This window comes from Gossypium arboreum, chromosome 6 (genome assembly GCF_025698485.1).
Source record: "Gossypium arboreum isolate Shixiya-1 chromosome 6, ASM2569848v2, whole genome shotgun sequence".
In the NCBI taxonomy this organism is placed as follows: Eukaryota; Viridiplantae; Streptophyta; class Magnoliopsida; order Malvales; family Malvaceae; genus Gossypium; species Gossypium arboreum.
This window is the reverse complement of record NC_069075.1, coordinates 132,300,848-132,372,936: the sequence shown is the minus strand read 5'-3', so window position 1 is coordinate 132,372,936 and position 72,089 is coordinate 132,300,848. Positions and strand designations below refer to the sequence as shown.

At 31.6% G+C, this 72,089-nt stretch overlaps 3 protein-coding genes and 1 long non-coding RNA gene across 10 annotated transcripts; 1 reads left to right on the top strand and 3 right to left on the bottom strand.

The window, feature by feature from the left end:
* Positions 1-4,374: 4,374 nt before the first annotated feature.
* On the bottom strand, positions 4,375-5,681 carry LOC108485806 (uncharacterized). 2 transcript variants are annotated; one of them, XR_008284429.1, is made up of 4 exons: positions 5,369-5,681; positions 5,092-5,242; positions 4,921-4,938; positions 4,375-4,744 (listed from the first exon to the last, which is right to left on the bottom strand). It is a non-coding gene; the product is annotated as an uncharacterized LOC108485806 (long non-coding RNA). The 2 variants fall into 2 exon arrangements; XR_001871362.2 differs by having other exon boundaries at positions 4,921-5,242.
* Positions 5,682-19,393: 13,712 nt separating this feature from the next.
* LOC108485734 (uncharacterized) lies at positions 19,394-43,238 on the bottom strand. Its single transcript, XM_017789579.2, has 10 exons — positions 42,305-43,238; positions 41,695-41,787; positions 41,338-41,446; positions 40,285-40,321; positions 40,095-40,164; positions 39,862-39,966; positions 26,047-26,197; positions 20,597-20,679; positions 19,769-19,862; positions 19,394-19,678 (listed from the first exon to the last, which is right to left on the bottom strand). The coding sequence occupies exons 2-10, from the start codon at positions 41,723-41,725 to the stop codon at positions 19,630-19,632; spliced, it is 729 nt and encodes a 242-aa protein (XP_017645068.1). The 5' UTR covers positions 41,726-41,787; positions 42,305-43,238; the 3' UTR covers positions 19,394-19,629.
* Positions 43,239-44,187: 949 nt separating this feature from the next.
* LOC108486055 (probable receptor-like protein kinase At5g20050) lies at positions 44,188-45,881 on the bottom strand. Its single transcript, XM_017789870.2, has one exon. The coding sequence runs from the start codon at positions 45,767-45,769 to the stop codon at positions 44,420-44,422; it is 1,350 nt and encodes a 449-aa protein (XP_017645359.1). The 5' UTR covers positions 45,770-45,881; the 3' UTR covers positions 44,188-44,419.
* A 12,554-nt stretch (positions 45,882-58,435) lies between these two features.
* On the top strand, positions 58,436-64,544 carry LOC108484026 (uncharacterized). 6 transcript variants are annotated; one of them, XR_008284462.1, is made up of 6 exons: positions 58,436-58,750; positions 59,445-59,851; positions 60,195-61,744; positions 61,850-61,936; positions 62,945-63,070; positions 63,151-64,544. XR_008284462.1 is itself a non-coding variant. In XM_017787635.2 (3 exons), exons 2-3 carry the CDS (start codon positions 59,450-59,452, stop codon positions 61,020-61,022), a joined length of 1,230 nt encoding a protein of 409 aa, XP_017643124.1. In that variant the 5' UTR covers positions 58,436-58,750; positions 59,445-59,449; the 3' UTR covers positions 61,023-62,190. The 6 variants fall into 6 exon arrangements, 1 of the variants encoding a protein (XP_017643124.1); XR_008284463.1 differs by having other exon boundaries at positions 62,945-63,150; positions 63,483-64,544; XR_001871179.2 differs by having other exon boundaries at positions 62,945-64,544.
* Positions 64,545-72,089: the final 7,545 nt, after the last annotated feature.

Below are 72,089 nucleotides of genomic sequence, written 5' to 3'. Positions count from 1 at the left end.
CACTTTAATTTTCAAATAACAATCAATATATATTTCAGTTTTGATATTCCTAACTCCAATCAATTCAATACAATAATAACAAAACTTACCTCTATACTACTTACCATATATATATAATGAATGCAAAAATAATTATTAAGTTTGGTTTATAGAAATACAAACTGTAAATTTTTTGGATTACTCCCCGTCAACTTTCTCTTTTCCTTTCTTTGTCGATGTATCCTGTACTACGTTAGCTACGAAAATTAAACAGTTTATACTATTAATACGATAACAATTCACAATGAATAATTGAATTTCTATTCAATTCAAACCTCAATTTCAATTTAATCCTAATTAACACTTTTACTTCTATCACTTAATTCATACTTTATCTTTATTCAATTTCCTACCATATTCACATTAATCATTAAATATTCATAGTAAAACCCTAAGCTCAAATTTCTTTCAATTTAGTCCCTCAAACATAAAACTTATAGCTTCTTTTACAATTTAATCATTTAATCAATTCTAACTTGAAATTTATTCAATTAAATCCCTAATTCAACAATTTGTTCAACACAACCCATGTCTAAAAATCATCTAACTTTCAAAATTTCCATTTACATCAAATAATATTTGTCTCTAGGACTCCAAAAACATCAAAATTATAAAGAAAGAGAGTTAATTGACTTACCAAATTAACTTCAAGCTTCAAAAACCTAATTTTTCCCTTTTCTTTTTCTTTCTTTCTTTTCTCCCCACTTTCAATTGTTTCTGCTTTTTTTTTTTCTTTTATTTCTTTTATTATTATATTATATTATATTAATATATTATTATTATATTAATTTCTTAAATACTAAGTATATAATATATGTATATTATACATACACATGGAATAATATTTTCCATACATTTGGCACATTCCCTTTTATGGGTTATTTACTAATTTAGTCCTTTCACTTTTCTTTAGTCTATAATTAAACTTTTACACTATATTCAATCTACTCCTTACAATAAATTAACCTTAATTCAAGCTAATTCACTTAACTAAAATCTAATTAATCACTCAACTAGCTTCGTAAATATTTCTAATAAATATTTACAAACCCGGTTTTCTGAAATAGTAAGCCAGAAACATGATTCCCTATACCCGTAAATTTCAGGTCATTACAGATCGGGCTGATATGGAAAAGGATATGAAAGATAGCCCGATAGAAAGTGGGGATGGAAAGAAAAGGCTCATGTTTGAAAATATGGATTTTAGCATTTATGTTTCTACAAATTCATTAAGATCCACTGAGGAGTAGATCATCGCTCAAGTACAACAAAGATCGATGACTACAAATAGACAAGCCGATCGAGAGCAATGAAAATCTTGAGCTAAAATTTCAGCAGACTGGGGAACTTGCGGGATACTAGAAGGCTTCGACATGTGTAAGAGAAATATTGTTCCCAAATTATTTTCTTCGTGGAGACGAAGTTAAATAGCACTCGAATGGAAAGGTTGCACAGAAGATGTGAGTTTCAAAATGGTATTGTGTTTATAACTGAAGGAATATAAAGGGGTCTATGTTTAACTTGGAAAGAAGGTATCAAGGTTCAACTTCGAAGCTACTTTAAGAATCATATTGATGTGATAATTAAAGAGGGGAAAAGTCCTGAATGGAAGCTAATATGGCTTTATGGACACCTGATGTTTGTAATAAAGAGGAAACGTGGAATATTTTGAGGCAGTTAGGGAGGGATCAAATTTATCCCTAGATGGTTTGTAGAAATTTTCATGAAATATTGTATGCTTATGAAAAAGAGGAGTACCAAGGGAAGAGAGATGTATCGATGAGTTTCTCATGGTGCTTGTGGAATGTTCTCTAGTGGATGTTGGATATTCAGGGTCTTGGTTCACATAGGAGAAGGGAAACCTTCTAGATACGAACATTAAAGAAAGGCTCGGCAAAGGTGTTACCAGCACTAAATGAATGATATTGTTTCTTAGTTTTTTCAATTCATCATTTACCTCACTCTTTCTCGGATCACTTTCCCTTATATATTCAAATAATTCAGGAAGATGTAAGATGAATAAAGAAATTTTTTCATTTTGAGGCTTGGTGGATTTTAGAGGAAACTTTTGAAGGGGAAGTCTGAAGATTATGGGAGGCATGTTCAGGTAACACAATGGAGAAATTGACTATATTGCATAAGGGTTTAAAAGATTAGGAAAGGAAAGTCCGAACAAAACAAGCAGGCTTATGCATGAACTCACAAGGGAGTTGGATTATTTAAACGATCAGAGGAGGGATGAGGAAACGCTTGCGGAATTACTAGAATTCAAGCTACACCTAAATTCAAAAATTGAGAAAGAAGAGTTTTATTGGGAACAGAAGGCATGTACAAACTGGTTACAAAAGGGGGATAGAAATATAACATTTTTTCATAACTTTGCTTCTCTGCATCAACAAATGAACAAAATTTGTAGTTTGCAAGGCGATGATGGTAGGATGACCACGGAGGGTGGAGCGATGAAGGAGATTGCATGTAATTACTTTCAAGAACTTTTTTCCACGAAAGGTACTAAGAATCTGAATCATGTTCTTTCAGAAGTGAAAAAGTGTATTACTAAAAGCATGAATAGGATGATGACTACAGAATATACGAAGGAGGAATTATATACGGCACTGAAAGGAATGGGCCCAAAAAGGAATCAGAAGCCGATGGATATCTGACACTATTTTTTTAAAAAAGTTTTGGCATATTTTGGGTCGAGATGTTAGCTCTTTCTGTCTGGAGATTATAAATCAAGGTATGTCATTGGAACCCATTAATATTACAAATATTGTATTGATTCCTAATATTCCCAACTAATAAATTTAACTAACTTCTTCCCAATAAGTCTATGTATAGTTATTTATAAAATGGTCTCTAAGACTATTGCTAATAGGCTTCAAAAAGTCCTTGACCTTTGTATTGATAAAGCACAAAGTGCATTTATTCCTGGGCGTTTGATAATTGATAATGTACTATTTACCTGTAAGATTTTACACACTTAAAAAAAAAAAGAGGACTGGTCGAAAGGGTATTTTGGCTTTAAAGTTGGATATGAGTAAAACTTATGATTGGGTTGAATGGAGTTTTCTTAAGAGGATCATGTCCAAAATGGGTTTTGATGCGAAGTGGATTTACTTTATTATGCAATCTATTTGATACCCTACACAGTAATTATTAATGAGGAAGCCGGTGAGGTGTTTCGACCAACTAGGGTGCTACGTCAAGGAGACCCGTTGAACCTTATTTATCTCTGTTATGCAGCGAAGGCTTGTCATCTCTAATATGATTAGCTCAGTAGAAAAGCTTACTGAAAGGGGCTAAATTTTACTGCAGAAGGGCTCAAATAATGCATCTTATGTTTGCAAACGATTGTATTTTATTTGGGGAGACAAATGAAGATGGGGCCAATGTTCTCAAAAATATACTAAAAGAGTACGAAAGGTGCATTGGACAATGTGTCAAATTTGACAAGTCTATATGGTTTTATAGTTCAAATGTCAGCGACCGAGAAAGAAATTTGGTGGCAAGTATTCTTGGGTTTAGGAGTTCTGGAAATCTAGAAAAATACTTGGGGCTTCCCAACATGGTGGGGTGGGAAAAACGTGAATTGTTCCAAGCTTTAAAGGATTTCATTAAAAGTAAAATTCATAGTTAGAGCACCAAGTTATTATCATAGGGGGGAAAAGAGGTTTTTATAAAAGCGATATGCAATTAATTCCAATGTATTATCTATCTTGTTTTCTTCTTCCAAAATCTCTTTGCGTTGGAATGAAAAAACTTATGGAAAATTTAGGTGGCAGAAAAGTCATAGGAAACGTGGGATCCATTGGTGTGAATAACGACGATTGTGCAAATTAAAAAAAAATAGAGGTTTTGGATTTATGAGCTTAACCAAGTTTAATTTAGTCTTATTAGCAAAACAGAGGTGGCGATTAATTTATTATCCTAATTTATTGCTTGCACGTATTCTAAAGGCAAAGTATTATCTGATGACAAACTTTATTAATACGGGTTTAGGTAATTTACCTTCTTATACTTGACAAAGTGTGGGCTACAAAGGGTCTCCTACAGGCGGGCTTGTGCTGGTGGGTGAATAAAAGGACTTCTATCTCGATAATGGAGGATGCTTGGGTATTAGTAAATTTTGCGTAGAGTTCTATTATTATTAATGGGTGGCTACGCGATCTACAGAATACAAGATTTGTTAGACTACAAGATATGAGGTTGGTAGTTGATTTGATAGAGCCTACTAATAGAAGATGGAGAGTTAACAATACCTTTAGTGAAAGGGATGCAGAAAGAATTCTCCGTATTCCATTAACACGATTTCCATACAATGACCATAAGTCATAGAGAAGTAAAGATTGGGCGAGTACTCTATTCATAGTGGTTACAAGCTTCGATTACAAGGAATCACAAATCCTAATACTAGTTACAACTAGAACACAGAATGGAGCCTTTACAAGAAAATATGGCTATTGAATCTACCACCAAAAATAAAAATTACAAAATGAAGAATAGCCTGTAATTTTCTTCCTACATTTAATAATCTACATTACAGAAGGTTGATTGGAACAATAGTTTGTCCTATATATGAAGAGGAAGTAGAAACCACAGAACATGTAATGCGGGGTTGTCGAATTACAAAGGAGGTCTCGAATCACTTGAATTTTGTGTGGCCCTAAAATATTACAGGCATGGGAAATAGAAACTAGATTGCCTACATTTTTAAACAAAATTCGAAAAATCAGTGTAGAGTATTTGCATGTGCTCTATGGGCAATTCGAACAAACATAAACAAATGGGTGCATGAGTGCGAGAAAAAAGATGGATCAGTCCCTGCAAATTTTATCAAGAACTATCTTAGGGAGTTGGACAATTTGAGCAATAAGTTACCTGAGAGGAAGGAGGTGACTGAGTGATGGAAGATGCCGAAAAACCCATTTGTTAAGTTAAATTTCGATGTTGCATATAGAAATCAAGAAAAGAGGTCATGATCTGGTATTTTTAGTAGGGATTCAAGAGGACAAGTGATAGGTTCAAAAATAGTGATTAACGAAAACATACCTTCGACGTTTGCAACTGAAGCTTTGCCTTACATCTAGGCAATACAGATAGGATTAGATTTGGGAATAAGGCCGGTGGAGGTCGAAGGGGTTTCATTAACTGTGGTGAAAAAGGCTCAAATGAATGAGGAAGACAAATTTGAAATCTCGGCCTACATAAAGGATGCAAAGATATTAAGTAAAGAATTTCATACTTGTATTTTCATGCATTCATCTAGATCGGCCAATGGAGTGACTCATTTGCTAGCAACTGAAGAGATTAAAAGGATAGAACATACTTATCTGGAGAACGGGGTACCCAGTTTTGCTAACGCGGCGGTGGAACTCGACTGACGATAGACAGAGGCTCTGGTTTGAGAGAAGAACTAAAGACGGAAAAAAACGAAGATGTCTATGAATCTTTGTTTCGGTGCTTAAAAGGAAAGTGATGGAAGTTTCTCTTGGTTTTTGTTGTCTTCAGGAGTTAAGGAATTTATCTAGTATGGAATTCGTTGGTTTTACACAATTCAGGGGCAAACTAGATCGAGCTGGGTTTTCATTTGATGTTTACTTTACGATTTGTTTGATTACCGGAGTGACTTGGGTAACCCAGTGGTCATGTATTAGGTAACAGTTATTTTAATACTTATTAATCCAACCGAATTTACTTGAAAAAAGTAATATCATATTACTAATTCAATGTATATTTTTTCATCCAAATTTGATAATGTGATTAAAAAATATAAAATTAATATTGATAATTTTACATTCTGTAAATCAAATATTTCTTAAAAAAGTATGATTTCCAATGAATCAGATGGTATCAATTAATTATAAGCTACCTAGTAATAAAGATTTTGAAGGCTTTAACGAAGAAATTGTGAGAAATTTGCATATTTGCAAGTAAACTCAAACTCATTAGGGTTCAATCTAATAGTTAAGCTTGAATTTTGGTGCTATGTTTGGCTTAATGTAATGACTAATAAGGCATTCATTTAGGAGGGAAGCCAGAACAATCTTTTAGGAGGGGCCGAATGAAATTTTAATTTTTTATAGCCTATATCTTTATAATTTTAAAGGATTAAATCAAACTTTTATAATTTTAGAGGGGCCAAAGTACAATTTTACCTTTACTAATTTAAAATTTTTAAAAAAATTTAAGGGCTTAAATAATAATTTTACATTTTAAGGGGGCGAGTCCCATGCCAGCCCCCTCTAGATTCTCCACTGCATTCATTTAGGCCTAATTTAGTGGGCTCATCACTAGATATGTGTTTAATTGAAAAGAATTATTATGGGCTACATTGTTTAGTTCTTTATTACAGGTGAGGCCTAAATAGTATTTCATTGCCCCCACAGAACTACAATTCAGCCATCCAAGGAATAGAAACCATATCTTGACCCTCAAAATATAGAACAAATCACTAACCTACTCAAATTTATATTTTCAATCTAGAACCAGATACGAAACCATTTCCGTCTCCTACTTTGTAAGGACTTTTCTGATTTTTAGGTGTGCCTTGCTTTGATTTATTTTCAGTCTAGAACCAAATACAAAAATAAATCGCTTTCTTACTCATCAAAGCTCTTATTTCTTATTTTACTGATATTCTTGAGTGATTTCGCCTTCATCAATATTCTAATTCTATAGGGGTGTGATATAATTTAGGTTAAATTTTGACATTATCCCTTATACTAGGTGTAATTTGCGGATTTAGTCTATCTACTTTTCAAATTGGTCAATTTTAGTCCTCATACTTTCCAAATTGAAACTTCAATCATGACTCAAACAATAGCATTTAAATATGACCTGTTAAATTCTACTATTAATCTTGCACTATGTGTAAAGTTGTATATTTAGTCTATATTCTCCTATTGGATCATTTTTAGTCCCATAATTTTTTGAATTTTAAATTTTAAATTTTGACGCAAACAACAACAATTACATGTGTTATTTGTGTTTGGCGTATCAAATTTTGGAACTAACAAAACTTAATGAATTTAGCAGCTACCATTTGTTCAGGACTATAATTTTAAAATTCGAAACAAATACTATAAATGACCAAGTTAGTCATTGAACTTGGCAATTGTTCGCACATTGGGGTCTAAACTTTTTTCTTTTGTGCAAGTTAGTCTCTGAACATTGGGGTTCGAGTTAGTCATTGATATTTCCTTGAAAACCCTAAAGCTCAGGCCTCAATGTAGAAAGCCCACCAAGATTAACCCAATTCTTGAAACATTGTAGAAAGCCCATCTACTTGAAGCTTAGTAACCCAAGAAGCACTCCGGTAAATTATAGTTATCAAGTTAATATGTAGTCCTAAGGATAAGATAATAGAAAGTTCAAATTCCTTATGACTCTACCTTATAGATAGCTTTGAATATAACCCAATAAGCACTTTGGTAAATTATAGTTATCAAGTTAATTTGTAGTCCTAAGGATAAGATAATAGAAAGTTCAAATTCCTTACGACTCTATCTTATAGATAGCTTTGAATGTAATTCCATTTATACCGTTGGATGTAGAGGACCTCAACTATAAATAAAGACCTTCCCACTTTATTTCTATCATCTATCTTATATTTTTCATTACTTAATAATGCAATTAAGAGCAATTACTCAAAACTATGCTTTCTTAAGCCTTTCTTCTTTTTCTACTTATTTTGCTTAGTTATTTCCTAGCACCGGAGTCTTAGATAATTCTCTTTGAGATTCCCAAAATCAAGGGTTTTATGTTGACTTGGGCAAATTTGAAGTGAATTCATCGCTTAAGCCCACACGATTTGCTAGGTTAAAGTTCAAGCCCGGGATAATTGGTATCAAAGTTAGGTTCATTAAGATGTTGAGTTGTGATGTAAACAATAGAGACGATTAATAACCCACCAGAGACCCGTTGGAGGGCTAAGAAAGGTAGCAATTTGAGAGATATGTTGCTAGCGATGGATGACAAACTTACCAAACTTGAGGAATCCCTTGGTGATGTGAGGGAAAGCCTCGATGGACTTTGTGGGGGATGAGATTAATAGGTAAATGTAAGAGGCTCTTAACACCATCATGGAAGAGATTTAGGTATGGGATCTATTGCCCTTAGTGTAGTTTTTTTTTCGTCATATATACTTGTATTTTTTTGAACAAATTGGTATAATAAAATTTCATCATTCAAATTACTATTGTTTGTATTTTTCCTTAATGGTTAGTATTAAGTTGCATTTTGTGGTATGATCATAATACGAGAAGACAACTTCTTATTAGATAATCTAAATGGTACATAGTTTGATAAATCAGAATTGAGAAAATCGATTCAAGGACTATTATGCCATCCATCATGTCCAATTGGGGAGATACCTTATCTTAGATATCGAAGACAATTGGCTCCCAGAAGATACAAACATAGATGTCATAGTCTGGACTAACAATACATTGGAGATGACCTAAGTCGAATATATCCTACATCTATTTATGGATTTATTTTCTTGTGATGTTCATGGTGTGGCATACGTCAATCCCAAGTGACTGACTGTGCGTTTGTTACTCCTATACTTTTGTAATGCCCCAATATTTTTTATACAACACTTGATACTAATTCGTGATTGTGTTCAACAAATTTTGAAGAAGTATGGAGATGTGTTTAATTAATTGATTTTGAAGATGGAAATCAATTTAGAAAATTGTGAAAGTGAAATTTTGGCAAAAAATGACCAAATTAAAAGATTTTAAAAAGTTGAACTAAATGCAATTTGATCAAAAATAGAAAATATGAGTTATTAATGATTATTTGACTTGAGATTGACATGGAATATGTATTGGTGTGATGAAAATCAATTTTAGACTAAATAAAAAAAGATTGGAAAGTAGAGAGAATAAATTGCAAATTTCTCATTTTTACCGTGAAATTTCACCACCCATGAACTTATATTAGAGATTAAATTTGATTTATAATGTTTGAGCTGATAAGTGCCAATGTGTTGTGAAGAAAGTGTAATAAGATGAAAAAAAGGGCTAAAGTGGAAATTTTGATCATTTTATATGAGATTTATGTTGAAAATATTTTTTTTGGAAATATTATATGATTGAGATTAAATTTGAGCCATTAGATGTATTTATAACAAATTTGAGCCATTAGATGTATTTATAACTTGGTGATTGAATATGGATCACACATTTTACATAGTTTGACCCTTTGACTTGGTTTTAATTTTTAATGTGTTTAAAAGGTGGAAATGGGATAAAATATCATCACCATCAAACATGCTCAATAGGCTTGTCATACTCTTCCAAGGAAAAAATTTCCCTCTTTTTCTTGCCAATTTTCTTGAAATTAAGCCATTTTTCAACACCCAAACTTTGATTGCCCACTAAAATTACTGAGAACATCACCTTCTAGACTCATTTTCATTACCTTCTTCATCCAATCTTAGTGTTTTATAGGCTTAGTGAGAGAAAGTTGAAGCTACATAGAAAGGTTCAAATAAGGTAAGAAATAATGTTTTTATCATTTCTATCCTTTTTATTAGAGATTTTTGTTAAGACAAAGCTTAATAAGCTTGAGTATTAAGAATTTTTTTATACTTCTATTTATGAGAAAAGGAGAAATGATGAAAAATAAATTTCAAGCTAATTTATTAGACAATTCAAGTGGTAAGAAGCTTGATTTCAAGATTAAGTCCAATCAAAAGGTGGGTACCCTTGTATTTGCTAGCTTTCCTTAATAAGATAATTTTGAGATTTGATTATTTGTATAGTAAAAGGTAAAATTTATTATGTTTATTGGAATTAAATAGAATTTGGTGTGTTGTGATAATTGGAAATAATGTGGTAATATTGTTGATCTTGTCTTAAATTGTATTGTATAGAGATGAATTAAGAACTTATAGGCTATTTGGAGAATTTTATATGTCTGAAAATATAACCAAGTCTAGTTTCCAATGAAACAAACTTTAGATGCATCCAAATTATAAATATGGAAAAAAGTAACTTTAAGTGAAGAAAGGTCACAGCTTTCTAGTAGCAACATTGGAGCAATTTTTAAAATCTATTGGCATTAATGTACAATGAGTTAAATTTGCAAGAAAACAAAACTGTAGAAATTGAATTAGAAGGATAACTTTATATGCCTGAAAATATTTTTGAGTCTAGTTTCCAACGAAACAGATTGTAAATGCATCCAAATTATACATAAGGGAAAAAAAACAATTTTAAGTGAATAAAGGTTAGAGCTATTTAGTAGCAAAATTTGAGTAACTTTAAAAATGTAATGTTATTAATGTGCAAGGATTTAAAATTTGAATTTTTTATGGTAATAAGGTTATTAAGTCTAGTTTCAAAAATGACAAACGGGCCTTAATTTTGAATTCTGTAGGGTAAGATATAAATGATTTAATGACTACCATATGACTAGACAACCCTATTTTGAAAGGCTAGAATATTAAATTACTCGCACATATGAGTTGTAATAAAAAATTGCAACACCTCGACACCCGACCTAACCACTTGGTCCAAGTTACAAGATGTCACAGTCGTTGCTAGAGAAACTACAATCAAACACATTCAACTATATATCATTGTATGATTAAATTCAGCTAATACATAGATTTAATACGATAAACAATTATTTATGAGTCCTACATGAGCTTATGAAAGCTCTAACGTTAATCCGAAATCAAACAAGGATCAATATGCAAAGATTTCAAACTTTCGAGTTGACTTTGCAATGCAAAGGGTTCCTCGTCTGACACAACATACTAACTTGGCCAAATGGCTTCCTCGTCACGTCGTGTCTTGGAGTTCAAGCTCGTCCCAATGACCGTCACTTGTTGTCGCGACATGACATACTATTTTGGCAAAAAAAATGTACCAAATGGTACCAAATGCTAAATCAACACCTTATTCCATCATTTATGCTTGAATAAACTTTCTTTACCGGTTACTAATTAACTCTTAAATTAGGGATCTAAATTGCTTAAACTCCTAATTGGCTTAATTTTACCTCTCGATCACAATTTTACTCAATTAGATGATTCAATCCAATTTATCCATCAGCCTCACTAGACTAAATTGAGAAAATCAAATTTGTTCCAAATAGGATCTTCTCTCAGTTTCACCTATCTAAATGTTCCCCTAGAGCCATAAGTTCTAGGTTTTGAAGTTTATTCGATTTAATCCAATTTTTAGGATTTAGTCCCTAATTCTAAAATTAATCATGTAACATTTCAATCAATCAACCACTAGGAAGTTTAGTTTCTACCCATCATAAAACACAAATCCCAACCAATTTCATGCTTAAATGAATCATCACATAATAAAAAAAGAGTTAAGGGTTAAGGGCTAGTTTAGCATTGCGTTTTTTAAAAAGTGCCGTAGAAAAGTAATTTTGAGAAGTACTTTTGAAAAGTTTGGCTTAAGATTTAAGTGTTTAGTATTGTTGTCAAAAACTGCTTTTGAGAAATAAAATGTTTATTTTAAACATGGTGTTATAAAGTAATAAATATGTATTTAAATAATATTCAAATTAGTTAATATTATGATATCTTAGTAAGAATATAAAAATAATTTATTATAATTTTTGGTTAATTAATATATAAATATAAATCTTAAATATTTTTAAAAATTAATATTAATTATTCATAAAATTTAATTGAATATATAAACTATATTTTAAATAATAAAATATAACCAATAAAAATTTAAAATTTAAAAATATAATATTATATATTTAAAATAAATTTTAATTGGAAAACAATTACATACAAAATATAAATATTATATAAAATATATTATAATGGTCAAAACTGTCATTTGTTCCAAAAGCAGTTTTGTCAATAGTAAAAGCTAAAAAAAATTGCTTTTGCTTTTAGGTTCAAAAGTAGTTTTGAAAAAACACTTCTGACTCTAAGATTTTTTTGTTTAGTATTGTTTCTGGCTTGAAAAATGCTTTTGACCCCAAAAGTACTTCTGAAAAGCAATGCTAATCAAAGCCGAAGAAATGTTTAGTAAATCTTGAAGAAGTCCACAAATCTACAACCCAATTTAGTACTTTACAACTCTTGGTAACTAAAACATTTAACTCTATTGAATACTTGGAAGAAAAACTCAAAATTACATAATAGGTCCTTGTATCTTTTTAAACTAAAAGAGAAAATTGTAACAAAGAAAAGGGAATAACGAAATAAAGACTAAGCTAGAAACAAAAAAAACCCAAGAACCTAGATGCTTGAAGGAATAAAAAGATGATAGAAAACGAATATCTAGTTTTTTTGTGACATAAAGAGGCTTTAAATATTTTGATTTCTTAAACCCTGGTATTGGCAAACCCTTTAAAAAATGTGATGACTTAAGTTTGTTTGGACACAAAATTTCCCTTGTAATTTATTCACCCATCAAACTTCGATGTTGCAACATCCATGGCAATTGGCATGAAGGGGGCATGAGAGGATCTCGATGTCGTGACACACCCTTGCTGGTGTTGCGATCAAGATGACAAGCCATTTGTTTCAACAACTTCATCTTTTAGGCTTGGAGTCGCAACCTCGAGGACATTGAATCGCTATTTCAAAACTTAGTGTCACAACACCCATACTCTTTGTTGCAGCCTCCAGAACAAGCTACTTCAAAGTTGAGTTTTTTGTGATGTTTGGCCTTAATCATCTACCTACAATCATTAGACTCCCAATGACATAGTTTTTCCTATTTAGGTATTAAAAGTGATAAAATATAAGAAAAGCTAGCATTAAAACTAAAATCTAAGAATCGATAAAAAAATATATTTAAAAGACTTGTAAACTACTTGAGATAAGGCTTATTAAGTACACGAGAAAGCCTAATTTGACATATCAAATTACAACATATCAATGATTAAGTATTTGATATTAATGTGTCATTGGCACAATAAGAAAAATAATTAATTTTTAGTATGGTAAGCTTTTTGAATTGTGTATAAATATAAGTACATTGATGGAAAGGTATAAAAATTGGAAATGAAATTAAGATTGATATGGTATAAGTTGAATACACATTAAATGAACCATAAGTGCTAACTATACAAGTCACATTAATAAGTGATATGAAGAATGTGTAAGAATTATACTTAAGAGTTGAAACCTAATGTGAAATTAACACGGAGTTGGCAGAATTAAAACTCAACTATAATTTTGTAAAAGATTGAACACTAATATGAACAAGGTAAGATAGGAAATCTGAAAGTACTTACTAAGCTCCTTGAGCTAGACTCATTGGTTATTTAAATGCATAGTTGGAAAGCTTTTCCAAAAGCCTTGAGACTGTATTTTGGAAGGATTGCATCTCCGGTGAGGTTTGAAGATTGTAAGTAGGGATTTGTATTAGCTTATTAGTGCTTGGAATATACATAAAGGCTTAGGCTAGTTTAAATATTTGTGAGTATTTTGGCTTGTATGATCTCTTTTCATTTGATATCAAATTGATGTTTTCAATTAACTTTTAATTATCATTTTGGTTCGAACATATGTGAGACTTGAATTTAAGCTTGAATGAAATTTGAAAATATTTTAAAGTGATTGAGAACTTATTTGTATGATATGGTGTTGTTTGGGGATGATTTAATGTATTTTGAACCAAATTTTATACTCTACGGGTCTAGTTAACGAAACATGGCTTGGTTGTACCGAAACAACCAAGTTAGTAGAAAAACTGTGTAACACCCCCTAACCCCAAACCATTACCGGAACGAGGTTATGAGGCATTACCTACATATCGGACAACTTACGAATAATTTACAATTAATATAACTTTCATAGTATAATATAATAATTAAGTCCCTATCTTGAACTCTCAAGTTCAAACACGATTAAAAGCGAACGGACTTGTTCGAGTATTCTAAATTTTTTTATAAAAAATTTGCAAAGATTTCGCTTATTTTTACCTAAACCTCCGCAAATTCAAACCAAAATCACCAACACCAATGTTTCACATTCATATAACTAATATTTATATCATTAACATAATTTTAACTTAATAACTATCATAGCATCATTCAAAATTGATTAAAACTTCATTCATTTAACAACTTAATGTTCATGTATCAAAATATCATGTACTTTCCTTACCATTTCATTTAACCATCTAAATTTTATAATTCATCATTCACTACCCAAAGTAATATACATATTCAAGTGACTAAATAACACCTATGTACATGCCACCTTTACCCAAAAGAAAAATATACATCACCAAATTTGTGTTGAGTCGGGATTGTTCGGATATCGAGTAGGACACTTGACTTCTACTAACTCTGCATTTGAAACAACCGTGACGCTGAATATGGATATACTCAATGGTATTACTATAAATCAAGACTATTTAACATTAATAAATTACAAACATCAACCATAAATTTTATAATTATTTAAACTACTTTTATATATAATTATTTTACTTCATAAATCTTAAATTCATAATTCATTTTTCTTATACTAACTCAATTCATAATTTAGTTCATACATTCTTTCTTGTATTTTTCAATAATGCTAAAACAAATAATCTCATTTTCAAAATTCATTTCAATTATTTACCCTATTAACAAAGCTCGGACTATGATGATACGCTGGATTCCATCCAAACACACCGAATATCCAACCCAAACACACCCTAATATTGTAAATCCTCCATAACACACCGTATAATATATCCTCCCAAACACACCAATAAGGCATTAAATGCCTATTCGGATAAACCAAAGTATATAATAATGAAACATCCTCTCGGCGAACTACAATCTCTTCATCACATCACAAATCCAATGGCATGCCATTTGTATTGAATCTAGTCCGACAAGTTAATAGGGTATTATTTTACTTTTTCTAATTTCAATTTCATTTACACAAAAATTTTTAATACTCATTCAATTCAAATATCTATTATCTTCATTCATATACAAATTAATTTTCACACAAGTGTATACCATCAACACCATACATTTGTCACAATTTATTTATTTTCAATCAATACACTTTTCAAATAATCACATATTCCATAATTCACTTATTCAATTCAATTTGATTCAATTTATATCACTTTCATTTTCACTCAATATTCATATCAATTTCACATACTTACTTCAAGTCTTATTTACCATACATAACAATTAAAATTTCAGCAATCAATAATAATTAAAATTTGAATTATAGTAATACACACCGTAATTCTCTCGCTTTAGTCCTCGATGACTTTCTCCTTTCCTTTCGATGTTGATGCTTCAGGTTCTTTGTTGGCTACTGAAAATAATAGTAATTTACATTATTATTTACAGCATTAATTATAATAAATAATTAAATTTCTAAACATCTCCTACCTTATTCCCAATTTAATCCTAACTAAACTTAATTATTTTCTTAATCCAATTCACTCTCTTTTCTATTCAAATTTTGTCTAAACTTATATTTAACTATAAAATTTCCAGCATATTTCCCTAATTTCGAAATTTCTTCAATTTAGTCCCTACAACATAAAACTTATAGCCTAGTTTACAATTTAATCCCTTAATCAATTCTAACTTAGAATTCATTCAATTAAATCCCTAATTCCATAATTTTTCCAACATGAACCCTACTTGGAAACATATGAACTCTTGAACTGTCAACTTAATTTCATCAAAATCTTGTTTCAAAGCTCCTAAAACATCAAAATTAACTAAAAAGGACTTAATTGACTTACCAAATTAACTCCAAGCTTCAAATCCTTAGTTTTCTCTTTTATTTTTCTTTCCCTTTTTCTTTCTCTTTTTCTCCCCTGCTTCCCGTTTTCAATTCTGTTTCTATTTCCTTTTGTTTCTTTATTTCTTTATTTCTTTTATACTTTATTATTTTATTAACATAATATAATATTAATATAATATATTAAAATATCTTTTACTTTAATATTAAGTAAATTAATAATTATATAACAAGAGTACATATTTATATTATTACAAATGTCATTATCTAATTTGCTTATTAAATAAAAATCTCATGATTTAATTAATACAATTAATAATTATAAAATATCTTTATACTTAAATTATAAGTAATTAAATATTTAAATTACAAATGTACCAATACAATTCACAAATGTACCAATACAATTCTTACACATGTATATTTTATTACCATACAATTGTCTTCTATTTAATTTATTTATAATATATTATCAATTAAATAATCATAACAATTTAATATAAAACCATTATAATAATCATTATAATATATAAAACCTAAAAAAATCTTTGATTTTATTTTACCAATATGCCACCTCATTTGTAGTCAATGGCTTAATTGCCATTTTAATCCTTTTATTTTCTATTGCTTTATAATTAAACTTTTACCCTTTATTCAATTTAATCCTTTTTATTACTTACTCTAAATTAAGCTAAATTCACTTAATTAGATTCTAATTAGACACACCCCTAGGCTCATAAATATTTTTAATAATTATTTTCGAACTTATTTCACTAAGACGGAGGCCTTATGACTCACTTTTCTGGTGCCCGTGAATTTCAGGTCATTACAAACTGCTACAATACAAGGCAAAGATATTGATACTTTTGCCATTGAACCTTAAAAAATTATGTTTCATGCCTCAAAACAACCCCGAACGAGATCTCCATGTTATAGTTTTGTGCAATAAGCTTAAAATGTTTTTTAAAAATGTTTTAAGACCTTGGAAATAGTGATATAAATATTGTAAAACCTCTATTCTTTTATATTTGAAAGATTACATTTTAAGTTTAAAGAGTTTTGAAGACTCATCTTATGAAATAGACATGTTCATATACTTATACAATGACTTGAAAGGATTTCTAAATTTTAACTAAATCTATTTAAATGTTGCAAATTATTTAAAAAATTTTGACTAAGATGAAAAACGGGTGCTTTATAAAAGGGAAAAAGATCTTGTGTAAGCCAAATGAGTGTTAGTGTTGCAGCACTTATCTGCATTAGACGTCAGATCGAGTAAGGGGTATTACAACTTTGATGCATTAAAAGTCTGAGTTCAATTGATAATAGAGTCTACATGCCATGACTACATTTACAATAGTAGAATTTATAGCCTAATAAAGGGTAAATGATATCCTCTAGTTTCCATTACATGATTGATGAAAAAATAACATGACCACAGGTCATTTGTCTAGTACAAACGATTTAATTATTATATGTTACTAATTTTCTTTTTCATGTTGGAAGATGTAACGATTATCGTGAGATAAATATAATCATATTTGGTGAATGAATTTAACCAAAAGATATTAAAGATGTCTTATGAGGGTAACATATATATAAAAAGGTCATTGGACAAAGACTTAATGAGTTGCTTTTGTAATCACATATAATTGGGAGTTCGTCATAGTTTTTCAGTGATTGACTTCATGACTAAATAATGTTGTAATTAATTGACGAAGTCAAAACTTAAGTACATATTATTTAAGCTCTAATTATATATGTCTGATCGGCCCCTCCGCTAACTCAGTACAACCTTGTATGGATAGCAAACTAGAACTAATTTGTTAAATGAATGAAAACGGCTAAAGAGAAATATATTACATGGATTACTATCCGTAGTAAATGTATTTAATTTCTTTGCATTGTTTTTTAATTGAATTTAATTAAATAATTAAATTTTAAAGTGATCAAAATTAAATTAACTAGTCGTCATAGTTTTACTGAATTATTTACTCATAGATTCTAATATAGTAATGTCATCATAACTTTGACGGAATTAGAGAAAATTGTTTAATTGAAATAGTTAATTTTGAATTAATTAGATAAATAATATTTTGATAATAGAAAATTGGTTATTAGATTAAATAATTATATGAGCTTATTTTAAAATTGGATTGTACATATAATTGTTACCCAAAACATGAACAAGGCCTAATGAGCTCATTTAGTATAAGGGGCGGGCGACATATTATGAACCCCGATGTGTGCTTCCTAATGTGTCGCCCACCACATTGAATCTTAGAGGAACTCTAGGTTTTCTAATAAAATATTATTTCCTCTCTCCTATTCTAGTAAAACTTTTGTGATTTTTTCCTATAACTAGGGGTTATAGGTAGCTGAAAATAAACAAAATTGATATTTGGATACTCCCCTAGAATTTATGAAAATTTTATTTAGCTACAAATAAATTCTATTTTTCGTGAAAACTTGTGATTGCAAATTTAAGTTTTGGTTTCCTATAGAGAAAGTGAACTTTCGCCGCTAGAAAGTTACAATTTTCGTTTTGTGTTCAGTTTGCGATAATAATCCACTTTTTTAGCATCCTAGTGTTTGAGAATAACAATGAAGATTATTTGGTTGAAAACCAAGATTCGACAAAACACCTTAAGCTCGAAAACACGAATACTAAATTTGAAAAAATTTATTGCTATGGATAAGACAACAAAAATTATAAAAATTTTTGAAATCTCGCCATGCATTCATAAACAATTTTTCCAACACAATTTTCATTTGGGAAAGATGGTTGATGACAACATTTTACCAAGTGATGATGGAAGTTGGCTCACTATTGCTTTCCTTATTTGAGTGTTTAAATGAATGTCTAGTCATAAGAGCAATTGCTGGTTTGACACATTAGGGGCGAGAGCTGAATAGAGTATTAGGAGGAGATCTACCAGAATTTGGGAGGGGGAAGCTATGATGAGTAAAGTGGATCTACCAGCGATGATGACAATGAGTCTTCAAACAATGGATCATTTCAAAAAATGTGATCACGTGAATCTATCTTTAAATTTTGTTTAGTTTCAATATGTAAGTGTTTGAACTTATTAATGTACATCTTGCACCTGTATGCTTGCCTCATGGTACGGTTCACAAGTTCAACTGACTCTAATTTTTTGTGTTTTAGATGAGACAAGAAAAGAACTGTAAATCCATTGCTCGAGTGTCTATAACTGTATTTGTTCTGCACAACATGGACCAAATTTGCTTAAGTTGCTGGCCATAGGATCAAACAAGTGAAACTAAATTTTAATGTATCAATCAACAAGTAAACCCTTTATTTTATTTTTTTTCAACGGCAGTTTCCTTTTCTTTCTTTATGACTACTGTGCTTTCTACTTTCAATTATTGATGTATAGATGTTAATGGCTGAGTTAAGAAGCTTGATGTTGCCATTAGCTTAAAAAATATTCTTTATGAAAAGATGGGAAAAATTCATTCAATCCACGTAAAGAAATGCAAAACCAAAATCATTATAAATTCAAATGTTATAAAATTTCAGTACTGATAGGTATTATATTAAAGATATTTGTACATACCACTTAATAGTTATCAATATATATGTTTTAAAATTCTAATATAATTTTCACAAATATATTTATGTTATAGATAACATTCCGTTTAATAATAAATCCAAACTACAAAAGTTAATGAGCAAAGGAGCTAATAATTTTGTCTTGTTCCATCCATGACCAATAATTAAGCAAAATATTGAACTACAAGCTAGGTAATGCAAATTATTTTTTACACCCATAACCACCACGATTTCGCCTAAAAAATGCAACACATCTATCCTTAAGCTCATCGACTGTCAAGCCCCATTTTGATGTTAATCAAGTGCAGACCTCTTCCATCTCCTCTGGGATTGTATAGTGACCAAGCCTATATATTGTTTATCAAAGTATTCCGATAAATTGTTGAACATATGAGAAATCATGAAAGTTTTTTTATTTAGATTCTAGAGATCTGTACCCATTGTAAGATTTGAAAGTCATGTTCTCAAATCCATTTGAACTCAGTGCCAAAGCAGATTTCTCACCAAATTTATATGGAACCACATCATCTCCTGCAACTCAAACTCGTTATATACAATTACATACTTCCGAAGGAATATTGCCAATAGCCATTGATGATGCTAATAATAAGAAAACGAGCAAAAAAATATGAGTTATAACTGAATTTGTTAAATATGAGTTATAACTGAATTTGTTAACTTGAAAGCAGCCATAAAATTAATTACTAAATGTCTAAAAATGTGACCTTAGGTTTCAATAATGACAATATTTACTTGAAAGTCTGGGAAGCTGACTTTATGATTTTTTGAAATGACTAATTATACGCAAGCACCAAAAGAAATGTTCACTTTAATAACAACTATTTAATGGTTGTCCATAGAAGATGCATAAAATAGTTTCAATCAACTATTTCATTCTCAATGTGAAACAGACAACAAATAGATAAGGCCCTCCTATAACATTGAATGTATACAACAATACGCTAACAATAGTAATTTTAGGTTTTATGTCAATGCATTTGGCTGGTTAAATCGCTAAACTTGAGAAATCAGGTTTGCTTTCCTAATTATGAAAAGTTGACACTTAACATATTTGCCTCGAGTAGAATATATTCTAGTCTAGTTACCATCTTGTTATATCCTACTACTTCATAATAAAAACAAATGCTGTTAATTTTAACGGTGCCACTATTGTAACAGAGGTATAAGATAAAGCCAGAAAACAAACACAATAACCATACTTAGATCCATATGATAGTTTCCATAAACAATGTTACTAAAAATACCTTTTCCATCGCATAGCAAAATGGGCAAGGATGCAACGCGTCTAGCAACCTCATCATGTCTTTCTATTTTGGCTTTCAAATTCCTAGAAAAGAAAACAATTTCTAAACCAAATATATTTTTTTTTGGGTGGAGGGGGAGGAGCACTAAGCTTATATGCGAAGGTGCAGACGTAGAAAACCAACTTTGTGTTGTTTCAATAGGGTCGGAAGCGTGTAAATTATTGTACTAAAAAATCACACAAAGTTCAATTCCCAGGGAAGAGAGGTGGATCACAAGGATCTCTTAAATACCAAGTCTTTCCTTAGTCAGAATATCCCTTTTATAGTAATTTAATAGCACAATTAAATACTACTATTATACCCTCAAATATTGAAAGAAAAATAGGACAAGAAAGAACACAAGAGTTTTAACGAGGTTCGTAAATTATACCTACGCCCTCGGCACTAACACCGATGATAACTTTACTATCTCCAAAATATTACAAACAAATAGAATTCCTTAAGAATTCTCAAATGGGAGAAGAGAGAAAACTAAGAGAGAAAGATTGGTTGGGATAATTGAAATGAGAAATGGTTAGGCCTATTTATAGTTAAGGCTCAGGGACTAACTTGCAAATGGCCTAAAAAATTAGGGACCAAAATTGCAATTATCCCATTCAACTTTAAACAAGTTGCTTGCCACTTTTTTTCTTTCGGTGCCAATTGCACCTCCCACCACCCACCATTTTTGACTTTTCAACAATCTCCACCTTGAAGATTTGATTAGGATAATCACATCTTCACTTCTTTCAACTCCCCAAATTCGATAAAGCTATCTTTTGTAATGCCTCCAAATGCGCTCTCGAGCGCCATACACCTGAAGGTGCTCAAATTCTCAGGATGTTAATCAAGTTCAAACAATGATTAAACTTGATTGTTGTTACCACTTTGGTCATCATATCTGCAGGATTATCTGCTTGTCGGAATCTTCAAGTAGAATTTTCCTTTTCAAAGACTTCCCGCACAAAGTGATATCTTACGTCGATATGCTTGGTTCTTGAATGATAGACTTGATTTTTCGCTAAATGAATAGCGCCTGATCGTCACAATATAGACTAATGTGACTTTGAACAACTCCCAAGTCTTTCAACAATCCATTAAGCCAAATAGCCTCCTTAATGACTTCAGAATCGCCATATATTCCGCTTCAGTAGTAGACACACCATCAGAGATCGTAAGGTAGACTTCCAACTCACTGGGCTTTCGCAAGAGTAAACAGATACCCGTAGTTGAACGACGTTTATCTAAATCACCAGAAAGTCGGAATCAACATATCCGACTACAAACCCGACCAAGTGCTTCATCCTGCTCAAAATTAAACCAACATCTACGGTTTTTCAAGATACCGTAGAATCCATTTCACACTTGCCAATGTCCTTTTCCAGATCATGCATATACCGCTCACAACTCCAACACTTGTGAAATGTCGGGCACAGTACACACCATCGCATACATCAAACTCCCAACTGCATTAGCATATGGGACTTTTGCCATATATTCTCTTTCTTCTTCGCCGAGATAATTGAGCACTAAGTTTCAAATGAGAAGCAAGTGGGTACTTACATGTTTTGTGTTTTCATTTACACCAAAACATTGTAATACCTTTTCAGATATTGCTTCGATTCAAACAAAGCTTGCCTCTCTGTCTATCTCTACTTATCTCCATGCCGAGAATCTTCTTGGCCTCACCTAGATCTTTCATCTCGAACTCTTGATTCAACCGAGCCTTCACTTATCTATCTCTTTTGGCTCTTCAAGCGATTAACATATCATCAACATACAAGAGTAGATAAATGAAAGATCCGTCATGTAGCTTTTGCAAATACATACAATTGTCATATTTGCTTCTTGTGTACTTCTGCCTTTTCATAAAGCTATCAAATTGCTTGTACCACTGCCTCGGGGATTGCTTCAATCCATATAGCGATTTGTTCAACTTACAAACCCAATTTCTACCACCAAAGATCTTTGTATCCTTCGGCCGAGTCATATAGATCTCCTCTTCTAACTCACCATGCAAGAAAGCCGTTTTAACATCAAGTTGAGCTAGCTCCAAATTCAACTGTGCTACCAAGGCCAACAAAATTCTAATGGAGGAATGCTTCACAACAGGGGAAAAAACATCATTGTAGTCAATTCCCTCCTTCTGAGCGTAGCCTTTAGCTACTAACCTTGCCTTGTAGCGAACATCTTTCTTGCTAGGAGATCCATCTTTCTTTGCGAATACCCACTTGCATCCGATTGCCCTTTTACCTTTCGGTAATTGCGCCAACTCCCAAGTATTGTTCTTCAGGAGAGATTGCATTTCTTCATCCATGGCGCTTTTCCATTTATCACTTTCTAAGCTTTGCATTGCTTCTTGATAAGTGATAGGAATATCATCATCAACAACGGAAAGGCGAGGCCACCATATCGAGAATCGAGCGGTTTACGAATTTCTCTCCTTGGCCTTGCAATCTGCAATCGGTTCTGTGTACTTAATGGTTCTTGGGTCGAACCTCTTCAACCTCTAATTCCTCCATTGTGGCTGGAGAATTAGACTTATTAATCGGAAAATCCCCATCCGCTCAAACTCCACTGTTTTGGAGTACACTCCACCGCCGTGGAGTATCGCTCGTCTGAATATCTTTATCTGCTACCTTTTCAATGTGGCGATTCATCAAAGGTAACATCTCTGCTACAGATCATTTTCTTTGTGTCTAAGCACCAAAGACGAAATCCTTCACTCCGTAAGTGATTCCCATAAAGAGAGCTTTTTTGCCCTCGGATCTAACTTTGACTCCTTCACATGGTAATATGCAAGGGATCCAAACATATGTAAGGAATCATAATCAGAGCAGTTTTCCAGACCATACCTCCATAGGAGTTTTTCTTTCTAATGCAGATGATGGCAACGATTAACAAGATGGCCATGTCAGTATGTCACACCTCACCAAAATTGCTTGCCCAACCCAAAGATTGGACAACATACATCGAACTTTCTCCAAAGAATGTTCGATTCATACGCCTGCCACTCCATTCTCATGTGGTGTATCCTTGATGTGAAGTGTCGAACAATACCATACTCTTGGCACACATCAAGAACAGATCACTTCTATATTCCCCTCCATTGTCCGTCCTAAGCCGCTTGATTTTCTTGCCAGTCTGGTTTTCGATCATAGTTTTCCATTTAAGAAAAACTCCAAGCACTTCATCTTTAGTTTTCATGGTATACACCCAAACTCTTCTGGAAAAGTCATCAACAAAAGTAACAAAGTAGTGTTTTCCTCCCAACAAAAGTGTTTTGGAAGGCCCCCACACATCTGAGTGAACATATTCCAAAATACCTTTTGTATTATGGATAAGATCTTAATTTCACTCTCTTTTGCTTTCCCAGAACACAATGCTCGCAAAATTTTAATTTGCAAGCCTTTGCACCTTTCAACAATCCTTGCTTTGCCGAATTTGCAAGGATTTTTGTCGGCATGTCCCAACTTCATATGCCACAACCGCATTGAGTCCAATTCTTTGTTACCTAAGTCTGCAATGATCGCTCCAATAACTATACTACCTTGGTAGTAATACAAGTTATTTTTCCCGATGCCCTTCAATATCACAAGTCGCCAGATGTCACTTTCAAAACCCCATCTCTCATAGTAACAACTGAACCATTGGATTCCAAGGCTCCCAATGAGATGAGATTTTCTTCAAACGGGCACGCATCAACATCGCTTAGAACTCGTTGATCCATCTTGATTCTTTAATTGGATTGAACCTATCCCAACAGCTTTTACAGCATTGTCATTGCCCATATAAACAACTCCTCCATTTAGTTCTACTAAATCGAGAACCACTCCTGTTAGGGGACATATGATAGGTACAACCCAATCCAATATCCACTCATCCGAATGGAACGACGATGATGATGCAACCAATGATAATTCGAGTCACCGGTATCATGCTTTGCAACACAAGCATCTACAGCAGCTTTTCCTTATTCTTCAACTTTGGACAATTTTTCTTCCAAAGGCCTTTCTCATGACAAAAGGCACATTCATCTTTCCAGTCCGGACTTTGACTTTGATCTCCCTTTTGAGTTTTCTTCCGAGTGTATGAACGACCTCGGACTACTAAAGCTTCAGATCTCGATTGAGTTTTTCTGTTTGTCCTTCTTTCTCTGCTCATAATCAGTATAAGGCCGCATGACTTCGCCGAGATATATCACTCCTGCCATGAAGTAGAGTAGTTTCTAGGAACTCAAACTCCTCGTGAAGTGACCCCAACAGATCAAAGCCAAATCTTCATCTTTGAATGTCTCATCCATATTCAAAGAAATCGCTGACTAACGATTAAATTTGGTGATGTGATCATTCATTGTGGTACTTGGGACGTAAGTGAAGCGAAACAGTCTTTTCTTCAAGTGGAGCTTATTTTGACTGTTTTTCTTCAAAATTTTTCTTCAAGTGCCACCCACAACTTATTTGCGTAAGTCTCCTTTGAAAAAGCATACCTCTTCTCTCGAGAAAGGCATGATCGAATTGTGCCACATGCCAACCGATTGATCGCCTTCCAATCTTTCTCTTGTACATCATCCGGTTTCTCTTCATCAATGGCAATGTCTAGACCCTGCTGAAAAAGGGCATCTAGAACCTCACTTTGCCACATACCAAAATGGCCCGTGCCATCAAAGATCTCCACGGCCAATCTTGCATTTGCAATTGTCGGTCTTGTCCACATGGACGATGTTGAAGCTCCTACACCACCGCTTTTCTCCATAATCTTTCAATATACCTAAGGAAATCTTTTCTGATGTGGAAGATCAGTTTAAACTGCAACCACAGAGCATACTACGATTAACCTTCGGCTCTTGATACCACTTGTTGTTTCAATAGGGTCGGAAGCGTGTAAATTATTGTACTAAAAAATCACACAAAGTTCAATTCCCAGGGAAGAGAGGTGGATCACAAGGATCTCTTAAATACCAAGTCTTTCCTTAGTCAGAATATCCCTTTTATAGTAATTTAATAGCACAATTAAATACTACTATTATACCCTCAAATATTGAAAGAAAAATAGGACAAGAAAGAACACAAGAGTTTTAACGAGGTTCGGTAAATTATACCTACGCCCTCGCACTAACACCGATGATAACTTTACTATCTCCAAAATATTACAAACAAATAGAATTCTTAAGAATTCTCAAATGGGAGAAGAGAGAAAACTAAGAGAGAAAGATTGGTTGGGATAATTGAAATGAGAAATGGTTAGGCCTATTTATAGTTAAGGCTCAGGGACTAACTTGCAAATGGCCTAAAAAATTAGGGACCAAAATTGCAATTATCCCATTCAACTTTAAATAAGTTGCTTGCCACTTTTTTTCTTTCGGTGCCAATTGCACCTCCCACCACCCACCATTTTTGACTTTTCAACACTTTGAACATGGAAGCCATCCACTAAGACCTACAACTGCACTCAAATTGGCAGGATACAGATCGCCATTTTCATATTTTCCATGAATAAAACAGGTTGCAAAGTATAGAGAGGTTGCTGCACCCATACTAAACCCTCCAATACCAAGTTTAACTGTAATAAAAAAAAAAAGCTAGTGTTAGAATAATGCCAAAATAAGTTACAATAAACAAAACTTTCATGGCTAAAATTGAAAAGTAAGATGAATGAAACATTGCATCGGTTGTAAGCAAAACTGGTCAAACAACAAATTACTTAAATATAAACCAATCCTAAAATAGTGGTCGTTGTTTGCAGGAATTTATTGGAATGTCATTAAAGAAAAGGATTTGTTATAAAAAGGCCATTTTTGTCAAGAAAAAGAGAAACATAAATAAGAGGGGAAAACTGTAAGAGCTCTTAGACCATTGCAAAGTTAAGAGGCAGAGGTGCATTGCTGTCAATCTAAAAAAAAAAAAAATTTCTTGGGCGAATTTACATTAATCGAGTTTGTATTTATTGGAAGGATTTCCAGCTAAATCAATGAAATCCATCAATATGTATTGACACCTAGAAATAATCTGTTAAGGCTAGTGTTTTGAAGTGGTTGCCGAAGTGCCAATGTGGTGGCCACTATGGCTAACATTACGAAAAATCTGATTACTTGCCATATTTGAACTTAATTTGGAAAACTAAATCTTTGGGCTTTGAATGATGCTAATATTATTGCAGTACGTAGGCCCAACTACGAAGTTCAATCCATTTAAAGCAACTTATCCTAAATATTGGATCAGATCAAGCAATCGGATCTCTTGGATTATGGAGATTAGATCAGGATAGCATTGAAGACATATCTCCGACAATCCACTTCACATTGGTCTTTATTATTATATTGTACTTTGCTATTTTAATTATTGTTCCAAGGGGGATTGGATTGTAATTGATCTCTAGTATATAAGCAAGTCTCAAAACTCTTATATATTTGAGAAACTTGTATAAGTTTTGTATAGAGTATTGAGAGATCTAGGTCTTTAGACACAAAAATAAGGTTGCTTTGTCGAGGTGTGATAGGAATTAAATCACTTGTTGTATTGGGATTAAATATAGTGGGTTTTTCTCACTAAGTTAGGTTCTACAAACGTGGAGAAATCGAACTGCATAAACAATCTTTTGTATTATATTTTTCTGATGGCTCTGTAATGCCTCAAAATTTTTATTTTTGTTTTCGTTAAATTATGACACAAATGTGTATCTATTTCAATGGCTAAGTGTTCTAGGAGTTTGTGTAAGGTCTCAAGTTCAAGCCTTATCTTTGGCAAATTTTGGTATTTTTCTGACTAAGTCTTATACTGGTTCAGTAGGCTTATATTAGATTATTGGTAGAACCATATCAGAATGGGCTTGCTAGTCTTGTGGTTAGGATGTGTGTTGGTGTGTTAGAGGTTTGGTGATTAAATCCTTGCGCGAGCGTGAGAGTTTATTTTGCTCGTTTGACCGAGAGAGTTTCGATCAAACAAAATTCTGATGTAGTTGAGTTAGTGGGGTTAGTGGGAAAGATATGAGGGATTTGGAATATTATCTTGGATTTTTATTTTTTTATTTTTTATTTTTCAAAAACATTTTCTCTCTCTTTCATAGAATTTTTTACGTCGATTTCCTCTCTCTCTATCGAAATTTTGTTTTCCTTTTCCCTTATTTTTCCTTTCGATTTCTTTCTCAATCCAACTTCGTTTTGCAACGTTTGGTTTCACGTGGTGTTTGGTAAGTGCTTCAAAAGCTTTGTGTAATGGTTGGATATTCGATTATGTTAATGATGTGTACTCATGTGCTTAGGAGTAGAACTAAGGGATGGGGACTTTTCATCGGTTCTGTAGTTACACGAAGTCATTGTGTTCGTTTTAAGGTAAGAGATTCGATTGTCTATTGGAACATGGAAAGACTTAGTGTCGATTTTAGTTTCGAATTAAATGTCTAATACGATGGGTTGTTGGTCAATTTTAGGTTTTGGTGGTCTTGGAATTGCAATTGCTGTGAAATCATGCCAGGTGTGTATCCGAAACACCAGAAAATAGGGTTTCAGCAAAAATAAAAAAACACCACTGTCGACACCACACGGACGTGTGGTCGCCCGCGTGGTAGGTCGTGTGACATAACACGGGCGTGTAATCGATGAGGCCAGGCCGTGCGCGCAAGACACGGCTGTGTAATAGCCAGGTAGGCCGTGTCCGACACACGGTCTAGACTGATTTAGGCCATGTGGGCCACACGGGCGTGTGGATCCACATGGGTAGTTCACACAAGCGTGTGGTATTTTAGACCAGGCCATGTGATCCACAGGGAAAAAGCCAAATTGGGTCTTATGGGCCACACGGGCGTGTGGGCCCACATGGACATGTAAGCCGATTTAACTAAAATATGTTCTAAGATTGCACGGGTCGCCCAAGTTGACTATGAACCTACTATAGGGTCGATAAGCACTAATTAGACCCTTAAATGAATGAACTGTATGTATAATGTATGTACTGAGCATGATGATTATATCAATAAATACTGAACTGTATGTATATCTGATATTCATGTATTAGCATGTCATTTACTGTATGTTGCATTACATTGGGTTGGGATGTTGATATTTGGAGGAAGTGTACTAAAAGGCTCTTAAGCCTATTACCTGGCAGCTCAGCTGCAATTTACTGATTATGTGTCGCATCCGATACTACTTGGAGTGCAGGGATGGGTGGGTGTTTTAAACACCACATGGAGTGTAAGGATGGATGGAGATAGTATGTAGAGGCTGGTTGGGTAGGACTCTGTTTATTGAATAATGTATATCTGATACTATTACTATGATGGGCTTAGGCCCTAATACATATCTGATACTGAAATTGAAATGTGCCCGAACTGCTACTGAAACTGAAATGGGCTTAGGCCCAGACTGCATTTAACTGATAACTGTTGTTTGACTATATGCATGTTTTCTGTAAGGATTATACACTGAGTTTACGTAAACTCACCCTTTTCTATTTTATCTATACAGGTAATCCCCAGACTTAGCCGAATCAGTGCGACGGAGGACTCAATGGTGGCTACATGACTATGAAACTGTTTTAATTTCATTTAAGGTTTATACTTCCTGTTATTTTGGGGTATTTTTTATGTAATTTGGACTGTTTGCCTTTATTTTAGGCTTTAACTGTTTTCATAGACTTTTTGTAATGCCCCAAAATTTCTAATTTCGTTATTGTGAAAATATGACACAAATATCTGTCAGCTTTAGTGGTTATGTGTTTTGGAAGTGTTTGGGAGGTCCCAAGTTTAAGCCTTCGCTTGGGCAAATTTTGGTATTTTGAATGAATTAGGCCTTACTCTTGTTCAGTAGGCTTTTATTTGATTGTTGGTAAAAATATATTAGAATGGGCCTACTGGTTTGGTGGTTAAGCGGAGTGTTAGTGTGTAGGAGGTCTTGTGTTCGAGTCACTGCGCAAACAGGGGAATTAATTTTTGTTTGAAGCGTGTGGCGTGGTAGAGTTCAAATTAAACTGAACTGCTGAGTAGTTATGTTATAGTGGGTTAATAGGGAGTGGTTTTAGGAGATAATTGGGGAGAAGTTATCAAAATAAGATTTTCTTCTTATTAGTTTTCTATGTTCTTTTTTCCCAACAAATTTTCTGACGTTAGGCTTTTGTTTCTTTGTCGTTTCTTCTCTCTTCTTGTTCACTTTTGGTTTTTGTTCCCCTTTGGCCGAATCTTGTTTCTTCTCTTTCCCCTCTCTTTTTGTTTTTCTTGATCGGTTCATCTCTTGCTCTATAGCCAAAATTCTCTTCTCTTTTCCCTACTCTTTTCGTTTCTGTATTCTTGCGAGTCATCCCTTTGGGTGCAACTTTCGACTCATCTGTTTTGGTAAGTAGAAATTTTCCCCTTAGTTATCGTATTTCGATTAGGCAATTAAAAAAAGGTTCGTTTTACCTTCGTTTAGGTGCTGTTCAAAGGTTTTAAGCGGATATTCCAGTGTGGAGATGACTGGTTATCGGATTCATCGTGGTAAGTTTTCGAATCGTCGTTGGCTTAGTTTCTTGAGTTTATGTTGGGGATATTTGGTTTGATTGATGAATCAAGTGATTAATTAAGGGATATATTGGTCAAATATAGGTTTTTGAAGGCTCGGGTTACTTTCCACAGCGAATTGATACCAGGTGTGTACCCGAAACGCAGAAAATAGGATTCGGCAAAAAGCTAAAATTACTTGCTATCGAGAAATAAGATAAATAAGAGAAAATGATGCGAAAAGTTGTAGAGAAAGGAAATAAGGATGTTGTAAACTTAGAATTCAACATTTTGAACTAAAATAATTTTGGACAGCAGTAGTAGTCTAACTTTGAAAAATCATCAAAAATAGTGGAAATTGAGTTAGAGGTTGAATAAAATATGAAATTAAATTTTATTGAGTCTAGTTTTTCATAGGAAGAAACAGTGTAAGCAATAGAATTGTAAATTATGAGATATAATAAATTTTGTGAGACAATGTTAGAATGATTTTGGGTTCCCCTGTTCTGACTTTGGAAAATCATCAAAATTATAAAAAAAATAATTAGAGGCTTAAATTTATATTTTTAAATCCTTAATTTTTAAAATAAAGAAATGGAAACATCATTCAAATTACATACTAAGAGATAAATAATTTTTCGTAAGGAGAGGTTGAAGCTATCAAACAGCAGAATAGGGATAAATTTGAAGATTTAACTATACTTATTTGATAAACTATAAATTCTGAAAACTTTACGGTAGAAAGGTATTAGAGTCTAGTTTCAAAAACATCAAGTGGATCTTAATTTGGAATTCTGTAGCTCAAGATATAAATAATTTAGTGACAATGACTCAAGTAGACAGCTTTGAATGAACATATAAGTAAATAGTGAAAACATATATGAATATTTAGCTAGCATAGGTTACATTAAAAATGAATCACACGGCCAAGGTCAATTTGGGCCGTGTGGGCCACACGGGCGTGTGAACCTATTTTTTTTGAAAAGTTGTCAAAGGTTGCACGGATCGCCCAAGTCAACTGTAGACCTACTAAAAGGTCGGTAAGCTCTACTTAGACTCTTATATTAGTGATTTGTCTGTCTAATTTTTGTACCGAGAATGAATTATGATATCTGAATGTATGTACTGTAATTGCATAATAGCATGACATCTTTTGCATGTTGCATTGCATCGGGGTGGGTCACTGTTATCTGGAGGAAATGTTTGAAAGGCTATTAAGCCTGTTATCTAGCAGCTCTGCTGCAAATTTCTGATTATGTGCCGCATTTCGGTACAGCATGGTGTGTAGGGATGGGTGGGTTAATTTAATCCCCACATGGTGTGTAAGGATAGACGGAGATGGTGTGTAGAGGCTGGTGGGTAGGATTCTGATTTTCTGCTATTGCATATTGTATCTGAGATGGGCCAAGGCCCTAAATTATATCTGAGACTGTATCCGAATAGGCTAAGGCCCAAACTGAATCTGTAATGGGCTCAGGCCCCCAGACTGTAATTGATTATTTTCTTATGTGTATCTATATGTATGTTTTCTGTGGGGATTACAAACTGAGTTTGCGAAAACTCACCCCTTTTTCTGTTTAATCTATACAGGTAATCTCCAGACTTAAGTGGATCGATGCAGCGGAGGGCTCGACGGTGACCATCACTATTGAACTGTTTTATTAAAGCTTTTGATTTTATATTATCTTTGGGTATTTATTATTGTAATGTTGAGACTTTGAACTGTTTGGTTTAAATTGGGATTTTATACTGTTTTTATGGATTTTTAAACTGCAACTCAACAAAACACGATTTTTTCTAAAAACTAAGATTTTCAGTTTCGTAAAATAATTGGTTTCAAAAGCTTCTGCTTAAAAGACATGTTTTAAGGCAAATCAGCTAGTTCACGTTTTTTCGAATTAAATAAAAGCTAATTAACTGGAAAGATTTTAACTTGTCAGTCTCGATTTCAAACCCCATTCCATATGATACCGCTAGATTCGGTCATAACGTCTAGGTCGGGTTTAGGGTATTACACTTTTAAACTACAAAACTCAATGAAAACTTAGTTCAAATAGAAATAACTTTTTTCCTAAACGCGAGCGGTTTTCTTCAAATTTCACGGTTTTAAAAGGTTCCGCTACAAAATATATTTTTAAATGAATCAGTTAACGAGAAAATAATTTTGAAAGTGACGAAAGAGAGATAAAAGCTAATAAACAGAAACGGTGTAAACTTGATACATTTGATTTCAAATTCCAATTCATGTGACATAGCCAGATTCGACCATAACGTCTAGGCCAGGTTTGGAGTGTTACATGCTCATTGTAGTGACATCTGAAGTGGCCACTATAGCTATCACCTCTATTCAAGCACTTTGTTTTTTAAGTAATTAAAATTGTTTATTTCAACAATTGATATCAGAACCTCCCACTCAACATAGCAAGTAGTGTTTTATGGTGTTGTTAATTACTAAATATGGAAAGATCTTAAGTTGCATATCCTTTTATGTTGGAAGGTTCTAACTATACTTATTAAAAGGAAAAAATGAAACTTTCATCAAGTCCACTGATGAGAAAGCATAATGTTCTTTTCTCATAGGGTGGCAACCACCTATCATTGAGATAGAAGTAGGAAGAACTCTTAAGTCTAAGTTAGCTTGGACCAATAATGAAGAACGTCTTGTGAATGCCAATTTGAAAGCTCTTTATGCTATCTTCTGCGGTGTCAATGAACAAAAATTTTAGACGATTTCAAAGTGTATAATTGCTAAAAAGGCATAGGACATATTTGAAATTGCACATGAATGAACCATCATAGTAAAACATTCTAACATATAGATGTTATCCACCAAGTTCGAGGCCTTAAGAATGTGGAATTCAGAAACTGCTGGTGAATTCTATTTAAAATTTTGTGATCTATCTAAATCTAGCGTTTACTATTGGAAAAGAACATTCCAATTCCAAGTTGGTCAAGAAAGTCTTGAGATCATTACTTGATAGGTTTGATTTAAAGTTACTACCATTGAGAAGCCAAAAGACCTAGATAGTTTGAGGATTGATGAACTAATTTAGGTAGATACAAACCTTGAAATAAAATTGGATAAAGCCAAACGTAGAAAAGCCAAAGGTGAAAGGAGCATTTCTTTACATGTGACAAATGAAGTGCCCACTATTGACTCCACTGCGATTGAAGCCCTTCAAGAACAAATTGTTTTTCTTACTTAAAACCATTTTGACATGCACATTATAAGCCATTTCTTACCAAAACCGAGCCCATTCCATAACACTTTCCCAGGAATCATCAAATGAGGAACCACAAACTCAATTTCTTTTGAAAAATGAAGTAGTTGAACCTTATCTCCCACCTCTGCTTGAACATATATTTGTTTAAACATATCTTTGGTTGATTCTTGTCGTGATATTCCTTTTAAAATGTTCGAAAAATGTGTTAGCTCTAAATTTTCACTTACAAACTTTTTAAGCACCATGATCTCTTCCAAAAATACTTCTACTTCCATCTTTACATCTATGTCAATAGGATCGAAGACTTCATCAATAGTACCCATCACTTCACTCAATTATCTGATCTTTATCTCTTGTTGAAAATTAACCTCCAAGCATTCATAGTTAACAATCATATAGGAGACCTACTCCTTAAGTTCAGAATTATCTGACTCTACACACTCTTCCATAAGAACATGTTCCCTAGCTCAATGTCGAATGGCTTCTAACAGTAAATCTAACTGATTTTGCATGTTTTTCATAGTGTCTTGGCATGTAAACATATCATTCTCAAGTATGCCAACCTAAGGGACTAAATAATGATTTTCACTAGACTCTTCACAATACATACCCTCATCTTGATAACAAAATGAGGAATATGGATAACATGTTGAGTTACTAGCTAATCATCCCTGATTGTAACTATCCATTTCATTCATGTAACCATAAAAATCGTAAGGAGACTCATATCCTTGTCTCCCATAATCACCATTATACCTCAAGCTAGGCATTGAAATACCATTCACATCAGGCACAAATTAATCTTCTGGCCACTTATAGTTATTATTAAACATGACTATTAAGCAATTATCAACAAGGAAAATTTAAGGGAACCATTAAAATAAAATACAATGTCGTATTTATAAACCTAACTTTCACTAGTTATCTCCCTAATAAAGCATGCAAAAACCAACACAATTCAACTTATCATACACACCTCTCCGAAAAAGGAGCTGACAACTTGATCACACCATGGCGTAAGGACACCAAGTAGAAAAATAGCTCAAAATATAATGATGGACGACTTTTACTACAAGTGTGATAGGTCGATTGTAATATTTGTAAGTGTTCCAATAAAACACTCTAAATATTTCAAGGATCGAACTCAAAGGAGAACGAGCGATAAGATGAATAACAAAGATCAAGTATGCAATTAAGAAATCTAGCTAACTAATGACTAAGTACTATATTATGGCAATTTATAATTCAAAGTTAATTAAGCTAAACTATGCTTAAAAGGACTAAACTGATTAACAGTCAAAAGTATGAAAAATATCAATTCAATGATTGATCGATTGATTTCCATGTTACCAATTAATTCTTGGATTAGAGACCTAAATTTATCAAACTTCTTATTGGTCCAATTTTACCTCTCGATCATCATTTTACGCAATTAGATAATTTAATATGATTTATCTCTCGACCTTACTAAACTAAATTAAGACAATCAAATTGGTTCATAATAAGATCTCCTCTCAATCTCACTTATCTAAATGTTCACCTAAGGTAGTTAATCCTAGGTTTTGAAGTATATTAAATTTAGTCCAATTTTTGCAGTTTAACCTCTGACCTTAAAATTAATCATGCAGCATTTCAATCAACCAACCACTCTAAAACTTAGTTTTTACTCATCATCAAAATACAAAGTCTAGCCAATTTCATGCTTAAATGATTCATCAATTAACCACAAAAGAAACAAGGGTTTAAAAATATTTTGTGACACTTGAAGGAATCTTTGATGAAGATGACATCAATAATGTTGATAAATCCACAGCCCAAGTTAATATATTTGCACTTTTGATAACTCACAACATGTAAGTATTGAATGCTTTAAAGAAAAACCCAAAATAATAATGAAGAATCTTGTACCTATTTGAAAGAAAACTAAAAGTGCAAAAAAACTAAGAAGAAAATAGTAGAAAATAACTACTAAGCTAAAAAGGGGAAAAAAATCTAAGAAGCTAAAAATTGTGATGGAATAAAAGATGTTGACAAAAAGTTAATAAATGATTCCCCTTTTAGTTGTGACGTAAAGATAACTTAAATACTTCAAATTCTTTAACCCTAACGTTGAAAAAAACACCCTTCAAGAAAATGATATGACTTGAGTTGAGTTTGGACACAAAATTGCCCATACAATTTTTTGCACTTGTTAGAATTTTATGCATCACAACACCCAAGCTTTGGTGTCGCGTCATCCATGGTAGTGGAAACAAGTTTGGCTTGGGGGTTCTTGGTGTCATGACACAACCTTGCTAGTGTAGCAACATCGATAATAATGGCAATAGGTCTCCTCACTTCAACCATTTACTTAGCATCACAACATCGAGGCTTGTAGTTAAGACTCGAAGGATCAATGTCGCGACACCACATACTTAGTATCGTGAGTTTAATGACAGGTTACTCCAAGTTGAGTTTTCGTTGAAGTTCACTTCTTTAAGATATGGAAAGTCACTATCGCAACAGACACAACAGCTAAAGTCCTTCTCAATGTTCGACCTTAGTCATCTCCCTACACAAGCTCAAATAAATCATTACACACTCAATGGCATAATTTGTAATTTGGGTTTCAAAAAAAGTAAAATGTAAAAAAAAAAACTATCATTAACACTAAAATCTAAGAATTGGTAAAAAAAACATTAAAAAAAACTCGTAAACTACTTGAGAATAAACTCATTAAGTACTCGAGAGAGATTAATTTGACATATCAAATTACAGTAGATCAGTAGTCGCTTAGAGATATAGGCCATTCAACAAATTAGATATAAAGAGGTTGTTTTGTGTAATAATTTACTCACCCCATATAGTGATGCATTAGCAATTCTTTTCAATAAAAAAAAGGGAGTAGTTGAGCTGGAGTAGATGGAAGCTTGTCTAAGTGCTGATGGAAGATGATAGTACCGTTAGTTAATTGTTACTCTTGATGGGAGTTATTTTGTTTTGTTTACTTTTTTTGTTACATACTTTCTATTACTTCTTATTACAAGCTTTGTAACTGATGAACATTGGAAATTTTATGGGTTATTGGTTGGTTTTACATTGTTCCACATGCTCTTATCCTCATCTTCCTTGCATAAAATTATAGTATTTTAATTGTTGATGCAATTACTCATAAGGCATTAATGGTTGAAATTGCCTAATCATGTTTTAAGATAAGATTGATGGATTAAGAGAATTGTGCGGAAAGGGAAAAGTTATTGTTGATAAGTCTCTCACTTGATTGGTTTTGTTCAAAAAAATGATAAAGGTAGAGATTGTTGACGCAAGTATTTTAAAATGGTTGTCAAGTGTCAATGGTAGTGGCCACTACAACTAACATAACAACAAAACCTATTACTTGTCATATTAGAAGTTGACAATTTTTTGAACAAAATCTTTGGGCTTTGGATAATGCTGATATTGTGGAAGTATGAAAGCCTAACTGTGAAGTTCAATCTATTTGGACCAACTTGATTTGAAGTTTGGATTGGATCAGATCAATTGGATCAAATCCCTTGTGTGATATCCCTAACTCAGCAAGTCAGGTTAGATATACTTGAGAATTTTAGAAATAGATAATAGGAATTTTTTAATGTTAGTATAGAAAGTAGTTAGAGCTGATAGAAAATTAAAATTACTTTTGAAATAGGAAAAATAAATCCGGGATATTAAATTAATTGTAAGATAATGAAAAGTAGTGCGGAAAAAGTAAGAAAAATAAAAAATTGAAATGATTGCATTAAATGGAAGGAATAGAAGAGAAATTTTACCAAAATAAAATATGATTCGTGGAAGGTATTATAGAGAATGTTGGAGAATTGAATGGTAATTACTCAAATAAGAAAATTATGGAAAATGCAAAGATTAAGGACTAAAATGTGTCAAACTATGATTAGTGGGCTAATTTGATAATTTTCATTTTAATTATTAAATTAATTAGATGTTTTTATTAGAAAAGTTGAAAAATATGAAATCATTTATCTTTCCATTACAAATCATGTCACCTCCAATTCTCTATCCTCTCAACTTTTGCTTTTATTACAAATAAATCATTTTCCACCATTTTCAAGCCTTTCAAGTTTAATTCCTTCAATTTCTTTCATCAATCATTAATGAAATCAATAGTGAAGCTCATTAGTCACCTTAACTTTATGAAATGAGTATCAATAGTTGTCTTAGAAGAGAGAGAAAATAAGAATTAAGGTTTCATTACAAGCGATCAAGATAAGAATGATAAGTTTCTTCATGGAATTCATGTTAGTTTCATTTAAATAGCATAGATATGCTATTTGAATATGATTTTAACAAGTAAATGCTTTATGTTTTGATATGAAAATGAAGGAAAAAAAGAAGAAAAGTGAAGGATTCCTTGGAGAAAAAGGTAAGAAAGTAGCCAAAAAGTGAAAAGTTTAAATTATTTTCATTTGATTGAGTGGACGTAATGAAATAAATGTATTAAAAGTCCATATAGACGAGATGAGAACTAGTAGGATATAAATAGCATATCATTAGAAAATCTCATGTGCACAAAAAAATGTGACACTTCGGTGAGAAATGAAAAAAACACTTCGGTGCAAATGAATGTGGCACTTCAGTGCAATCGAAATGTATATTGTGACTGTTTCGTATATCCGATATGTTTTATTTAGTCTACAATGGGTTATACAAATGATACATGGTAAGAGAAAATGCCAAAAGGCTCAGTAAGTAACTTAAGCCCTGTAAAATTATCCTTTGTCTACTAGTATTGTTTTTTTTCTTAAGAAATTATTAATATTAACATTAGTTAAATCTTAAATAAAAAGTTTAATTCCTGTGGTTTTTACTAAGCTGTCACAAGCTTAACACATTATTTCAAAACGCGTAGGGAAGACTTGAAGCGCTAGAGTGGAGAATTGACATCAGCTCATCTCATCACATCTCAAGCTTGGAAAAAGGTATGGTTTGAATGTTTTGGTTCTAGCTATGGCATGCACATAGTTAAAGTCTAGCTTGTGAATATAAGTCTTTTGGTGGACCTAATTGTAGAACTTGAAATTTTATGTTAATCTTATAAACTTAGCTTTAATTAACTAAGTTTATGAAGAATTATATAGTTCTTGAGATTGGAATTGAGCTTATATGAATGATATGTTGATTGAATTAATTGGAATTTGATATTTGATATTTGAATAGGGTTTTAGGTACAAAAAATTGAAGAATGGAAATTTTGAGATATAGGGTGCATGTCGGGACGACGAGTATACCACGTCACAATGAGACAAAGTCAAAGAGTGACGTCGTGACGAGGAACCTCAACATTGCAACGTCAACTTCAAATTTTAGAAATCTTACATTTTAGTCCCTGTTCGATATCATATTATTACAAAGTTGTCGTAAGCTTGTGTAGAACTCGATTATGAGTTTGAATCATGATATAAAATGTATAATGATCCTAATTACTTGAATGAGATGATGAAATGAATTGAAATTAATTGACATTGCTTCGGCAACAAATGTAGCATTCCAATATCTTGACCAAGCGATCGGGTCAGGTATAAGAGTGTTACACCTTGGATTGTGGATATTCGATCAGACTAACATTGAAAACATATCTCCAACAGCCCCTTTACATTGGTCTTTATCATTATATTATATTTTGCTATTTTAGCTAGTAACTAATTGGAGATTAGATTGTAATTTATCTCTAGTATACTAGGAAGTCTCAAAACTCTTATATATTTGAGAGACATGAATAAATTTTTTTTATAGAGTATTGAGAGCACTTATCTGTTCACAGTGGAATGTACTTTGTAAGTGCATTTGTGAGAGAAATGCGTTTTTTTTACTACCTAAGGTCTCAAAAGGAGAACATAGAAATGAGAAATCGAAGTCTTTAAATATAAAAGTGAGGTTGTTATATTTTGGTGTGATAGGACTTAAATAACTTGTTGTATTGGGAGTAAAATAGTGGAATTTTCTCTCTAAATTAGTCGCAGACATAAGGAAACAAAATTGCACAAACAATCTTGTGGTTATGTTTTCTGTTGTGCTCATCACAATGGAACCTGAAATGGCCATTGTAGCCGTCACTTCCATTCAAGCACTCTATTTTCCAAAGCAATTAGCGTATGTGTGTTCTAACATAATCAGCAAAAAATAGTACATATAATTGTCCTACCAGCTAACATTCAAGAATTAGAAAATGAAACTAAAATTAAAACTCACAGTAAATCTAATGAGTTCCAAAATCAGTGTTCTATCTTCTAAAAGGAAAAGAATATTATTCACATTTCATAGCCAAAATCATGAGAACTTAATAATGTTGTAGAAAGTAAGACTGATAAATGGCAATTGTATGATGTAAAACATTGTTCCTTATGAACTCTCCTTATAGAAGAAAATACAGGTGTCTACAATGCAATAGTACCTAAATCAGAAGAGAAATCGAAGACACTCCCCCTACCCAAAGAAAAAGAAAATGGAAAATATAGCATAATAAAAACATTATAAAGAAGTTGTGAGGAAACATACTGTCAGCAGGCTCTATTGACAACAAATTTGCAACATGTCCAGCAGCAGCCTCCAAACCCTCTACATCATCAGGAGCATCTTCTGAAAGTTCTCCCACATCGAACCCTGATGTATGTTATATTTTAAAGCACCATCATCAAATAATAAGGTTGAAGAGAGTGAAATTTAATTCTTGTTTGCTTCATATGAGATTGAATCAATAGTTCAATACAGAGTTCTATGAATATACTTACAAGCAGTTGTTGGAAAGCCACCAAATAAAGTTATTGGTCGAGTAGGAGCAGTTGGGCATATCCATTTAATCTGCACGATAGGATCATATGCATGGAAATTTATGATGTTATCAAGAAATGCTAAAACTATTAATTAATTCTTAGAATATATTCTCCTAAATATATTTGGCTAGAATAATCATATCCTTACATTCGGAAGAGGGAGGGTCTCCAGAAGCTGGGACCAGCTGATGAATAAAACAAAAAGGTAAATGAGGATGAGTAGATATTGCAAAAAATACTATGTACTTACATTAGATCATACATTACAAGATAGGGAGCCTCAGATGACAAAATAACTATATGATAATTCAAATTCCAAGAGGCACCAATATAACAGATTGGATGAAAAGACTTGCCAAACATGAAACATAAAACATATTGAAGACATGAAACATTGAAATATGAAGTGAATGACAACCACTTCAAAAATAAACATGAATTAATTTATTATCAGCTTAGTTTATAAGATCAAAAGCATAAAACAAATATGGATGAACGAGGTTCTTATGCATGCAATGATTAATTCCCTACAACTTATTTAAGCATCATAGTAACAGTGCTATACTACAAGAATGAAAATTGCATAGAGAAAGGGAGCTTTTTGCTTAGTTCACGTACTGACAAATTCCCCATGTATTCAACAAAAAACAACATCCATATTATTGATATGCAGGACTACTAAACTAAGGGAAAGGAAACACCACAAAATTTCTGAAAGGAAAACTAATATAACATCTCAAAGGTATTTACTTCTTCACTGCGAAATAATAATTCATATAAATAGAACCATGGCCACATGGACCCAAATGATTTGGCTTGTTGCTTCACCCAAAAAATGTTAACAACATCTTAAACTCTTAGGACTATACTTAATGGATGCAATCATCCAAGTACGAAAGGAGAAAAGAAAAGGTAAAAGAAGTGAAAGAATGTTAATAAACAAAATCAGAGAAAAAAAAAAGAATCAAAGGAAAGCTAAATCTGCTCAGGGAAGGGAAGAGCTAGACATGAATACAACCTACCAAATAGAATATACATGATATTTCTTCCTTTTATATTTGACACTTTAGGAGAAATGCCAAATTTGAAAATTAAATGGTTTTATTTTCCACAGAGAAAATAAGTTAAATTACTGATGTTGAGAAAATAAAGTTAAATTTATTTCCCAAAAACTAAAAGTAAGAATTTTAAAAAGCAATACCTTGAACCATTATCACCAAGGCCATGTAACCAAACTACGGTTGCTTGGTGCCTACCTTTGGGCCTAACCACATGAGTTCTTCCAAATTCAAGTGCCTCCCTTCTACCACCTGCTATTTGTCATAGAACAGTTCAAGTATTAACCGTTAAAATCTAACACAAGGAGGAAAAACATGCTTGTGAATTTGTAAAAAATCTAACTCAATCAATATATATACCAATCCACCATGCATACAATGAAGAACCGATTGATTCAATTGCCTCAAGAACAATCAAAACAATTATGCAAACTTGATAATGAGCTATAATTATAAACATTTCCCCAATGAGTAAGATGGAGCAAAGCAGATTAACTGACCAGAACCAATAGAAGGACCTGTGAAGCTCATTGTATCCCACCGAAAAGCAGCAGTGGCCAAACCCACCTATTGAACTAGAAGGAGCACTGATCCTAGAATTACGAAAGAACAGACTGATATTTATTTCACATCAAAGGTTAATTTAGCAAAATGATTAATTTTCACTAAATTCATATATATATATATATATATATATATATCAGAATCAACATAAAAGCTTGTCCAAAAATAGGTACGTTGCAACAAATCCATCCGAAAGAAGACTTTTCTATCTAATCCAAATTACATATATTTCAAAACCTTTGACGAAAATGGGATTTGAACTCTAAATAAATGATGATATCCATTTCACACACACACAAAAAAAGAAGAAGAATATATTAGATGAAAATTCATATGAAACAAAGATTAAAAATAAAATAAAAAGCCCAAGATGGAACAAAAATGAAACTTTAAAAATACACTGTTTTTGAGAATTAACTGGTTGAATAAATTAGCAAATTGAACTCTATTCTACATAAAGAAAAATTGAAAAAGGAGAAACAGGGGAAAATATGATATCAAAAAGGAAAAAAAAAAAAAAAGGCATTCGCGTTTCAGGCATTTTACCTTTTCCACTAATACGTCGATTGGATTCGAAGACTCCGAATAGCAAAGGCTTTAGACACCAACGGAAAAAAATAATGATAACTTTTTTTGTCTCCAAACCCAAAGGCAATTTTCTTTTGCTCCGATAAATTTGTGGCCAAATTAGCAATATATGCCAAAACTTTCTCTGTCTAAAATTTTGGTGAAGTTGTTGGATGAAATGTTACTGAAGGATTATAACATGTTTTCATATTATTTTTAGTGTTTAAATAAATCCATGAAAACTGGAATTAAATAATAAAAAAATCTCTTTTAAATAAATAAATAAATAAATAAAAAGAAACAGAATGGTTGAAAAAAAAGGTTTGGAGCTCATCACCAATTGTAATGGTGGTACCCTGATTATGTGGCGGACAATTGTTAAATGCAGCGTAATTGCCAGTAACAAAAATTTGATGTTTTTCTACTTGGAGGAGCACTCTTTCAAAACTTGGCTTACTTGCATTTATGGCCGACCAAAACTACATGAAAAAAAATTTGCGATAGACTAGATTAGTCTTAACCTACCTATCATCCATTCTGGTCATGGACCTATGGTAGTTTCAACTAATAGAAAGCTCCCCTACCAACCAAGACCTTATTGGTTTGAGCTATGTGGAGTGGGCCTTGCACCCGCAATGTAGGGAAGTAACTGAAACTGCTTGGAATACCATTGTTAAAGGATCCTCAACTTATAAATTGATTTGTAAACTTAAAACTACAAGTTTTTCTCTAAGAAAATGGAACAAACAAGTCTTTGGTGATCTCATTGAACTGGAAAATCTATTACTAGATGCACAGTCTTGTATTAACTCTCCATGCTTTTGGTCCCTTGAAAAAGAAATCAGGGATCAACTTCGACTCCTTGAAGAACAACAGGGCTTCAAAAATTAAGGTTGGAATTTGGTGAAAACGAAGGGCCAGAATAGAATAAAAGGGATAATAACTTAAGCAACTTGTGAATTGACGACCCTAATATGATAAAACGTGTCTTTCATTTTTACCATTTTGAGGATATTTACTACAAGCTGGATCTTTCTAATGTTGGTAAAACAATTGAGGTTTTAAGGGACCTTAGCATCCATTACCTATCTTAGGAAGGTAAACTTCTTCATCAGCTTTCAGGAAAGGGTAAGTAAAAGCGGCGGCGCTCTGAAAGCACCAAGGATTGATGGTAAACCCTGCTTTTCCTACCAGTAATTATGGGACATTGTAGGATCTCTCACTACTAACACCACTCTTTATGCGGATAGAGCTGGGTAAAATTATTATTACATTCATTTTGAGAGGTGACTCAAATTTCAATTACATATTTTAGGCTCGTTAACCTTTGCAACGTGGCGTATGACATTTTACTATTTTAAAGTGTAAATTATTACTGTTGTTAACTTCAACATATTATATAATTATTATAATAAAGTCAATGTTATCTTCTTTAATAATTATTAGTTTAGCTAGTTGACTTTTAACTTAAATGATAAGTATCCTTCTATATAATAATTCAAGAAAGATAAAATCTATGAAAAAAAACAAATAATTTCATTCTAATATAAAGTTCTCATTTTGTTTTCATTTTATTAGCATGTCTTTTTAAAATTTCAACATTGAAAGCAACACATTATATCCAACTAATAGGTTAATAATCAAATAAAACTTTACACAAAGCCACTTATCAATTACAATGAAAAATTGGATATGAAAAAGTTGGATCTAGGCAATCGTTTTATTTGTTTATTTTACATTTATTGAAGTTACCATTTATACTTATTTTATTTATATAATAACATTTTCATATATTAGCTTCTTCTTAGCTTAAGGAAGTGACCAAGTAAACATACTATTTTTACATTATTCAGAGATGAACATGTTTCGGATGGAAAATAAATAAAATAAAATAAAAACCAAAATCAGAATGCAAAGGAATGTTATGTTAAATCAAATAGCATTACTGATATTGTTTCTTTGGAGAATTCTATTTGAAGTACATAACTACATGTATGATGTAATTATTCAGATGTAAGTTATGATACTCTAAATATATGAAAAATTTTATATATATTGTGTTGAACCTCGAATCCCTGTAATAGGAAGAAATAGCTACCGTCCTGATAGCATGGACATTGCAAATGAGGATGAAGATGAGCAAGGAATGTTGCAGCTGTTAACATTTGATCCCATTGCAGCAATTTTTGGCCTGAAATGACAATCGGACTCCTCTTCGTCTATCGATAAAAAATCGACCATGATCATTTGCGGATCCGGCGGTTCCTCCACCGGTACACGCCCTTCAAGCATCTCAACTACTTGTGCCATGGTTGGCCTCAGTTTTGCCCGCTCTTGTATGCACCACAGTGCTACGTGAACCACTCTTTTCACTTGCCTCTCATCAATGGCTCCCACTTCAACTAGCCTATGATCAACAACTTCTATTACCTTCCCTTCTCCAAGTTTGTCCCTCGCAATCTTAGGAAAATACTGCCATTTCCTTTGAGATTTATCACTGCCATTTTCAATCAGAGTTACATTCCTTTGGCCTCCAATCATCTCCAGAAGAACCATCCCATAGCTATAAATATCACATTTCTCCGAAACACCATGTTCCAAGAGCCATTCCGGGGCCAAATAACCTTTAGTACCCCTGATTGTGGTAATAACCCGGCTCTCATCTTTTCCCATCAACTTCGAAAGACCGAAATCCGCTACGATCGCCCTATAATTCTCGTCGAGAAGTATATTTTCTGGCTTGAGATCGAGGTGTAATATTCTTGACCGGCAATCATGATGTAGGTAAGAAAGTGCCTTAGCCACATCAATGGCAACCCTATATCTTAAATCCCATGACAAGCAACCTTCGGGTCGGTTTTTCGTTCCCTTTCCGGGGAAGATCCAATGATCCAATGAACCATTTGGGATGAACTCATAAACAAGGAACCTAGGCCCTCTAGGAAGACAACAATAACCTAGAAGACGCACAAGGTTCACATGTTGCACACTAGCAATTGCTGCAACTTCTGATCTAAACTCCTTTTCCCCGTGCTCTTCCCCATTGATTCGCTTCACTGCGACAGCAGTACCGTCACTAAGGATACCCTTGAATACCGAAGCCGACGCACCTTGGCCTAGCAGTGCCTGAAAATCATCTGTTGCATCCTCAAGCTCTTTAAGCCTAAACTTGATTGGAACACCAGCAACTTTTCGAAGAAAACTGTACTCGATTCGAAGCTCGCGACCTTCAGATACCAGTTTTTTCTCTAACAATTTCCGTCTGTGATTATAACGCCCTCTAATCACAAGGCATACAAATACCGCAAGGATTACTGCGATATCTGCCCCTACAATAAGGAAGAAAGCCTTGGAAAGTTTCAATGATAAACGAGCAACGATGATGAAAATGATGAGGCCTATGATTATTATAACTGCTGTTATATTTGCTTTCTTGTCGTCCATTAGAACTTCATCATCGTCTTCTTGACTTTCTAGCTTTCATTTGTTCTTTATGTTGAGAAGTGAAATCATTTATTCATTGTTCTTATAACTTGCATTAGCTGTAGTGAGCATTCATTATAATATTCAATTCTAAAGATGGAAAAAAAATGTTAATTTATATCATGGGGGGTATGAATATTTTAAGTTTCATCGTGTGTTTTCTTTTAAACATTTTTTATGGACAAATGTTTGGTTCATATTGGTGACACAAGAAATGCAGTCCTTCCACCACTAATATTGTTTTTCCCCTTTTTTGGCTTTGTCAAATTAAGCAGGTGATTTGTGTATTAATTGTCTTCTAGTCTTTTGTCCATTTCAATACAGATTAATCAAAAGTAAATGACTGTAAAATTTGAACCATTCAGAATTCCTTACATCAGCGAACTAAGTCAAGACGAATATGTATATGGGTTATATAAAAAAAAAAAAAATCAATTTTGAGTTGTTGCAGATCTGAACGATGAGATTGCTTCTCGATTAAAGTAAAGACCAAGTCCTGCTTCACCAAATTTCATATTCATATCTGTTGAGGTTTATTTTCAAGTGAAAAACATTACAAATTAGTAGAAAATCAAATTCTCTTTTTCTGGGAAAATCAACATCTCAACCTTAGCTATAAATTAACTTTTTCATCAATCCTACTAAAATTAATCATAATCTATTCAATCTAGACTCAACATTAAATTCTCTTTTCTAGGATAAATCAATAAGATTATCAAACTAATATAATTTGGTGATCAGGCAAGCAGATTAAATAAGCATAGAATTGAATAAACAATTGACAATGATCGAAATAATTGATGAGGAAATTAACTAATTAACTAAGAAATAATATTTATCATTGTTCCAAAAAAATAAAGTTTAGTTCATGTCGAAATCATTTTTTTTATATCGAATTTTATTTTAAAAAAAGGAAAAATGGGAGTCGCCACCAATTTTTTTTATGATGTGTGATCGGATCACCTCGTAATTTGATCATTTTAATAAAATGTTTGATTTATTAAAATAACGATTTTTGGTCTACGGAGTTCAGAGAAATGGATTTGGGAGTTGGTTACGCAAGAGGAAGGGTTAACACCCTCGTAACGCCCAAAATTGGTACCTAATTGATTAATTCGTGTCTTAGAGTTGAAAGTTAAAAATTTGAAAATAATTTAAAAATACGATCCCTCTTTATTAATGTTATTTTTAGTTAAAATCGCTTGGATAAATCAAAACGTGCATTTAAGACTTTCTCGTCCCGAAGTAGCAAATTATCCTTTTCGTAAGTTAGGACACAACACAAACCTTTGAGAATGAGCTTGCCTTTATTTTATTTTTTTTAAATCTTATGTATTTTGATTTTAAAAGGATATTCGGTTATTTGAGTTCAATGAGAAAGTCGAAACTCCGTGAGTTAGGGTACAATTTCTCGAAGCTCTAAACACGAAATATTGCCTTTATTTCCAAAAGTTTTTGAATAAATACACAAGTAATGTTTAAAACTATGCATATTTATTTTATTTGGATTATAGTGTAAAGAATGAATATTTAAACACAACTCGCGACATGATTGGAATAGTAATAGAATGATAACGCGAATAAGCGGAATGACGATATATCTATAATAATGAGACAACAAATAAGTAATGACAATAATCAATTAAATTTAATGTTAATTAAATAATAAAAAAAGATAATAATAAAAGAAAGTGGAATATGCATGATAAAAATAATAGATATGAATGATAAAAATAATAGATATGAAAGTATCAAAAAAAGGAATAAATAAGTAACAAAGAAGAATTAAAACAATATAATAATAATAGTAATATTTTGCGTAAATAAGAGATTATAAACAATTATATAATAATAATAAACAAGTGAATAAATAATAGATAAAATGGAATAATAATAATATATATATATAAAAGAATACACCATAAAGAAAAAATGAGCCAATTTGAAATACTAAAAACAATAATAAAAGAAATGATAGGAACGTAAGTAAATAAAAGAAATGAATCATTAATAAAAATTGATTAAAGATTAAAATTATACAAATAAATAAATAAATAAGACAGTTTGAAATAATACAAAATTTGAAGATAAATAGATTAAAGGTGGAATTGAAAATAAAAGGAGGTTTGGGGCCTAAATTATAATAAAATAAATGCCTAAAGGACTAAATTAAGTTTAAACGGAATTTTGGACGAAAATCAGGAATGAAAATAAGGTAAAAGAACAAGTTGTAACGCGTGAATAACGGGGAGGGACCAAATGTGTAAATATCCTTGTCCTCCAAAACGCACAGTTCCAGTAGGGACTAAAATGAAATAAAAGCGAAATTATTGGGCCAAATTAAAGAAAAAAAAGGGATCCAATTGAAACGGGTAGAAAAAGCGGAAGGACCACGGGAGTCAATAGCCCAAAAGATGAAAACACTCGGATCCCCTAGCAGCGGGTCGGGTCACGTGCGGGTTGGCCTTAAACAGCGTCATTTTGGCGTCTGTATTCCTAGCTCAAAACAGCATCTTGTTTTATATTTTCATTTAAATAATTTTAAAAAAAAAAAACTCATTTTTACTCTTCTTTCTCAAAAAAAAAAAAACTCTCTCAACTCCTTCCCCCTCTTTCCGATCTCCGGGCATTGTCCGACCATCAAGCCACCATTGTGGCCGCCGATCGCCGGTGACAGCGCCGCCGTCCACGGTGGTCGGAAAATTTAAAAAATAACCATTTTTTTGGCTGTTTGACTCCCGATCTCGAAAATGTACCACCTTTCCTCGGAGATGGCAACCTCGGCCACCCGTGACAGCGCAAACGCAAGAAAAGGTGAGCTTTTGGCTCTTTTTTTTAACTCTTTGTTTATTTCTTTTAAAATGATAACAAAAATAATGCGCAAAGAAAAAAAATAATAAAAAGGTAACCTTTTTTCATTCTTGATTTTTCGTATTTTTTCTCTTTGTTTTTTGTATTCAATTCTTTGTAACCAAAAATTACATTATTCATGGCTTTTTTATAGCCGATTTTATACTGCTTTATTCACTGTTTAGTTACTATTTGCTTTCTTTTGCTATAGTTTCTCTGCTCTTGTTTTTGAATTTTTTAGTCTTCTTTTGCTAGTCTTTGGAGAGTCAACGGAGGGGACTTGGCTATTTTGGTGCAAAAAAGGCCACCTCGGGCGATGGGCGTGCTGTGGCAGACCTCGAGCGGCATGAGAGGAGGAATGGCGCGGGGGCTCTAGGGTTTTTTGTTTACTGAAAATGTTTAAACATTTTGGGCCATTGGGCTTGTAATTTTTTGGGTTAGGGTTTTTGTTTTATAAAATTGGGCAGTAGGTTTTAAGTTCAGGCTTGTAATTTGGGTATTTGGGCCTGTAACCTGTTTTGTAGTTTTTGATAGTTTAATTATTTATTTTTGGTTTGGTTTTTTTTATTTAGTCTTGGGCCCAGTTAAATTGGGCCTATTACAGTTCATAATGAGTTGAGAAAACAATACAAAAAGATATTCACAACAAGCATGCATCAATAAAAAATAAAAAGAAATAAGGGAAATTATTTGGTATATTGCTCGTGAAATTTTTAAACTCTACAAGTAGGATTCGGGGGTTGACAAGTGTCTTATAAGGGTATAATAAAATATTAAATATATATATATATATATATTAAAAAAAGACATGCCAATTTTTAAGGTTGCTTATGAAATAAAAAAAAATAGTGTCAATGTACCAAATACTCACCCAAGAAATAATCTATAGAGAAAATAGTTAAAGAATTTATGTCAAGCGTTTCAAATTTCTTTTTCTTCTTGTCTTTGGAAGCTTGAAATTTCCCTTCATGTGAGAGAGTATTTCTTTAGCCTCCAAGTTGATTTCTTGCTCTTTTCCTCCTGTTTTTCTTCTTAAATTCCGTTACCTTTATTTTTAAGGTTTCGTCTTGCGTAAAGCAGAGTGCTTACTATCAAATTTTCTAAATTTAAAAACATGCTCCACCGTACTGAATTAATTCCGGTGAAGTAAAAGACTTTTCTTTACCACTTTTTGCTCTATACTTCAAGTTTTTCGTTCTTGATCTAAGACCTACAATATATAATAATAATAATAATAATAATAATAATAATAATAAAAACAAGAAACTCGAGGTAACTCTAAAATGATAAAAAGCAAGCGAAATTAAATTAAAATATAATTAATTTGAAATTTATAAAATATAACTAACCTAAATGCTAAAATTAACTTCTAAAATACTATAAAAACTAAACTAAAATAACTTTAAATACGAAAGCTGCAGCACAATATCTATATAAACCAACTCAACTAATCTCAAAATGTAAACCCAACCCAAAAATTATATAATACTCAAATATAAAATAACCCAATCCAATTAAATTAACCAATTAATTACCCAAATATAAAATACATGATTAATGAATTAATTTCGACTTATTAAAAGTTTATTTTATAAATAACCAAAATAAAATAACTGGACTAAATTAACATACCCAAATTTGACAAATCATAAGTTTATTTTATATAAAATTTAAAATGTAAAAAAATATTTAAAAATGGAAATTGTCAACATGTGAACAAAGATAAAGCAAACCAACAACGGGGCTTACCATTGAATTTGACTTGATGAAAACAAAAGAGATGGTAATTGTTGTTGTTGAAAACATCATTTGGAAACATTTAGCTGCCTCTGACAACTTAAAGGTTGCTTACCATCCCATGTTCTGTGAGAAGAAAAACCATAATCACTTAAGGCCTTCTAATTTTTTAAAAAATTTATTTTAGTTTTTATTTAATTTATATTATTTATTAAATTATTTCAAAATAGATGAAAAAGTTAGAGTTTATTAATTTTGTTGATGTGTCATACACGTAAATCGCTATGTTAATAATTAATTAATTATTTAAAATTATTTTTAAAAATTTAAAAGTGTAAAATTATAATTTTTATATTTTAAAATTAATTAATTGTTAACGTGACATACATATGGACGCCACATATGTTAATTTTTTTATCTAGTTTAAAATGATTTGATAAAGAATAGAAATATAAGAGTTAAAAGGAGATGAAAAATAAATGAAAGGTGAAATAAATTATTATATTAAACACCATTAATTTAATAAAACTATTTTTTCTAGAGCAAGTGATTAAATTTATTACATGATGGGCCTTTTATTTTATATGTAATGGTAATATAACAATATTTGGTTACACAGTCTAGATAAATAACATATTAATTTTTTTCCATTATCGATAGCTTTTGTTTTTCTTTTAATCAAAACAAAAAACTATGAAAGAATTCATAGAGATTATTATTATTTTTAAATTGTAAAGGAGAGCAAAATCCTAATAATAATACGTTTAGCGTGACTTAAAATTAAATTATAATAGAAACAGTAAATATATTGATCTTTAGGCCAACACATTGATTCAGATTATATCAATTTTATAAATTCATGGTACTTTTTCTCTTAAAAATTTTATGTAAATAATTTACAAGTACTTTTTCTCTTTTATTTTTAAATAAGTAAATCTTTAAAAAAATAAATCAAAACAACAAAATATCATTCCTAGTGAACCAAAGAAGTTTTATTTATTTTATTTTAATAATTTAATCGATTTTTTCAGTTATTAGTCTATAAAAATTGAATGAAATGAAATCACGTATTTATTTTTCACCAGTCATACAAAACTAATTGACAAACAATTATCACAATTGTTTTGTCGAGCAAGCCAATTATTCAGTCGGGCAAATCAAGAAAGTACGTGAGTAATATTTATAGGAATGGTAAAATTTGAACTATCTTATGGATTCTAAATTAACCTATTTCAAATGCAGTGATTTTTTTATTTATTTTTTATTTAGAAGTGGTAGGAAAAAGTTTTATAATAATTGTGGAGCTGTTGTAATAATTGCTTGCTCCATCTCACTATATAAAATTACAATTTTATCTTTATATATAACTATTAAAAATAAAAATATGTTATAGATAAAACCGTAAATTCTTTTACTTTTTCCCTTAACCATATTTTTAAAACTAATGTCCAAAATGAGAATATTACAACTTTGTTGAAGTATGTTTAAATATTTTCTTGCTTTATAATTTAGATTGAAAATTTTAAAATTAAATAGCAAAAATTAAATTGAGCTAAGGTAGGATGGGATGGATGTATTCAACATTTATGAAAGTAGTTGTGATTTTTAAGATTACACATCCTTATTAGACCAGGATAGATGGTGAGCAAAATCACAACCGTAAAGTGGTAAATTTGACAACATTTGTCACGCTTCTCTCTATTGTCATCCCTAAACACTCATTGAGCAATTCAAACTCAAATATATAAGGCTAAAACCCTTTATATTGAAAATGAGTTTCAAACAAAGTCGTCAATACCGCACCATTTTCTATTGAAACTACTTTTGATATATTGTTTTAGATTTATCAATATTTTTAAAAAATATTTAATATATATTTACAAATATCAAATAAATAAAATTAAAATAATTTCAAGATAAAAATACATTAATTATATAAAATATTCATAAATAAATTTTACAAAAAAAATAATCATTTAGCAAATTCAAAATAAATATAATATATTAAACATCAAGCTTATGCACAATAAAATCATATTACACTAAAAATATAATATGAAAATTTAATTAAAACATACATATGAAGCCATGTTCGTGAAGCTTTTAGTTTTTTTTTCTTCTTTTTGATTGTTTGTTATATAAAATATTTACTTTTTTATTTTAAAGTTTAAGATTTTATGATTTATTAACAATTCTTTAAGCATCGGATGATTAATTGCAAAACTTTTTAATAATTTATAACATCGCCTAGGGCCAAGGTAGACTGCCCAAAGCCTAAATAATAAGCCCATGTGATGGAGACATTGTTTTGTTTTTTCTATTATATATTTTTAATTAAGTATAGATAAGTCGGTATATTTATTTTTATAGTTCAATTAAATGGGTTTTATTAAAATATAAAAAGTAACTCGATTCTGATAAATATTATTATCAATATAAGAATATGTGAGTTCGAGCACATTAAAGTATATTATCTTTTTATTTATGAATTTAGAAAAAGTTATAAATAGTTACACGCATTATATTAAAAATAAATATAATTTTAAAAATAAAAGGAATATGATGAATAAATTTTTTCAGTGGTTATCATAAATAATTTATAATAATTAAATTTGGAGGCAATGTCGAAGGCATTAAAGGCAGCTCATATTAAATAGACCTCTAAATCTAATACTCTGTTATTCACGATATATGTGAAAATGAAAGATGATATTTCTATTAATGAAACGGAAATAACGTGTACAGTTTTTAAGAGAGGAAAAATAAATAAGTTAAGTCTAGAATTTATTTATTTATTTTAAAAGTAACTGTTCAAAATTATAATTATGAAATAATTATAACACATGTATCTAATTTTTATAATAAAAAAAAAAAAAATTGAAATCCCAAAATGAAACTGGTGGTCCATTGTTGGTATGTATATACGGAATAGTAATGTTATTTGTTACAGATTCCATGGTGTACCACTTACAATCTATTTTTCTCATTTATATATACATGCAAACACAGATTCCAATTTAAGGTTATATTCGGCAATGTGATATAAAAAAAGAAGAATAGATGGTTGATGATACAAGGAACAACCAAAGAGGGTGATAGGAACAAGATTGTTATGACTTTTACTAAAATTAATTTTACCTTTTTTTTTTTTTTAATACAGGCATGGTTCATATTTCTATTAATCAATTTTTATTTATTTATGGGTTTTATTCTTTTAATTATAAAATATTTTAAATAGAAAAGGGAAAGCAATTTCCTTTTGGCTGCTTGACTTGCATCACTAAATAATGAATTTGTCATCTTTATTTCATTTTGGTGCTGCCAAAGTGTGTATTTTGGGTTTACGTATCCCTAAGTTATTCAAAATTGATGCTTTTCTGCCACGTCTTGTTTTCATTGCAGGGTTTCAATTTTATTATTTAAATATTTGTAAAAAGAATTAAATCTTTCTTTTAAATACAACATTTATAACTAGGTTAAAATGAATTCCAAATCAATCCTGGAATAAATGTGTAAAACAAATAAAATATACATTTAAAATTTCTCAATTTATTTTATACCAATTTTAATTCACTTGCAAATTAACATGCATATAAACTCTTTTTGTTATTAGTAGGTCGGGTAGATATATTAAATTAATTTGTGGATTATCATGTGCAACAATTTTTTTATTAATACCTTTCTTGTAAAAAATTTCTTTTAATACATTATTTAAATAATTAATAGAATAATTTTTAAATTTATTTTGAATGAATCAAGTACCTATAATATATGTAAAAATAAAGTCTTGACTTATATATGTAACAGCAGATGTAACTGAATTCCAAATAATAGTCATGTAACACATGAATACTTGACTCCAATTCAACACTACAACGTCGACAATGACCCTTATCTGCCATGTGTCTTCTAACCTGTTCGCTGTTCATCGATAAGCATTCATCACTCACAATCCAAAGAAATTGTTTTACCCTCTACGTGGTTTCAAACTTCAAGATTAAGTCCTAGTTTAACTTAACGTCACCTCAAATGGTTGTAGTTGTAGCATTATTGTATTTGCTATTGAAAGTGCCCCATATTGAGATCATATCGACACCATACTATAATCATTCGCTCTATCCGAGGGTGAGATAATTCCAATAATTCTCTGCACTATATTTTCGGGTAGCATCAAATGAAGTTTCTGAATCAACCAACTGCCTGAACCCTCAACCATGTCTTTCACATACAAGTCCTCCATCAAATTACTGTTGCCAATATAACAGTTTTGTAGTAGGCCAATACCTTTAACCCTATGATCATTTTGGAAGTTCACAAATTTGTCATTGCCAATACCTTGCAGTACGTCTGCCCAAACATTAGACAAGGCTCGCCAAACATATGGGCAAAAACTTTGTCTATTTGACAGAGGACACATTCATTGTATATTATATTTATTCTAAAGCACTTGAACTTAATATGCATCTCATTTGGAAAGGAGAGAAAAGCCAATTTTAAGAAGCAAAACTCTATTTTAATGGTGAAGATTCCTCAATCCCAATCCACCAATAGAGTGTGGTTTATAGCATTTCTCCCAACTAACTGGTAGTGGTTTTTTGGATTCAAATGTGCACCCCCATATGAAAATTAACACTATCTTCTCACTCTCATTGTAGATCGTCACAAGAATGAACATAATAATTTGAGATTGCAAGTAAAACCGCTTTGCCAGAGTAATCCTTCCAACCACAGACAACTTCTTGCGTACCACCTATTCTCTACAAGGAATTAAAATGTATCAATAATGACTCTGCTATGAAACGGTGGGCAACCAAGGTATTTCCGCAAATCTTCCACTCTATTGAAGCCAAGTCTCGAGCTAATTAAGTGGGTCATACTCTCCTCGGTATTTTTAGAGAAGTAGATTTGCATGTTAGAGGCGCTAACCCTATGGTCGGGATAAGCACCAAATTTATTCAAAATATTTTTAACCACATCATCAATTTGTTTAATCTCCACTTACAAAACACGATAAAATCATCTACAAACAAAAGATGCATTCATTAAATGATGTTTTAGAATGAAATAACTCTCAAAATTTTAATATGCAAAATTAAGAATTTTTATAAGAAAAATAAGTTTTAAAATTGAGTTTTTGTGGAAATACAATAATTTATTTCATTTTTGTTACTGAGGAAAATAATTCATCATCAAGCTTAAATATATATTAATATTTGATACATTATTAATGTAATTTTTTATTCCACCATAAGTAAGTCTCTTTTTTATTTTAAATATTTTATTATACCCTTATATATTAAACACTTGCTAACTCTTGACTCAATAAATAATACAACAATTTCTAACTTTATTTAGAATCAAATCACAATACTATATTTTCTTTAAGCATCTTATAAGAAACTGTTATTCCAGCTGCATTTCTCTTTTGCTCTACTAATAATTTAATTGGAGCTTGAAGCTGAATTTTAGTTAGGTTAAATTTACTTTCTTTCTTTTTTCATTCTATCTTTCTTATTTACTTTATTTAATTCTAAAAATAATTAAAATAAAAATAAAATAAAGAGTGACTCACATATATTTAATTATAGAGTTTAAAATATCACTAATAATGTACCAAATATTATATATATTAAGTATTTTGTCACCTAATTCTCTGTTGGCGAATAGCTTCTGGTAGAAATATATATAAAAATAATGATGAAGTGATTTTTAATAGTACAATTCACGCAATTAGTTAGCTTGCTGCAAACCTAAACACCTAAACTTTGTTTAAAGAATAGAGTTGATAAAATGAAATAAGAAAATGGTGGCACACAAAAATAAGCCTTTTTTCTTTTTAACCACTTGCTTCTATTATTCATCTAAATTTATAGATTCTTAAACAAAGAATAAAAGTAAAATAAAATAGAGTTTAAACAGTCGAAATTGATCTAGAAGTTAAAATAATTTGGGTATGAACTTGAAGATCAAAGTTTACTGGTTTCGGATGTATTTGAATTTCACGTTTCTACAATCACAAAACTCCTTGCTCTACTGAATGCCATGAACACATTACAAATATCATCCTTTTTTCTTTATTAAGTAGTTAAAACTTGGGTACTTAAGAACTTGGAAGTTTCTGATTTCATATAATTATTTTCACATATTTAATTCACTAAAATTCTTGGAGCAATATATATATTTATGTATATATATATATATATATATATTTTATTTGCAAACGTGGGTCTTAGATTATATAAAAGATATAATCCAACCTAAAAAATATATGTCATCCATTCACTTTTTTTTTGTGAGTTTCAACCCTAATTTAAATTTGTAATCATCATTGCATGATTGATTTAAATTCTTAAAAATAATATCTAAAAGGTAATATTTGTTATAAAAAATTTGTTTATGAATTCATAGCTACAATTGCATGTACAGTATTTACAATATAATCATAAATAATACATGTTTGAGTAACTATAGCGGAATTAATTTAAGGTAAAGTACAAAAATTAAAAATCAAGTATATCTAAATTTAAACTAAAATAAATCTAGACAAGATCACACATAAGCAAATTTAAATCTAAAAAATCTAAAAGAAAAATATCCATATTGTAGAAACAGAAACTATGATTATAATAGAATTAAAATATAAGGTGTTATTTGATAAATTAAAAATTAAGTACTAAATTTAATTTATAAGAACTGCTTGGTGTTAAGTATGAAATATGGTAAAATTGTTTGATGAATGTAATTTTAAAATTTAAAGGTAAAATATTTAAAACATAATATTAAAAGTAATAAATAAAATAACTTTAAAAGAATGAAAAGAATCTACATAAATGATAAATAACTCTTTATCTACTTATCATTTTCACATTTTTTATTAAATTTTTATAACTTTTATTATGAATTGCCAAATGTACTTAAGAATATTTTCAATTGATTTAATTTATTTTTCAATTAATTATCAAACAAATCCTAAGTGATAATATATCAAGAATCAAGTCACACTTATTCAATTGAAGAATTGATAATAATAAAATAATTTACAAAATGTTTGAAAAATTAAGTATTCAATTTTATACGAACTAAATTTATATTATAAAACTGTAAAAATCTTGTTTTTGAAAACTCATTATTTTATATTTTATTCAATTAATATTGTATTATTTGTTTATTTTGAATAGTTTTAGATAAAAATAAAAATAAAAATAATATTTTAATAAAATAAAGAAATAAGTTATTTCAAAAATAAAATCAACTTAATATTTTTCACATTAAGTGATGCAACTATTAATTTATTTATCATATTCAACACTTTTTATTTAAAATTTTATATTACTTAAAAATTAATATTGTTATCAAACATAATTAAAAAAGTTAAAGGTTAAAAATGTTCATTTTCAATGAAATAAAATTTTCAATAATTTATCAACCATAATAAAAATAACAAAAGGTAAGACAAAATTTAAAAAAAACTCATTATAAGTTCTAATTTTCTTTTTTGACACAATACATAGAATTATCTATAGCTCTAGCCTTTTAACGCACTAAAACTTACTTCTTTTTGCATTGACGATAATACTCATACTAATCGAATCAAGACTCAATCGAATAAAAACTTAAATTCAATAAAAACACTTAATTACTTTTTTTGAGAAAAACTTAATTTATTATATATATTTAAAAGTTATAATTATTTAATAAATAACTAATATAAATTATATCTATCCATGACTTGATTTGACTTGAATAGGGTTTGAGCAAGGAGTTTTATCATAGATAAATTCGGTCCCATCTCAACACAATTTAAATAATAAAAGAAATCTTAGCTTTATAAAAATAATTAATATAAAATATATTTTTAATGTTTTATTAAGATATGAAATGGTAGGTCGGGTTGCACTTAATTCGGTCTGACTGGCTGATGATTATATCTATTGTTCATCTGAATGTCTTTTTTATTATTAATTTAATTAATTTTTAATTTTTAATTTAAATATTTTTTTCACATTGAAATTAAAAGAAAATAAGAGAGAGAGAGAGAATGCACAATGAACACAATAAGATTGGAACAGTTAATCGCAACCACAACAAGCTATTCTTAGGCAGTTGGCAACTTGGCATAGAAAGCTTACCATATTATTCCTTGTTTATTATACTCAAATTTCCCTTATTCTTTCTTTTTCTTCTTTCATTAAAAAGAAAAATTAAAATTAAAATCTTTAAACGCCATATATACTAATTTCTCCCCAATAATCAAAAACAAAAATTCATAACAACAAATTAAATTCTCAAAGCATTGAGAAACAAAAAACAAAAAAAAAAATCTCTGTTTTTTCTCTATTCAATCCTCCATCGAAGGTTAGTTGAACTCTTCATCAATTTTATGATTATAAGTATTTATCCTTTTTTTTATGATATATTTATGATTGTTTAGATTATGAGCAACTTTAATTTTTCTTTGCTTTACGACTCTCTCTGTCTTTTTTTCTTTCGTTTTTGTTAATTGTTGTTATTTTTTTTCTTCTGTTTGGCTACTGAGAAAATGGTGGAGCCATAGACAGAAAGGAAGAAAGGCGATTAAATTTCTGTTTATTAACTTTTTTTAAAATTTTGATTATTAAGGTAGGAAGAGTTTGAACTTAGTAGATCACTTTAAAATTTTCCTTAAAATCCTGATTTCTTTTTTTTTCCTGCATTTTCTTGCGTACCAAACAGACTCCTGACTGTTTTGTTTTGTTTAGTTTATTTACTTTAAACTAATTTACAAGAATGAATAACGCTTGCATTAGATCTTTTTGTTGTTCTTTTGAACACAAATTTTTTATTTGTTACATTTTGTAATTAAAATTTGTTTTTAATTTAATTTTGTAATCCTAATTCAAAATTTTGATCTTGTTTTTCCTCCACTGTTCCCTTGTTTTAATTTTTTCTAGAGGATGCTAGGCTATTCTAACTGTATTCGTATGCTTTATTAGGTGTTTATTGAGTATTATGTTTTCGTTTGTTTTATGAATTAATCATCTCCTTTGTCTACGTCTTTTGCTGTTAATAGGGATCATGAGATTCAAGAAAGGGACCAAAGTAGAAGTCTTGAGCAAAAAGGAGGTGCCATCAGGCTCCTGGCATTGTGCTGAAATAATCAGTGGCAATGGCCACAACTATAAGGTTAGATATGAAGCCTATTCCAATGCCGTTGACAAGACAATTGTGGAGATGGTATCTAGGAAAGCTGTTAGACCTTGTCCTCCTGCATTAGTAGTTTCAGATAATTGGGTTCCTGGTGATGTTGTTGAGGTTTTTGACAATTTTTCTTGGAAGATGGCAACAATTTTAGCGATTTTGGAGAAAAAGTATGTTTTGGTTAGGTTGCTTGGATCATCTCTGGAGTTTAGGGTCAGTAAATTTGACATCCGTGTGAGACAATCATGGCAAGACAATGAGTGGGTTGTGATTGGAAAGGTACTTCCTCTCTTAATCTATGTTCCTCGTGCATTTGAAAATTTTAAGTTTTCAAAGCCATTTCTGCATTTACTTTTTCCAGTTAAGCAATTTTATGTTATTCAAAGTTCATTTATATTCATGTCTATCTTTGTTCATTACCATATGCATTTAATATCTTTTTGTAAGTTGAAGTTGAATATTTTCATCTGTCTAATCTAAATGAAATCCCTTCATTCAGACAGTAACCCTACTTGATCCAAGTAGTATCAATCATTTCTATTAAGTTATGATAAATTTGATGTCATATGTTTGGTTCTCATTCTGCAAGCAAGATATTCATTTGTATCATGTCTACTTGCAGGGTTCTGGTAGTTGTGTAGATCTTAAACATGGTGAAAATTCCACTCTTAGATACAAGCAAAATTCTAGCTCCCAATTTCAAAATACTATTAGAAGGACAAATAGGCATGTCAGGGATGAATGTGGTCCTGTTAACACAAAGGTTAATTACAGAGATTCTGTTATTGCTTCCTCAAAGACTCTAAAGAGAGGATGCTACTCTCAGGTTGAAGCTCATGCTGCTGCTGGACAGAAGCTTAGAGCAGTTGAGAGAAATGAAAGATTGTATCGACTTGTTGCTGCAAATCCATCGGTTGTTGAACAGGTAGATGCTGTTGCTTTCCCAAGAGATATGTTGGGTGAAAAATACGTACATTCTTCTCTTAACGACAAAACTGGCTTGTCTGAAGTGCATGGAGACTGGAGAAAACCAAATGGTGCTGTTGGATGTTATTTTGCAGAAACCAATGATGCTGATAGTGTTACATGCTCTGTTGGTAGTTGTAGCGTAAGTAGTAACAATTTCTGTAGGTTGCCTCATTGCGTTTCCACAGGTCCTATTGAAGTTGTTGATGGTCAATGTAGTGATGCTGAATCTTTCTGTCCAAGGGGAGACGAGGAAGGAAATTGTCTCCTTCCTACGAAAGAGGAACTGGCTGCCTTGATTCATAAGATAAAGTTACGTGCATACCGATGCACTTTGGAGGCCTTGCACGCATCAGGGCCTTTAAGTTGGGAACAAGAAGCTTTGGTGACAAATCTTCGTCTTTCACTTCATATATCTAATGATGAACATTTGATGGAGCTAAGAAACTTAATTTCCTCTGATAGTAACATTCCTATAAGATAACCAGGAGTCTCTCTAGTTTTTTTTTTCTTTATTTTTTTCCGTTCTCTATTTTTTCCCTTAGGAATAGACTTGGATAAATAATTACACTGGTGACTCCCTCAATTGTATGAAGCTTGATGAAATATGCTATCAATTTTCCTCATTTAGGTATAGAGCATATAGTGATATATTTTGAAATGAATGTAACGCAACAGAAACTGAAGACCATTAAATGTTTCTGAGCTAAGCATTGTGTATCAGTTATTCTATCCCTTCTTGTCTCCCTATTTTGTATGTTTATTTTAGCGAACCAAATCTTTGAGAAATAGCATACCGGGAATTTGCTAACAATTGAGCAGAAATCAAGAATGCATTTTTCTGAATCTTTCTCTTCTGTATATTTCTTGCATCTGTTAGATGCACAATTGATATTTGACAAATCTTCTGGTGACATTTTATTGCTTAGTTATTTAAAACAAGATTGTCATGTGATAAAATCCCTCTGGTTGTTTCTGATTAAGTGTTTGTGTTTATGTTTTTCTTGATATTTGATTAGTACTAAGCAAAGATGTTTCAAGCTTTCAATTTGGTGAGAATGTTCTCGGGGTATAGTAATATGTTTGAAGCATATTCATTCTCAGATTGAGGAAATTATTGATGCTTCCCCCTGTATTTTCCAGGGTTGAAGAAGGAGGCTTAGACACCTTTCTTCCAAGTGTCTGAACTCTGAAGATGATTTTTGGGTTTGGCACCTTTCTCTTGCTTTTCAACAGTGAGGCAATTTGTAGGGGAAGATTTTTTGAGGCACTAATTTCTTTAGTTTGGCTTGTTGGATTCTTCTATTTCAGGTCTCATGCGAGCCCTAGATATCTGTGTTCCTACCTGAATCTTGTGGCTGCCATGGGATTGACCTAATATCTGGAATTCTCCAAAAGGTTTTCTTTTGGACCTCAATATAAGCTTATCCATGTGTGTCATTCTGCTGGGCCATGCGTGTTTCACTTTGCTTGTTGCAAAGTAATCATGCTGAGATCTTTACTTTTCATGTTTTCTGTATTATCATTTCATAAATTGATCTTTGTGCTTGTTAATAATTGATGAAGCGAAATTTTTGAAGAGGATTGGTAATAATAATCTTGCAAAGAGCAAGCATAAGATAAAAAAATTGGAAAGACATGTTTTTTGTGAATTTGGAGAAGTATTGCATAAACCATCCTCACATGGGATATCTTTGTATAAGCCACTTGAATGGCTGTAAAATAAAACTGTTATTAGCTAAGCTGTGAAGGTGCTCCTTAAGGGCAGCTTTTTTCTAGCTGACAACTTGATAAACCTGTTTAGTAATGCTTAGAAGGTTATCCTAGTTTCACACTTCATTTTCTGTGTTTTACTATGCTTCCTGTCCAAGTCTGTTAATCCTTGTTTTTGAATTTCTGGAGACAGTTTTAAAGATTCTATTGTTTCACCTTTGATCCAATAAGATCTTTGTCATGCGTAAAAATAAATCTGTATTTTTTATTAAGATGCTGCATCCTGGCTTTACATGAGAAAGTAGCAGTTTTCCTAATTGGCTGAGTAATAACGAATGCTAACTATTCATTACTTAAAATACATAGACAACTGGACCTAGATTTTTAGGTAAGGAACCGCTCCAGATTCTCGAGTAATTTGCTTCTCAATCCAACTAAGCATGTTGTCTGTTCATTTACATGCACGAGGAAAATTGGACTAAACATAATCGCATTTCCAGTACCATTGGCTATTGCTTCCTTAGGGAAATGCATCACTGCTGGATTATTGCGTTTACCCTGGAAGATGTTTACAATGTATTTCTCATCACAAGTCATGTTTGCTTACAGTAATGATATTGTCTTGCACTAATGACACTAATCAGAATTGATATGATCTGTAGTGTATTTAGTATTCAAATTTCATGTTGCTAGGGAGGGTTATTCATAAGCTGAATCAAATGCGTTCTTTTCCATGGAAAAAGGAAGAGAGGCGATGTGAAAGGTGTGGAAGTGAGCTGGTATCCTTGGCTTGGATTTGGGGCAAAACGTTAAAGTTTGGTACATTGCTTGTATCTTGAAACATATATGGACACTTTTCTGTATTTCCGGATCCATTTGCATTGCTTGGATTTTGGCAGGTTAAGACTCTTACTATGTAGTTGGAGTTGGAAGAAAATCTTGAAAATAGGGGAGATTGCTAGAAACTATTCAAGATACTGCTGCAGATGGAGTTATGTAGCAAAGCTCTGGGAATTTTTTAACCTGCTGATACTTAGAACGGGTAGAGGAACAAATTACCAAAGTTGCCTTTGGAATAAGTTGATATGTTCCCCAAGTGTGTGCTAAAATTTTCTTTGATAACCTGATTAGCAATCTTGGACATTTGAGCAGCTTTTCCAGCCTTATAGCCTTTCCAGCCTTTCCATCATGCGAATGTAGTGAATAGTGATCACCTATTTTTCTCTTGTAGTTAATTCAAAGCCGATCTACCAGATGCTACTGCAAGAAGACCTGGTATTTGTTTAGATGAGCTTAGCTGGGTGATCAGTACTTTAAAAGGGAAGTCATCCAGTCTACTTTTTACTTGGAATTGCATTGACTGCATGCATATTTTGGAAAATACCGACCAAACTAGTTGCTAATTTTTGGTGTTTCCTTCATGAACTTTGTAATGGAAGGGTTTCTGCTTACTTCGGATGTTGAAATGGAACTCAAATCATCCAAGAATGAAAGGGTTGCTTCTGCTTTATTAAAACATATTGGAAGATTCTTTTTAGTGGCTACAAATTTTGTTCTTATGTCAACTTTCCCTTTAAAAATTCCAATCATTTCTTAACATGGGATCCAATAAGCATATGATGCTTTTAAGCTTTAACTTTTGCTCTTAGGGCTGATGAGTATAGTTTTTTTTTTTTTTTATTGTTGTCTACTCTCAGAATTTCATGTCCCCTTCTCGAGGATAGCTCGATCCCCGTTGTGCTGTTTTGTTGTAGTGACAAACGTGCCAAAGATGCAAAGGCGTCTCTTTACACTCCTTTCCTCATTCTCTCTTACTCGAGATTTTGTTTCAGGCTATTTGGTTGGGTCACTCAGCTAACCTACTGAAGTTATTACAATCTTGTGCTTGCTTTAGAATTTGATTATTTTGCCTGCGAACGAAGCTCAACAAAGAGGCTTATGTCAGAAACAAATGCAATTGCCAGACGTTGGGAAAGATGCAATTGATAAGGGTTGGTAGTTTGAAGGTGGAAGTATTGATATTCCTGCATTTGCAGTATGCTTCTCTTCTGTTGCATTGCATTGGAAAAACACTTCCCATTTGTCACGGCAGACCTATCAACATGCTAAATGTCCATACTAGAGCAGGCAGTTCATATTTTAAAGTGTTGTGTTATATTTCTTTTCGTGTTATAATCGTGTCCTTCTATTTACTAGTTATATTGTACTATGTTATACTATTTTATGACTAGAATTTGGATTATATTACAATAATGTAATGCAAAGTAAAAATACTTATAAAATTTGAAAATAATTTTGATCTGTCTGAGCCAATCTGGCTCGAACCAATTCAAGCCTAAAAACTTTCAAATATGATAAGATTCAAATTTGAAAAAGTCCAAATTTAATAAAATGAGCTCGAGCCTAAAATAATTAAATCTAAAATAAAATAAATTTAGAGAGTTCTATTTAGACTTGTTCATTTTACCACCTTCACTATCGAAGTTTTAGTAATTTAAAATTAGAAAATAATTAATTATCAATATGTCATATTTCTCTTTTAGGTTATTGCACTATCGACATTTCTTGATCATTCAAGCTTTATCCTTACTTTAACTTGCTTTGTTAATCCTACTTTGACACCCTCTCTATCTATCTGTTTGCACTTAAAAATTTTGGTGTTTTAATGGTTTCAGATGTTTTTACTCAAAATATAATTGTAACTCAATGCATTGATGCTAAAATTCATAAAATTACCCTTTGTCATTCTAATATTTATTTTTATGAAATATATTTATTCAAACATATTTAATATTAGTATCGAGATATAATCTTATAACTTTACAAATACATGAAAATTTTAGAAATGAAATAGATATGTTCGAACTTGGTGCAAGTAATGTTGAAACATGGACGGGCTTTATCTACAACATCCATGCAATGGAACTGAGTAGTTGATGGGCCTAAAGGAAACTTGTCAGCAAAAATTTGAGTCAGTGCTTGTTAAACTCTTATTTGTTTGTCCTTTTCAGCCATCTCGTAGGGGCCAATGGGCTGCCTCATTCCTTACCATCCTACTATTGGATTAAAGTAAAAAATATTAATATGTATTTAAACTGGTGAAAATTAAATAATTTTTTCATTTTTATTTTGTATAATTAATATTTTAATAATTTAATAGTTGAATTTATTAATATAATTGTACTTGTCTTTTAACCTATTCAATATCTTCATCACATTCATCTAAAATGTCAGATTAAAGTATTATGGAGGCCTGCCCACTTTACTAAAAATATGAATAAAGTAATTTAGGTATATTAGATCAAAGAGTAAAATAGTTATTCTATTAAAAATTTTAACCATTTCTACTGTTAAAAATTGGTCTTTTACGTCAACATGAGGTACACGTGGTACACAATGTATCACTGTTTGGTTATTTTGTCAACCACGCTAGTTTTAATAGTGCAAATGGATAAAATTTTAACAAAAAGAACCAATTTATTTTTTTATCTAATGTACAAAAACTAATTTGACTATTTTCTAGTAGAAGGGCAAAAATAAATTGACTCCTAGTACATGACCTCCATGATTATTTTTTATCAAAATGTTGTATATTATTAAACAATTGAAATGTTTTTTCTACATAAAATTAGTTAAGAAATTTTAATTCACATTAATTTTATCATGCGTGATTTATATAAATAGAATATGAAATATAACGTTTAGATTATTAAAATATTAATTGTATAAAAACATATAAAATAAACTATGTGAAAATTAATAAAATTACTTTAATTTTATATTAATATAATTAGATTTATCCATTAAAAATTATAAAATAATTAAACATTTAAAAAGTAAAATAATAATTAAAAAAAAGAAGCGAGAGGGAGTGTACAATGGACACAGATGGATTTGTCACATAAATGAGCAGCAAAGTTCAGAGATGTCATTCCTGTGGTCATTATATACAGCAATTTCAATAAAAAGTACGAATTATCGCTTTTATTTATTAGTTTAGAAGATTAATCATTAATTTGAGTGTCTTTTATTTTTATTTTTCTGGCTGGAGACTGTTTTAAAAAAAAAGGGTGGCTTGAATGAGTTGGGCATTAATGGAGCTCCATCAAATCCACTACTAGTGTCTCATTTGAGGTCTACCTAAAGAGGTTTTCCTCTTATTTTTTCCCCCAATAAAGTAGAATCTATATTCTTCAACACATATTTCGAGTTGAATTAAGATTCAAATATAAAAATAATGAATGAAATTTTATTTATGAAATTATGAATTACAATTTTAAATAGATTTTTAATTTTTTAGTAGAGTTGTTTAGATGATTTTAGATGGATTTGGAAAATTATTTGTTTAAGAATTTGATTTGATTTGTATTAAAGAGTTTTAATTTTTGGATGCAGCTATATTTGCAACTCAGCTTGCATCTGGCAAGAAATGTAATTTTTCATATTTGACTGGCACCATTTGATTGAAAAGTTTGGTCTTTTTAATATATTTACTTGAAGGATTTTTCACAACACTTTATTGAGTTAAGACGTGTAAAAGATCAAGTTAAACAAAGATTCTGTGAAGACTTTCAATATGATTGAGTTTCTTTATTTAAAGAGATTTGATTTCCAAAAACATTAATTCCTAGAATATCTTTAATACTTTATTGCATATTGAAGACCTAATCGAGCCGAATTCAAGGAGAAGTAGATTCACATTGATTGTATTTAAGCAAACCATTATACGCTTATTTAGGAGAAGACTTGTTTTACTTTTACATGCGAGATTGAGAGAATTTGTTCGGGCAAGAAACTTATTTTAGTATAAATTATTGTAAACAAATTGCTTGAATTATTTATGTTAGCTCGAAAGATCAAGCCGAAATCTCCAAGAGGGGTGAATTGACTTTTAAAAAATTAAGAAAGCTAGAAAGAAAAGATAGAACAATGAACATAACAATTTAGAGTGGTTCGACCCCAATTGCCTACTTCACTACCTTAGCTTTCCACAACTAACGATTTTCCTAAATTCACTAATTTGACAACCTTTGAGGATAATGTTTAACTTTACAATCTCCCTTAAGATTTCCACTCAAAATCTTAATATTACAACTCCTTTAAGGTTTCTATCCAAACCTTAAGACTTAACCCTCTGTAAGACCCAAATTTTGTCCGGGACCCAATAAAACCAAACCTGAATTAAACCTAGCCTATTATCCAGTTACAAGCCCAAACCCAATTTTGGCCCAACCTAATCCCAACCCAAACACACAAAAAAAAAATAAATAAATAAAAACCTTGGCCACCTACTCCACCACCTTTGTTGGCCACCCACCTTGGCTACCAACTCCACCACCCTTGGCCACCTAAACCACCCCAACCACTCCACTTGTAAAATTTGGTTATAAAAGCCATTCAAGACTTTGTTTTTAGGGGTGGGGTTTTTGGTTTTTTTGGAGAAGGATTGTTCTTTGTTTTGGAGGAGGTTTTTTTTTGTTTTTTGGAGGTGTTTTTTTTGTTTTTTGGAAAGAAGGTTATTTTTGTTTCTTGGAAAGGCTAGTTTTTGGAGATTAATCAAAGATCAAAGCATAAGAGGTTTCTTTTGTCTATTCTTATCTTTAGTTCTTTGTTTGTTTATTGTTTTCCTTTCAATTTTATTTTGTTTTTTTTATACGAAAGTAAAAATAAAAGTAAGAAGCTTACTCATATTTTCATTACCGAAAAAGGTTTTTTTTGAGGTCCGACCGCCGTGTACGGTGGCGCCGATGGCGGCCCGTGGGGGTCCATGACCGAAACAAAGCCGGACCAACGGCCGGATTTAGAAAAGAGGGAGAAAGAGAGTTGAGAGCTTCGTTTTATTATTTTATTATTTTTACTATTATTTATATTATTATTATTATTTCTCATGTATATATTATTATTTATATTATTATTATATTATATATGCCCTCTCCATATTTATTTATATTATTACTATCATTATTGTTAATTTTATTATTTTTATTTCTAACTACTATTATTATATATATGTATTATTGTTTGTATTATTATTATTATTATCACCCTATTGTTATTACTTTACTTTTGTATTCTAATATATTATTAATATTACTCATATTTTCATTATTTTTGCTATCACTATTACTATTATATATTAGTGTATATTTTTATGTATATATATATATTTATATTTATATATAGTATTGTTTTTATTACTTTAATTTAATATTTTTATTATATTTGCTTTTGTATTTTTATATTTATTATTATTATATAGTAGTGTGTATTTCTATTATATACATATATATATATATATATTTATATATAGTATTATTGTTTACTTTACTTTAATATTATTCTTATTATCATTATATCCAACCCAATAATAATTCTTTCATAAAAGTAATATTCCGTATTTGATAATTGAGACAATCGTGCCCTAACTTATTGGGTTTCGATTTTCTCCTTTAACCTAAATAACGGAATACTCTTTTAAATCGCGACATGAGTTTTGAAAAATGCTTATCTCGGAGATACGAGGTGTTGTGCCCTAACTTCTGGGTATGGCATTTTGTTACCTCGAAATAAGATTTTTGCAAGTAAAGGCAATATTCGGTGTTTGGGAATTGAGGAAGCGTGCCCTAACTTACTGGGTTTCGATTTTCCTCGTTCACCTTAACTAACTGAATAACCTTTTGAAATACACAATTTTTATATAAAAGGCAAGCTCGTTCTCGAAAATTCAAGATGTCGTGTCCTAACTTCTTGAATGTGACATTTTATATTGTGAGACGAGAAGGTCCTTAACATTTGAGCATTTTCTTTACAAAGAGGGATCGTATTTTAAATTCTTTCAAGTTTTCAAATTTTCGACACTAAGACACTAATTAATCAACTAGGTACCAATTTTGGGCGTATCGAGGGTGCTAATCCTTCCTCGTGCGTAACCGACTCCCGAACTCATTTTCTGATTTTCGTAGACCAAAAATTATCGTTTTAGTAAATCTTAAATTTTATTAAAATGATTAACTTAAGGTGATCTGATCACACCTAAAAAGATTGGTGGCGACTCCTGTTTTCATTTTTTTTTCCAAGTCGATACCCGTTTTTTTCAAAAAATGGTTACGACAGCTTGGCGACTCCACTGGGGAGTTTTATAAGAGAGTCAAGCCACAAGTTGATTAACTTTTGTCTTTTTTCGAAAATTGAGAATTTGGTTTTGATATACGATCACTTCATTGCGTTTCACCCGTTTTTCGTACTGTTTTCATCATTTTATTCCTATTTTCTTTAATCGTTTCAAGTTTTTATGCATATATCTTCTCGCATTGCATTGCATGACCGTTGTAGTCACACCCTTAAGTGGGAGTGAGAAACTACGCCTTTGTGAGGTTTTCACCTCCGTGCAGGATAGTGGATCACTTTCGGAATACATCCGTACCTATGGTTTCGTGAGATTTTCATCTCCGTGTAGCCATAGGGAAATGTATTCTCCTGAATTGAACTCGATTCAAATGAGCCTATAATGGGTGAGGATCGAGGAATCTGTTGGTTCAGGTACCCTTACTCTAGAACCAAACCACATATAGAGAGACCTAGGAGCCCACCCTAGGTAGAGCCACTCCGAACCCCTAGTGGTCACCCGAATTGCTTTATTTGTTATTTATTTATCCTGCACTAACGTGTTTTATTTTTCTTTTGTTGATAATTGCATTACATTACATCATCCTAGGAAGGAGGTGTTGATTCATATTTGATTGCTAAATAGAACAGTTTGTCATAAGAAAATGAATTTTTTGATAAAGTGGATTATAATACGGTTGTCTAAATATGATCCAAGTGAACACATGAAAGAAGACTGATAGCTCGTGAAGAAATACAAGACTTCGCTTCATTGCCTGAAGACAGAAACTGACAAAGATTATTCGAGAGCCGTCACATCTTAACCTTCTTAAAGGAGCTGACAAGTATCACAGTAATAAGTGAGCAACGAGTCGCAGCCTGGATCGAGCAAAAAAGGAGTTAATGTAGACATCTCTTGGAGAATTCGTCAGACTCGACCACAAGATCCGGATATGAAGAGGAAGATAGGTGTCTTCACTTGGAATACAAGAGAAAAGCCGTATATGTAGTCCGTTTTATGTAAAAGAATTTGCTTTCTAGAAAAGTTGTTCTAATGAAATTAAATTTAGAATCAATGCCTTCCTTTTTTTTTGCGTTCATGCATTTGCATTACATTACATCAAAGAAAAGAATGTGTTGATTCGAAATTCAATTCCTAAATAGAATAGTTTGTCATAAGGAAACGAATTTCTTGATAAAGTAGATTATAGTGCGATCACCTGAATATAGTCCAAGTAAACACGATGAGAGAAAGCTGGTAGTTCACGGAGGAATACATGATGTAATTGCCAGAGATTCAAGCCAACAAAGGCATGACGAGAGAAAGCTGGAAGTCCACGAAAGAATACATAACTTGATTTAATTGCCAACGAAGATTATTCAAGAGCAAGCACTTTTGATGAGTATCATGGAGATAAGTGAGCAAGAGATCGAGGCTCAGATTAAGCAGCAAGAAACTAGTAAAGGATCTTTTAGAGAATTTACAGGATTCGACCATGAAGAAAAGATCAACCTTTACTTGGACTATGAAGGGCAATACCACATATGCAATTTATTTTCATGTAAAGAAATATGTTTTCTAGAAAAATTGTTCTAATAGAATTGAATTTAGAATCAACACCTTCCTTTCTTTTGCATTCATTTTATGCATTTGCATTGCATTGCATTATTTTGCATTAGACTTTTCCTAAAAGGACCCTAATTAGGTAAAATTATCTCAGTTAACTTGGAAACCGACAAAAGTCAAATGACTAGGCATCTTTACATTACACGACAATGAACAAAGAGTTGCAATGCCTTGAACAAGTCAAAAGCTTGAAAGGAATATCGATGAATTTCAATGATATATCTGAAAAGGGAACTGAGGAATAAAAGTCTCCAAACTTTTGCATATTTGAGAGTGTTTTGAACAATGGGACTGTGGAAGAGATCCCTGTATTTTTAGAGCTAATTTAGAGTAATATTCAAAACACGCTTATTGCTTTAAGCCTAGAAGCAACAAAAGTCCTTTTGTGAAATAGGCTTGTGTCCTAAATCTTTGTTTTAATAAATGCATCTTTGTGAGCAAATATTCTCTTGTTTCATTTCATACTATACGAATAATTGTTCTTAGATTCTTTTGTTCTTTGGAACTTATTTCAAATATTCATTTATTCATAATCATACCATACAAATAATCATCCTTAGAATCATTTATTCTTTGGAATCTGCCTTCAGCGGGTCCCCAGATATCAATGATGTGAGTAACGCTGTCATTAACTCCGAGTCTCCTTTTGAGCGAAATATGGGCCTAAAGGGATCTCAACACTTTGAAGATGACAGAGATGTAGACTACTCTCCGATTTGTTAAGGATGGTAGAGTAAGATGAAAACAGATCCTCTCTTACAAAAAGGCAGTAGACAGTAGGCCTAGGACAAGAGAAAGAGGCAAACATCGGAGTCTGCATTACCACAAAGGCAAAGCGAGACGTCATTGAGTCACTTCCTAGAATTTAAAGACTTTTTGCACGATCATATCAAGATATGCCTGGCTACTAAGAAAGGAGGATGTTGCAGGGTTTTGAATGACATATGCTAATGGTTTTACGATGGCCAGGCTAATCATGAGATTTGGGTTCTGCTGGCCCATCATAGAAAGGGATTGCATCAGTATGCTGTAAATGCCAAATTTATAGAGAGAAAATTCATGTGCCCCTTTATTCTTTCGACTTTCTCTATGTGGGGCATGGAGGTT

Excerpts from the sequence above, each read along its gene's own strand:
- LOC108484026 (XM_017787635.2), top strand. The coding sequence starts at position 59,450 with ATGAGATTCAAGAAAGGGACCAAAGTAGAAGTCTTGAGCAAAAAGGAG. Across the intron at positions 59,852-60,194 it reads AGTGGGTTGTGATTGGAAAG|GGTTCTGGTAGTTGTGTAGA; the intron begins GTACTTCCTCTC and ends GTCTACTTGCAG.
- LOC108486055 (XM_017789870.2), bottom strand. The coding sequence starts at position 45,769 with ATGGACGACAAGAAAGCAAATATAACAGCAGTTATAATAATCATAGGC.
- LOC108485734 (XM_017789579.2), bottom strand. The coding sequence starts at position 41,725 with ATGAGCTTCACAGGTCCTTCTATTGGTTCTG. Across the intron at positions 41,447-41,694 it reads AGGTCCTTCTATTGGTTCTG|GTGGTAGAAGGGAGGCACTT; the intron begins GTCAGTTAATCT and ends GACAAATAGCAG. Across the intron at positions 19,863-20,596 it reads TTTGCTATGCGATGGAAAAG|GAGATGATGTGGTTCCATAT; the intron begins GTATTTTTAGTA and ends TTTGAGTTGCAG.